Source organism: Euphorbia lathyris, chromosome 7 (genome assembly GCF_963576675.1).
Source record: "Euphorbia lathyris chromosome 7, ddEupLath1.1, whole genome shotgun sequence".
NCBI lineage: Eukaryota > Viridiplantae > Streptophyta > Magnoliopsida > Malpighiales > Euphorbiaceae > Euphorbia > Euphorbia lathyris.
In genome coordinates, this window is record NC_088916.1 from 70354644 (window position 1) to 70426732 (window position 72089).

Genomic DNA, 72089 nt, shown 5'->3' on the forward strand with positions numbered 1-72089 from the left:
TTTGCCATACCCGATAGGTCTTTCAACTGTGTACACAGGCCGTATTTCTCACTAAATACGGACTTTAATTAAAGCCACCTATCCAGATTACTCTTGATGGATATTAAAAATATTGCAATTTCATAATATAATTTAAAATCAGAAATATATATATATATATATATATTTACATATATATATATATATATATATATATAAACTCATAAATCAACATCATAAATTTCCTCAATACCTTTAATCAATCAATTTTCAAAATATTAAATCATACTTCATTATTGGACCAAAATCACCAATAAATGATTTATTGATATACTTATCAATACTAACTTATTTCAATAAACCATAATTTCATCAAAGTTACTATTTTAACAATCTTTAATCAAAAACTAAAATTTACTTTAAGAAGTAAATTTATAGAAACTCAATTAATATATATACTTATACATTTGTTCATAAATCAATAGAATTTCTCAATACACTTCCTTTCTTTAAATTCAACTCTTCAAAATATCAAATCTTACACAAATATTAATCAAATATACCAAGTTCAACAAAACCAAACTCAAATCATGTATACATAAACATATGTTATAGGTTGAAATTGACATGCAAATACATATATAATCACTTGAACTTAACTCTAAGCTCATGTTAAAAACTAATTCATAAAAACTCAAATTAATCAAATGCATGTCAAAAATCACCACAAAAATTCAATTTTCTGGAAAATATAGAGTTATATATACATATATATACATAAAAACTCAAAAGGGTAGTTGATGGTTACTTACATTGACCATAATTGAGAAAATAAACACATTAAGGCTCAAATTTGCCCCTCTAATCAGCCTAGCTCGAACCCATCATAGAAAATTCTAAATCAAAATCGTACCGACACAATGTGTATTAGGATGTCTAGAACCTACTGTAAAAAAATCAGCTCGATCCAACGGTTCCATCTCTGGATATCAAGGTATGATCAAAGTTTGGTAATTTTGGGTATTTGAATTGAGAGAATTGAGAAGATTGGGAAGAAAATGAAAATTCCCTTGAGATTTGATTTTTATCATATTGTCATCCGAAATCAGGTTTGGGAAATCTCAATTTCTGTTCCCAATAAAGGAAAAATATCACATTTGGTCCCTCTAAACTTTAACTTCTTTTAAAACTTATCTTAAACTTTTAATTTCTTCTAAAATCATGAAATTGGCCTCCAAACTATATCCATAATACCCAATTAACTCCTCAATCAATAAATAACTATAATATAACCTGATATTTGGGTATAATAACTAAAATTAGGGACACAAATGTCCATATGGTGATAGCTAAGAAAGACTAGCTGGTTATCAATTATATTGCTTCTTGGATGGGTATTCAGGTTACAACCAGATTCATATTTGTACCAAAGACCAAGAAAAGACCACGTTTACTTGTCCATATGGGACTTTTGCATATAAATGCATGCCATTTGGATTGTGCAACGCTCCAGCGACATTTCAGAGATGTATGATGGCCATATTCCATGATATGATCGAGAAGACTGTGGAAATATTAATGGATGGTTTTTCTGTATACGGAGCATCATTCGACGCCTGTTTGCAGAATTTGGAAGTTGTTCTAGAAAGATGCACAGAGACACAGTTGGTCTTAAATTGGGAGAAATGCCATTTCATGGTAACAGAAGGCATTGTACTCGGACATAAAAATATCGAGCAAGGGGCTGGAAGTCGACCAAGCTAAAGTGGAAGTAATCAAGAAACTACATGTGCCCAAAACAGTCAAGGATATCCGAAGCTTCTTGGGACACGCTGGTTTCTACAGACAATTCATCAAGGACTTTTCAAAAATTGCACAGCCACTCTCCGCATTGTTACACAAAGAAGCTGATTTCAATTTCACCGACGAGTGCGACCAGGCATTCGAACATATCAAAATCTGCTGACACATGCACCTATACTCACTGCACCAGACTGGGACGCACCATTCGAACTTATGTGCGATGCTAGTGATCTCAGTGTAGGGGTTGTTCTTGGACAAAGAATTCACAAGCAGTTTAAGCCCATACACTATGCCAGCAAAACTCTGAATGAAGCTCAATAGAATTACACAACGACAGAAAAAGAGTTGCTGGCCGTAGTCTATGTAATCGATAAATTTCACCCTTATCTTGTGCTTTCCAGAGTAACTATTTACACTGACCATTCTGCATTGAAATACATGTTTGCCAAGAAGGACACCAAACCAAGACTAATACGATGACTGCTCCTCTTACAAGAGTTCGACTTAGAGATCAAGGATAAAAAGGGATCGGAAAATCTAGCAGCTGATCACCTATCCAAATCCAAGCCACTACTAAAATTGAACAACCAGACATTCTCGACCAGTTCCCTGACGAGCAACTGTTTGCGATTTCCACGATTCCCTGGTTCGCCGATATCGCCAATTTCTTGGCTTGCAAAATAAAGCCCTTTCGATACTCCACTAATAAAAAACGAAAGTTTTATTCTGATCTAAAATATTACATTTGGGAGGAACCTTATCTGTTTAAATTATGTGCAGACCAGCTCCTGCGAAGATGCGTAACCAAAAAAGAAGGAATGGAAATCTTGCAAAAATGCCACGCCGCGGAATCAGGTGGCCACTTTGGGGCTAATCGAACAGCTGCAAAAGTGTTTCAAGCCGGTTTCTTCTGGCCCACCATATACAAGGATGCACAATAATATGTTCAACGATGTGATGACTGTCAACGAACAGGCAATATCTCTGCCCGAAATGCCATGCCTTTAAACAACATTGTTTTTTGCGAGATCTTTGATGTATGAGGCATCGACTTCATGGGACCGTTCCCCATATCTTTTGGAAATCAATACATCCTGGTCGCTGTAGATTATGTGAGTAAGTGGGTGTAGGCTTGTGCATGTCCCTCGAATGATGCCAAGGTAGTGCTAAATTTTTTGAAACAATTGTTTACAAGATTCGGAGTACCAAGGGCAATTATAAGCGATCAAGGTACTCACTTTTGTAAAAAAGTATTTGAGAAACTACTTCAGAAATATGGCATCACGCATCGTATAACTACACCATACCACCCTCAAACGAGTGGTCAAGTGGAATTGTCCAACAGAGAGCTGAATCGAATTTTAGAGAAAACAGTCAATTCTTCAAGAAAAGACTGGTCTCTAAAACTCGACAATGCACTGTGGGCATACCGAACAGCCTATAAAACACCTATAGGAATGTCTCCTTTCCGGCTCTTGTTCAGAAAAGCATGCCACCTCCCTGTTGAATTAGAACATAGAGCATACTGGGCACTAACATTTCTAAATTTTGATGATCAGGATGTCAAGCTAAACAGGTGCGCCCAGTTAAATGAAATGGATGAATTCCGCTTATTCGCCTACGTGAATGCCATCAAATACAAGGAAAAAACCAAACTGTGGCATGATTCGCGCATTCAGTCCAAAAACTTTAAAGAAGGTGATCCTGTACTCCTGTATAACTCACGCTTACGCCTGTTCCCTGGTAAACTTCACTCACGCTGGTCTGGCCCATTCACGGTATACCAAATCTTCCCTCATGGGGCAATCAGAATTCAGAACACCAAGGGAGACATATTCAAAGTTAATGGGCAACGTCTGAAACCCTATTTGGCCCATGAACCCCCCGACACTGTGGCCACAACCCACCGTTTAATCAGCCCACAATGATTCCAAAGTTGGGGGTCAATAAATTTCAATTTTTTTTCTTTTCTCTTTTCTGCTTTTAATTTTGCAATTTAATTAGTTTCATTTTTATTTACCACGTTCACTTTTATCTACTAAGTCTATTTTATTTAACTTCCTCAATTTCTCCTATGCTATTTTCTTTTGTTTTGCATAGAAGGGTGTCAAAGTGCATAGAAACGTGCGAACAATCATTTCTCTCACCACGTACGAGACACTCACCGCCTCTACCGTCTTGTCCTTTAATGCCACATTGTCAAACGGCAGACCTACGCCTACAACGGTCACAAGAATTGATGTGGTTACATCCTTTCCCAAACACAGCAAATTCATACCCTATTCTTGCGGTGGAATAAGGAATTTGATTGGTTCAAACGGTTACTCTCATCTCCGACGGTTCAGTTGGCTGCCATCTTGTATAAAGGAGTCACATTTCCCTCATCACGCACAGTTCTTCATTTCCGAAACCTTCTTTCATCCCTTCACCATGGTAAGAAAGAATACAAGGTCGGCTACTGCGACCAAGAGCAAAGAAAAGAAAACCGATATGAGCTCTAGCACCCACACATCTAGTGCCATTTCCAAACACCTCCTGACCTTCTCCGATGAAACAGAGCAAAATAACTACGAAACCTTCCAAAATACGGAATTGTGCGCCACAAGGCAAATATACTGGGACAGTTTACAAGAAGTTGGTTTGGATGCGGAGGTCAAGCAAATGATAGCCGGTGCCAATCTTGAGAAATTTATGGCCATTGATGAGTGCACTTATCATGAACTCACAATGGAGTTCATTTCCACATTCTAAAGGGATGCAAAGTACACTGACCCCAACCACCACCAGTGCTACCAATTTCGTCTTATGTAACCACATGAACTGCTCTATCAACAAAATGAACATCTTCATTGGCTTGGTTGACCAAACCAAACTCGAAGAGGAACCCTACCTGTCGGCCCACCGGGAGATTCCTGAGGAATTTGACGCCGACGCTTTCTGGCATGCTATCACAGGTCATCTCGAGTATAATCCTAGTTCCTCCAAGGCCTCAGGTATCGAGAGCTATTCCTTGAAATGTTTACACCGTATTTTGGCTGGCTCACTCTTTGACAGGGTCCATCAAGCCACGGTTCCATCCGCTGATTTATTTTCCCTGGCGTGTTTGCGTGATCAGAAACCATTAAATGTTGGGTACTATTTTGTCGAATATATTGCCTCCCTACAACAGAAGAAGAATGTCGCTGGCCTGTTCTGTGGCCCGTTCATAACCACCATTGCTCAGAATTTGGGATTTTTCGATCCTAAAATAACTGCATCACTCACCCTTGGTCCAGCAATGGATCCTCTGAATTTGCAGGTAATGAAGCGGATTGAAATATGTTGCGATATCAAAGGAGTTTGGTATCTCTAGCGGGAGGCAGAACACCTGCGGAAAAAGGACAAAGACCAAGCTGGCCCCTCCAAGCGATGCAGAAGCGAAGAGCCTGTTCCACAACCTGTTCGTATCACACCTATTCGCTCCGTCCCAGAACAATCACCACTAGCTGATGATGAACAAATCCACCGCCTTGCCGCTAGAATGAGCATGGAGACCATCTTTCGCAATATGCGTGTCATGGAGCAACGAATCAATACATATGAGCAAGAAATGGAGATTCTATGTGCCAGAATAGCTATTCTGGAAGGAAACACCTGGTCTGCAGCCAAACCCCATCAATCAGATGCATCCCAGAAGTCGCAAAAGAGCCCCATCCATAATGAACCAGTTGAAACAGGCACCACTACCTCTGTTCCAAAACCAGCTGCCGAAGTGGAGGTGGAGTCCTCCCAATCCCCTACAGTGTAAATGTGTATCTCTCTTTCTCTCTATCCTTTGTTCGTCCTGCTGCTACTGCTATTTTGCTTGTTTCTGTTGACGTCTGGTTCTTACCCCATTATTTTCCATTGAGGACAATGTGTTTGTTAAGTTGGGGGGTAGGAAACTAGCGCCTTAACACACTGTTAGGCTGTTCACTACTGCTTTAACATGCTCATTCATTTTATCCCCACTATAAGTTTTGCCTAGTCCTCGCTTCACCTCAACACCACCCCACAAAAAGAAAAACAAAGCACAAACACCACAATCACCCTATGCGCTTCACCCGCAACTCAACCATCCATTCTCACATTGAGATGTTTTTACTAAACTTAGCATAGCCGAGTCACCATGCTTTTGTTGTATTCTTGTGGTGAATTGATGATTTGTTGATGAGAAGTTTAGGCTGGTCAATTAATTTGTGATATCCCTGATTAGGTCAAGTATTGCCCTAAGTACAAACAACTGGTGAGGCTTGCGCCGAAATTATGCATAACTGTATGCAATTATTTTTTATGAGTGAGCTTTGTATACCTTAGTTAAGTGAGACTTTGCCTCGTCTGCCCTTCAGTTGAAAGAAATGAATCTTGACACATGAGGATGAACATTCACATACTCAACACCAAACACCAATAGTCGAGAGCTGGTATCAAAAGAAAAAGGCCCTGTTTCCTCATAATATATCAAGAAGGACTTTATCAAATAGAAAATCTGTCCAATTTTATCCAAAAAAAAAATATAAAGAGCAGAAAACAGAAGCAAACAGGAAAGCCCATCTAAAAATGACCAGCTCCTCAAAAGCTAAAACATCCGCTAAGCACAAAACAACTACTCTAACCTTACACCCTAAATCAAACCACCATTCAAACCACCCCTCACCCTTGTAAGGATTCCGAGGTGTCAAGAGTTCTTTTCAAGTATCTGTTGGACTAGGAGGCAGGTCAAAACTTAATATTGGTGTACATAGCTGTCGAGTGACTTAAACACCCTAAATAGAGAGCAAACACTGTGAAAGGTGAGAGAAATCCCAGAAGTACTAAGGAAATAATCGATCTCTTATCAGGGGAGTCATTAATGAGATGTATCAGCTTAACTTTTCATCATCTGAATTTCTTTCATGACTAGATACATTAAATGCACGATCTCAGCTGTTCTTTTGTTATGTAATCTCATCATGTTCCTCTATTTAATTTTGATGTGTTGCTTGAGGACAAGCAAAAGCTTAAGTTGGGGGTAATTTGATGCGACTGAAAAGAGCAGACTTTTGAAGACAAGCATTCATGGAAAAGAGCCTTAAAGTACCAGTTTTCAACCAGTAATGGAAGAAACAGCTAGAAATTACAGTTCAAGCAGGAATCTTCAAGAACAGCATCTCGGTAGAACATAACAGCTTAAAATGCAGCTTTTTTGGGTCAGTTGGAAGAAAACGGATAATAGCGCGGGTCGAGCAAGTCACATGAGAGAGAAAGGGAGAAAGACGTGGAAGGCAAGATAGTCCTCCATCTCGCGCCAAGTGTATGAAGATCACATTGTCCTTGTTTTGTACCTTTTTATGACTCTTTGCCCTTGTAATTAGGGTTGATGTAAGAGTATAAATAGGAAGAATGTTTTAGGAAGAAGGATCTCTCGGCTTTAGCGCCACCCTTAGCTTTTAATTTCTCTATTTTTTATTTGGAACGATGATGCTTTTGGGAAGAAGCTGTTCACTCATAGTAATGGGTGAGTAGTTCTTCAGCATGCCTAGCCAACCATTTAAACGGCGACTATAAGTATCATTATCTAAATGAATGAAGTGTTTTATCCATGATTGAGTGTTATTAACTTGCTTTAAGAATAGATTATGATCGAGTCTATTTGATAGTTATTGAGGATGACACGAGAGTGCTCCGATATGATGGAAACAGTTAATCGACATATGTTGTGGTGGACGGAGATGAAAACCACCACATATTGGGGTTTCTTTACTAATGTTCCCCTAGGCCTAATGCTTGTTCTTGAGTTAGCACAAGGAGACTTGGTTAATATCATTTACTTAGGAACTTTGGAAATGGGATACCTGACCTTAGTGACCAATGCGGGAAAGACCCAACTCAGGAATATTGATTCATTTCTTCATATAATAAGGATAGGCACAGTTGTTCGTTAGGCGCATGGTTAGGCCTGTGTTTGTTTATTTTGATTGCACATTTTACCTGCCTGTTTGATATTTGTTTATGATTTAAGTCACTATCACTCTTCAGAATTTACATTTAACACTTAAGGTAACTTATTCTTCCTGTTTAAGTTCAATCCATGTGGAATACGACACTTGGTCTTGCCAATATTACACACGACCTAGTACACTTGCTAGCGTCCTTATTCCATACACCAGAAATGGATTAGAAAAAGAAATAAAAAGTGTACAATAAGTGCAATGAAACTATTCTTATGTATAGAGGAGTTTGAATATGAAAAATAAATCTTTGCATCATTTTCATCAATTGGATTAGTCTCAATGCATACACCTTCTATTTTGTCACACATCTCTATATGTGTTATCACAATCACCATTTACATAACCAATACAAGAATAAATCTCCATATGTGTTGTCACAATCACTTTTAATGTATACACCATTTACATAACGAAAACAATATTCTAAGAATTGAAAAAATATTTCTCATTTACATATCTATACCTTCAATTTAATAGAATTTATATTATAATACATCTACACTTTCAGTTTCATTAAAATTTCTATTAAAAATGATGTAATTAGTGCAATGAAACTCATTTTTTTATATATTTTAATAAATTTTGGATCAATCTCATTCAAATTTCACAATAAAAATTTGGATTCATTTGATTGGATCTATTTTTACCGCACATCTCTATATGTGTTGTCACAATCACCATTATCACATACACCATCTACATAACTAAGACAAGAATCAATCTCTATATGTGTTGTCACAATCACCTTTATGACATACACCATTTACATAATCAAGTCAATAATAAATCACTCTAAGAATGGAAAAATATTTCTCATTTACATATCTATATCTTCAATTTAATATAATTTATATTATACCACATCTACGACTAAATTTCATCAATGGTGTACAACATTTGCCCCATTTCACACTTTGGTGTACAACCTTCATTTTATCTCACTAATATGTACGGCCTTATGGGTGACCTCCCAATATGGTGTACAATAGGTAAAAATGACCTATCAAACCGGTCAAACCTGCCATGTCATCTTTTTTCAACTTATTCCTTAAAAAAATATGAGGCCCACATTATGTTCAATTACCATTATATACCATCTCCTTCTTTTCTTCGTTGCTTTCTCTCTCCCATTTATTAATTTTTCTCTCTCTTCCAAATTAACCATCTCCTCACTTTCCATTTCAAAATCCATTGATAGATCAACTTCCACATTAGTATTGAATTTTGCGTCTTTTAAAATGGGATCTGGTATAAAAGTTGAAGGTGCATCAGTGGAACCTAATTATCGATCTGGTATATGGGTTTTGCTTTAAAATCACTCGATTTCATGATCTGAATCAGGAAATTTTGATCATTTTGGATGTATTTTAGATCCAGAAATTTGAGTCGCTTATGAACCAGAAATTTTAACAATCGGAAATTTTTGCCCTTCCATATCTCAGTAAACAGATCTTTTATATAGCTTGAATTCATGGAGGCATGATAAATGCAACCCACCTAAAACTGCAGAAAAGACATGAACATGTCTTAGAAACACACCAGAGCCATTAACAGAAAGTGAAAATAAATCTCTTGCCGATCCTACTAAAAAGTTGATTATTTCTTAACATAGCTGAAGCACTTTTCAAACTCAATATTGATTGTCAATGTGAAGGAAGCAAACTCATATTAGACTGGTTAAGAAGTAACGAGAAGAAAAAGGGAAAAGCAAAGAGTTCAGTTATCATCATTTCATGAACATTTTTTTATCATTTCTTTGAAAGTAAGAGCCTGGGTTGAATTGATTAAGCAATTACATAGGGACTTAGAGAAGTTAAAATTTTATGGTCGAAATAATAAAATTAAATGCGCTATTGAAGACTACGTACCAAAGATGCTCGAGCTTGATGTCTACAACAGCGATCCAGAATGAGGTGCTCAATTGGTTTTAGAGTGAGAAGTGAAGAGTTGGAGAGAGAAATTAATGGTGGAAAAAAGGTTTATGAGAGAGAAATATAATTTTAAGAAGAAAACTCAAATGAGGGTATTTTAATAATTGCTATGTGGTGAGTCAAATTTTGACTTTTTGTCCGATCAAACTACTGCCATGGCACGTCGACTTTGCGTTTACTTATCATTTTTACCTGTTGTACACCATATTAGGAGGCCACCCATAAGATCGTACATATTAGTGAGACAAAATGAAGATTGTACACTAAAGTGTGAAATGGTACAAAGGTTGTACACAATTGATGAAATTTACTCCCACATCTACACTTTCCATTAGTGCAATGAAACTCATGTTTTTTTATATATTTTATTAAAATTTCTATGAAAAATTTGGATCAATTTCATGCAAAGTGTGTTATTTAAATTTGGATCCATTTCATTAGTCTTTCTATTTTATCACACATCTTTATATGTGTTGTCACAAACAACATTATTATATATATCACTTATATAACCAGGACAAAAATAATTCTCTACACTATTTTCATCCATTGGATTAGTCTCAATGGATCCACACCTTCTATTACTACACATCTCTATATGTGCTGTCACAATCAACATTATCACATACACCATCTTTATAACCAAGACATGAATAAATCTTTGCACCACTTTCATCCATTGGATCAGTCTCAATGTATCCACACCTTCTATTTTGTCACACATCTCTATATGTACTGTAACAATCACCATTATCACATACACCATCTACATAACCACTATTTATATCGAAAACTTGTCTCATTTAAATACATCTATATCTAAACCTTCAACTTCTTATTAAAATCCATATCACAATTATTATCTTTCTTCTAAACAAGAATATCTCTTATCTTGATGATTCTGATGATTCTTCCGATGATTCATTGATGGATAATCTGAGCATCCTTGTTACACGAGGTGTATGTCAAATAATGCAAAATCATAATAAGCTACTACAACACTTTATTAATAGTGCAAATAGTTAATCAACTCACGAAGGATCCTTACCTGGTCATAGAATGATCTATCATAATTGTGAAGTTGCAGAGCGCCCTTCATATGGATTATTTCAATGAGGAGGCAATATTCAATGAAGAATATTTTCATCATCGATTTCGAATGTCGCGTAGCCTTTTCCTTTGAGTCATTATTGCAGTGAAGGATCATGATGGTTACTTCCTACAACAATGTAATATTACTGGCACACTTGGACAAATGAATATATCAAAATAGGCTAGTCTACCGCAGCTGAAAATGTGAAGCGATTCTGTCGTGCTATTGTAGAGATTTTCTCGGATCTGTATTTAAGAGAACCAAATGCCAACGACATAGCAAGACTACTTAATATTGGTGAACAACGTGGTTTTACAGGAATGTTGGGGAGCTTGGATTGTATGCACTAGAAATGGTAAAATTGCCCAAGAGCTTGGGCCAAACAATTTACAAGGAGTTCCGAAAAACCAATTATAATTTTAGAAGCAGTAGCTGATTACAATCTATGGATCTAGCATGCGTACTTTGTTATGCCAAGAAGCAATAATGATATGAATGTATTAGGTTCGTCTTATTTCTTTTCTAATCTGGCTAACGGTATAGCTCCTCTCCTGCTAATTATGTTCTTGAAAACAAAGAATATTACATGAGTTGTTATTTGGCTAATGGAATATATCTGAAATGGTCACACTTGTTCAAACAATTCGCGAGCCTCGAGATTAAAAGAAAATGTATTTTGCAAATAAGAATCCTATAGAAAAGATGTTGAGCGTGCGTTTAGAATGTTACAAAGCCAATTTGCCACTGTAGTAGGGCCAATACACTACTGGCGTAAACAAGTCATCCGTGATATTATGAAAATATGTATTATTCTACATAATATGATTGTTGCGCCCGTGCCCGCGCCCGCAGATCGCGAACTGTCTATTTTCGAATGGCTCCTGCTCTACTGGTTTGCTAACGGTGCCAGATAGTCCCTCCAAAGAGACTGGTCCAACGGGTTTTTGAGTAGCCACCTATCAGTTTGACGGTCTAATTGGACACCGCTTTGATTCCAAATCGACCCATTCGGGTAAGTTCGGATAAGGTAGTGGTCTGCATTGATTCTAAGCTCGGTTTCCGGTTACGTGTAGGGAAGAGACGTAATCTCACCCTACCCCGCCCGATAAATTGGTACTATTGTACTTCTACGTACTTGTGTTTATGATTGATTTGAAATGTTATTAATGGTATCTATTCAAGCCTTTGACGATGCTCGCAAAGTATATCGTATGTTTATCGGAACCACTATCCAGTGATCATGGTGATATGTTCGTCATATGACCATTATTCAGCGATCAAAACTTGATAAAGGAAGTTGTATATTATTAATGTTTGTTGGTAAAAATATATTTTTAATGGGATTGACAAGGAAAAAATATTATATTTATTAAAACGTAATGATGTACGATTTTATACTGATCAATATTCAGTGATCAAGATGATGTGGTCGTTTTATAACCGTTATCCAGTGATTAAAGCCCGATTAATAAATAAAAGAAAATCATAATTTATATACGAAAAAAATATTAATATACATTTTGCCAATTACTTATCATTTGTTCATCAAAATCACTATTCGGTGATCGAGATGAGCTAGTTGTATTATACTCACTATCCAGTAATTAAAATCCGATAAATAAAACGAAATTATATATTTTCTAGTAACTTAATATAATATACATGTGTATTTAAAATGAAATTGAAATTAATAGAAGTGAATATATAAAGAAAATACTGGAATGAATCAAAATGGATGAAATATCTTTAATTACAGTAGGTTTGTTGAGCTGAGGTTGGGATATGCGAGAAAAGCTTAATCGGGGTCAAATTGAAGTAATTAAAATCATAGGGGTCAATCTGAAATATTTAGATTAATGAGATATAAATACATAAGTTTGGGTATTAGGGTTAATTCAACACACCATTGCAGCCCCTGTTTCTTTTCGATATTTCTTCTCCCAAACCAAAAACGTGAAAGAGCAGCAGCCCCCACTGGCCGGCCGCCGTTCGTCGCCTGCCCTTACCGTCGACTCCTCATCTTCGGTCTGCATGTCTGCTGCGGCAGCTCCGCCAATGATAGGGGTAACCGGAGATGAGTAGATCTGTTTCTCGGCGTTCTCATTTCCGTATTTCTTCAAGTGTCGATTTTCATTTTTTTAATAGAAACTTTATTCGTTTTTTTGTTGTTGTTTACTAAGACCTAACATTTTTTCCTTACGTTTTAGCTCGCCTGTGTCATGCATTAAGACGACTGACGGTGAACTGGAATGGCTTCCGACTAAAAGGCGGTTCGGCTGATCAGATCGGTAATTACAGACTCCGAACCCGGTGAGATTTCATCACTGTAACTAATATTTTTTGCTTTTTTTACATTTATTTAGTTAGGTGCTAACTCATGTTTGAAGTTAGTATTTTTTATTCGGATCTATAATTGTTCTATCCTAATTTTGCTCACTTTTTTTTTGTAGCCCGTGAATAATTTCTATGACAGACGGATAAAGGAAGACTACGACAGATCCATTGAGGGTAAGATGGGTAAAAGAAAAAAGTTAATCAATCTTATCTAACTAATTTTAATAGTTAATGCTAGCTTATATTTTTTGGGGTTATGGCTGAAAATGCAATATATACACTAAACTGAAAAGAGTAAAAAGTTTCAGGAGAGGGTATTGAACTCAGTTGGATTGATATTCTTAACTATGTATTTCAAGAACAAAAATGACATTGTTATTGAAAGAGTTCATGTTGTTGTTTTTTGGAATTTAGACATTTTCGGCCCCTTTTTTAGAGATTCCTTTTTAGTTTTGCCGTTTTTGAAACTTTGTTAGCTGTGTTTTTTTATCCCCATTTTATGTTGCTGTGATGTTCTGTTTTATCTCCAGAAACCCCTTTTTTTCACTATACTATTCACTTCTCATGAGAAAGAGGATTAGTAACTCAAAAGTCAAAACAAGTTCCATTATACCTCAGTTTTATTTTCTGTTTTATTTTTTATGGGTTTGATACATATAAAAAAAGTTTTGTTTTTATTTATTTATTTCTCATTTGTTTTGTGTCAACTATTTTATTACTTGGTTTTTTATTTCAAAACGTAAAGGCTACTTTTGGGTTTAAGAAAAGTATGAGGATTTTTATATCTTAGAGAGAAAGAGCTATACAACTTTATCTCTTGATACGTCTCCTTAAATGACCATTCGGTCACTTTAGGATATGCGAAACGCCTATATTAAAAAAAAGCACCTTTCATTTTTTACCTTAATGTATCTTCTGGTTTAGGTGTTTGTTTTATTTCCTTCATTCATTTAGGACAAAGGTGGTGAATTCGGAACCCTAAGTGGCTCTTACTTCATGTCTTATTGAATGGGATAATTCACCTTATGTATGTCTAATGGTTTGGCAATTTATTTTTTTCGTTTATTCATTCTAGTTTACTCTTAAGGTAACCATAACGGCTGTGTGGTGTGAGGGATTACATATAAGGGTACGATTTCTACTAATTAATTATATGTTACATATGACCCCTTTTGACATACTCATGAGCTAAAAAGGGTAAATAAGGTCTAAAAATGATATTTCTTATGTCCAAGAGTAATTTAAGGTAACAAATTAGCAAATACATTACATAAAAGGCTAGCTAGCATATTAGAGGCTAATTAACATGTAAAGGATTAAAACATGTTTAAACGAACCTTTGAACCATGTAAATACACCAAAGGAATGTTTAAAACAGATTAATACATATTAACTAACATCAAGAGCATTTCTCATTTAATAAATGAAAGTGTATTTTATTACCAAACTTGAATTTCAGAAATCTTAACACAGTCTTTTGATCTACAATGCTTGGTACTTTTGCTTACAATAAGAAATGAATATTGCAATGAACTGAACCTTCAAACTAGCACTAGCTTTTTGGAAGAAATAAAAATAGACCTTACAAGATACTCTTTTCTCTTTGTTTTTTTTTTTGTTTTTCTCAGCCTTTCCTTTTCTTTTTTTCCTCTTTTGTTGTTGGCTCATTTGCTGGAGAAAACCCTTTTTTATAGCTTCATTTCATCATGGGTGCAGCCTGTCTTAGTATGGGTGTGACTGTTCCCTTGCCTCCAAATTGGGACACTTTTTCAATAATATATTTGTCTCTTATGTTCTGAGAATGGGTTATAATTGAAAAGGATCAGTTTGACTTTGCTTCATAATTGAAATAATTGAAACTAGCACTAGCTTTTTGGAAGAAATAAAAATAGACCTTACAAGATACTCTTTTCTCTCTGTTTTTTTTTTTTGTTTTTCTCAGCCTTTCCTTTTCTTTTTTTCCTCTTTTGTTGTTGGCTCATTTGCTGGAGAAAACCCTTTTTTATAGCTTCATTTCATCATGGGTGCAGCCTGTCTTAGTATGGGTGTGACTGTTCCCTTGCCTCCAAATTGGGACACTTTTTCAATAATATATTTGTCTCTTATGTTCTGAGAATGGGTTATAATTGAAAAGGATCAGTTTGACTTTGCTTCATAATTGAAAATTTGTGCTTGGAGTGGTCTCTTCTGCCGCAGGATTTTGGAGCCCATAATGCTCCCTAATTAGATGATTTCTCCATTATTTGAATTCTGAATCATTGCTCTTGGGAAAGTTTCATTTGAATTTAGACTTAATTTGAGTTTGGAATGCTGGAAAAACAAAAGATGTAAATTGTGATTAGTTTGTAAATGTCATTATTTATTAATGAAAGATCTTAATTTATTTTATTATGCTTCCAACTTTATCTAATGGTTTGATTTAGATAATAATTATTAATTCATTGGTCATTAATTAAGTTTGAAGATAAATTATATTCTGAACATAGTATATACTCAAAAATCATTCTTAAAGTTACATGGGTAACTTTAACAAATAATTTTTTAACTATAACTTATATTTATACTATATATATTTCTAACATAATTTCACAACTAATGAATTAAAATTGGAAAATTAATCTCACCAATTAGATACAAGTTGAATTTAACTAATAAATTTGAAGCACAACAATTTCAAAAATTATATTTAGACACAACACATTATATCCAAAATATAATTTATAACTTTGGAAAAATATATTTTCAACTCCAATGAATTATACCTCTAATATAATTTGATAATTATATTGAGATATAACGAATCAGTATAAAAAAATTTTAATTTTCTTGATAAATTACATGCGTGATAGAAAGTTTGTATTTCTAATATAATTTACGAATTTGCTAGAATTTCAAATATAATCAGTTAAAGCGTAAAAAAATGTCGGGACAAAATGGGTATCTACAATAATTATTGAAGATAAATATTATTTGAGTGCACCAATCATGGATTCAATTGTTGCTCTGGTGTTATAAGAAGAGTAGATTGTTGGAAATTTTTTAATATAATAACTTTTCATTTAAAGATAAAGTAGAGAAAAATGAAGATAGAGAAGTAAAATAGAGTGCATGGTTGAAAATGACCTAATGTCATCTCTAATGGCTCTCTAAAAATAGAGAGCCTTTGAAAATCCAGCTCCAATGGAGCCGGATATGCTTGCGGCAAAGATGCCACAAGACAAGATAATATATTTTTTTTTATTTTTTTTAAATATGATTATTAGTTTTTCTTATTTCATTTTATATTTTGTCTTATATGATATATGTTTTATGTTATTTGTTTTTGTTTTAAATCCCGGATCCAAATTCAATCCCGGATCCACTTTTACATGCTCATCTTCTACAAAGTAAAAAGGGTTAATACACATATTTGCCCTCGTGTTTTCTCGGAAAAACACATATGCCCCTGTATCAAATAAACCCACTAAAATCTCCTTGTACTTGTCACAACCCTACAGATATACCCCACACTAACGGAATGATGATTTGGCACAAACGCCGTTCCACGTGGAACGTCACGTCATGCCACGTCAACTGCCAATAAATTAAAATGAATCCTACGTGGCAAAGTAAAAAGGGTTAATACACATATTTGCCCTCGTGTTTTCTCGGAAAAACACATATGCCCCTGTATCAAATAAATCAACTAAAATCTCCTTGTACTTGTTAAAATAAAAAAGTGTACAATTAGTGCAATGAAATTATTCTTATGTACAGAAGAGTTTGCATCATTTTCATCCATTAGATTAGTCTCAATGCATCCACACCTTCTATTTTATCACACATCTCTATATGTGTTATTACAATCATCATTATCATTTATATATTATCTATATAACCAAGACAAGAAAAAATCTTCATATATGTTGTCATAATCACTTTTAAGACATACACCATTTACAAAGACAAGAATGAATCACTTTAAGAATTTGGAAAAAATATTTCATCTTTACATATCTATGCACTAAATTTAAATTTTTGAAATGAAAATCATTCTAAAAATATTCATACTAGGATTGTTCTCATTGTATAAAAAAATCTTATTCTCATTCATAATAAAAAATTATTATTTAGATTATTCTTATTCTAAAAAAAATTCATATTTGGATCATTCTTATAAAAAAACATAGTCTTTCTATTTTACCACACAATCTCAATACATCAACACCTTATTTTTTTTATCACAAATCTCTTGTGTTGTCACAATCATCATTATTACATACGTCATCTACATAACCAAGACAATAACGAATTTTCATGTGTTGTGTGTTGTCACAATCACTTTTATTACATACATCATTTACAAAGTCAAGAATAAATCACTTTAAGAATTTGGAAAAAATATTTCATCACTACTTCTACACTTTAAGAATTTGGAAAAAATATTTCATCACTACTTTAAATTTAATAGAATTTACATTATACCATTTCTACACTTTCAATTTCATTAAAATTTCTATTAAAAATCCTCTAATTAGTGCAATGAAACTCATGTTTTTTAATTAGTTTATTAAAATTTGTTTTAAGAATTTAGATCAATCTTATTCAAATTTCATAATAAAAATTTGGATCCATTTGTTTAGTCTTTCTATTTTATTACACATATTTATATGTGTTGTCACAATCAACATTATAACATGCACCATCTACATAACCAAGACAACAATAAATCTTTGCAACATTTTCATCCATTAGATTAGTCCCAATGCATCCACACCTTCTATTTTATCACACACTATATGTGTTGTTACAATCATCATTATTAAATACACAATCCACATAACCACTATTTAAATGGAAAATTTATCTCATTTAAATACATCTATATTTAAATGAAAAACATCCCCTTTTTCTAGAGTGAGAAAGTCTCACATCTCTCTTTATTTTCTTCTTTCTTGGAAACTTCTTCCATTCTCTAGTCTTCTTTCCTTTTTCTTTGTTTTTCCATATCTTCCATTGACTCCCTTTTAATTAGAGTTACTTCAGAGAGGAAGAATGAAACTTGTATTCCTTCTTCCTCCTCACATTTATATTTTAGTTTCCGTTTTAGCTTTATATTTACATTTTCTTGTTAGTTTAAAGTCTATATTCCTTCTTCAACTTCTTTTTCCGTCAGATCTACACTTTCGAGCTATAATTCTTTCTTTTATTCTTTTTTCGATCTTAGAAAGAGCGGAAAAGATTTATCTTGTCCGTAGATCTATAGATCTGTGTAGATACACAAACAGAAAGAACTCGATCCGAACGTTCGAAAGAGCCTAAATGATAAAGTATGGACTATAATGGTTTTTCAACGGGATTTGACTTACGAGAATTATATGATTTCTATATTTGTTGTCTTTGTATCTTGTCTGGTTTTATTGCTCTTGATAGTCTTTTTATTGCTCTTTGTAATCTATGTATTACTCTTTGTTGCTTTATTCCTCTTTGTTTCGTGATGTATTTATATTTTCAAGTTAATGGAATTATATGTGGAATTTTATAAAAAAAAAACTTTTTTATCTCATTTCAATACATCTATATTCTTCTAAGTATGAATATCAATTATCTTAATGATTCTGGTGATTCATCGATGAATAATCTTAGCCTCATTGGTACACGAGGTGTATGTCAAATAATACAAAATCATAACATGCTATTAGAGCTTTGTATTAATAGTGCAAGTAATCAATCAACTCATTAAGAATCCGTACCTTGACATAGAGTGATCTATCGTAATCGTGAAGTTGCAAATCGCGAACTTCATATGGATTATTTTAATGAGCAGTATTAATTAAAGAATATTTTCATCCTCGATTTTGAATATCTCGTAGCCTTTTCCTTCGTGTCATTAATTGAGTGAAAGATCATGATGATTATTCCAACAACGACGTAATGCTATTGGCAAACTTAGACTATTAGCAATACAAAAAGCAATTGTTGTTTTCCAAATCCTGGCATATAGTGTATCAACTGATGCGACAAATGAATATATCAAAATAGGTGAGTCAACCATAATTAAAAGTGTGAATCGATTCTGTCGTACTATTATATAGATTTTCTCGGATCAATATTTAAGAGAACCAAATGCCAATGACATAGCAATGCTACTCCATATTGGTGAAGAACATGATTTTCCAGAAATATTAGGGAGCTCGGATTGTATGCACTAGAAATGGAAAAACTGTCAAACAACTTGAGTTAAACAATTTACAGGGCATTATGAAAAACCAATTATAATTCTAAAAGCAGTAGTTAATTACAATCTATTGATCTAGCATGCGTACTTTGATATGTCGGGAGACAATAATGAAATCAATATATTAAGTTTATTTCATTTGTTTTCTAACCTGCTAATTATGTTATTGAAAGCAATAAATATAACATGATCTATTATTTGGTTAATTAAATATATCCAAAATAGTCAACACTTATTCAAATAATTCATAAGTTTTGATACCAAAAGAAAATTTATTTTGATATGAAATAAAAAGCCTAAAAAATGTTGAACGTGCATTTGGAGCATTGCAAAGTCAATTTGCCATTGTTGCAACGCTACAAGAGTAAACAAAACCTCAATTATATTATGAAAATACGTATTATTCTGCATAATATGATTATTAAAGATGAACTTGATTTAAGTGCATCAATCATGGATTCAATTGCTATGGAGAAAATCTATTGTTCCAATTTCGGTATCCCCTTCCATATCTCTTTTACAAAAACTGATCCATTTTAATTAAAATAATATATTTTATGAACCAAAAGAACCTACCTGATTAAAAGATACTAGTTTGTGAAAGGGACATGAATGAAGACACTAAAACAAAAACATCATTCTTTCGCCCTCCTCCTCTCTCCTTTTTCTTCATCTTCTGTATCAATTTCTTTTCATTTCTTTTTCTCTCTTCTATATCCATTTTACCATATCCACTTCTCCTTTCTCTTCTTCCCCCTTCTTTTTCTCCTTTTTTTTACTTCTATAAATTCGGAAATTCTAGATTCTAGAATTCTATAAATTTCCAAAAAGTAAAAAAAAAAATAAAAAGAAGAAAAAGAAGAGAGGATACGAAAAGAAAGGAGAAAGAAAAGAAAGAAGAGAAAGAAGAAAAGAAAAGAAAAAAGAGAAAGAAGAAAAGAGAGATGCAGAAGAAAGGAGAAGAAAAAATAAAGAAAATGAGAAAGAAGAAAAGAAGAAGCAATCGAAACAAAAAAGAGTAGTGAGAGAGAAAAAAAATTAAAAATTCTTATTTCCTAAAATATTTCTATGCCACATCAGCAATTTAATAAAATTTTAACCATTTCGTTGATTTCACTAACGGTGACAACAATCCAGATACCACTTTGCAAATCGATCAAACCACAAGATACTTTTTTGTAATTAACCCTAAATATTAATTGAAAAATGAATATAATAACAATAATAAAATATTTAAAAAGTAAATAAAATAGAGTAATAGTTAGATAAATTTTATTGTAACAACTTTATAATTTTATAAATAAAAAAATGAAGATAGAATAGATAAAATACACCAAATCACCTGAATACAACAAATTTTAATAGGTCCTACAAAGATGAAAGACAAATTATTATTATTCATGAATTATACAAATATAGGTATTAAATTCTTTTGGATTAATTGTTTCGTAAACTCATCTCTATGCTTGTTTTTAGCCTAAAGAATACTTTTTCTCTTTCAAGAACCATAAGCAATGTTTTTAAATAAACTACACACATGGTCAATTATTTTTACAGCAGTCATTAAATTTTAAAACATAATTTAAAACTATATAAAAACCAGTTAACTTTACATGACTAATATTACCATTATTTCACATTTAAAGATCAGGTTGGATAAATTGTTTTTTGAAATAAAATGAAAAGTTTTAACTGCTTTAAAAGATTAACAAATTAAACATCTAATTATAGTATTTAATGAAAAAAGATTGAATCCAAAAAACTTATTTTAAAAACCTTTTTCAATTCGCATATTACTGATTTCTTATCGCTGTTCAGGTCAAATTCAATCAGAGCAACTCTAATGGTACCAAATAAGGACCAATTTGATATTTTCAAAGAGCTCCTAACCATTAGAGAGAAAAAAAATAGAGTCTCTGATTGAATTTGACCAGTTTGATTGGTGAATAAAAAGAATTGCACAGCACTCCCATTCCCTGGGGCGTTGGTCTATTTTAAATGAAGAAAAAAGCATGAAATAGTGTGGGTTCCACCACTTTCATTGCATCGCTGGAATCAAAAAAATCACATGTATATTTCACTCCTCATATATTTAGTCTTTTCTCACAAAAACCCAAACTGTTTTGCGCATTTATCACATTTTACAATTCTTTGCAATAACAAATTGAAATTTGGACAAATAAATAATCCATCTACTTAATTAAATAAATAAATTAAATTATTAACATGTATTCCATTAATAATAAATATTTTTTATTAAATTAAATATTAAGTTATAAGTGTGGGACCCATTGAATAGTAATGAAAGTTGTAAAAAAATGGTGATATGGAATGGTTGGAGGGTGCGCAACCCTCCAACCATTAGAGTTGCTCTCATACTAGTGCATTTTTCTTCAACTATAATCAGAAAACTTCTTAAGAATTTGGCATTCCTATCAAACATAAATGATATTTTCCTCTATAAATCCAGTCAATGCAAAACATACGAAATTTTACTCTCAAAATATAAAAATTCCAATACATAATTACAAATATCCAATTCATAAAAGTCATATTTCAAAAAATTGCAAATAATCTCTTTCATATATTTCATTATGATTGCAAGATAATAGATGATCAGATAATTGTAGTCTGTTTTTTAGTCGACATTGTATTTTCCGTCAACATTATCATCATATCACCGGCAGCCACAATTTCAAAAACATATTTACCACATGAAAAAATAATTAAAAAAAGCTTAATAAAGGGATAGAATAGAAGAGGCTCAGAAGGATCCATTGGTGTTTTCTAATCACAAGGGAAATAATCCCTCATAAAATAGGTAGTTCTAATCATCACTGCCTCTTATTTGAACAATTTTGAATGTAAGATCTTAATCATTCTATGCTGGAGGCTTTTGATTTCCGGCCAGCCATGTTTTTGGAGAAAAGGTATCTAAGCAAATGTTCTCTAATGGTTCAAGACAGCTGAAAAACTATTTTTATTTGCTGATTAATCTTATTTTTAACCATTAGAGATTCTATCAACAGTCAATGGACTTCACAAACTAATCCTGATTTCTAGTTTCAAAAATGCTTTCACCATAATTGATTTTCACAGTAAACAAATTTTAAAACAACAGATCTGGTGAACAATATTAAAGCAATATATGAAAAAACAGATGGACGTATTCGATTAACAATACCGGATTCATGGAATTTGCATCTCCATCTCGGAATAATATCCTGAGGATAAATCCCTAGTTCAAGGAGAGTTGTAAACAAATTCGCATTTAAATCCAGTAAAAGCTGTAGCATAAAATAGGTATTTAAAAGACCCGAAGGTAATCGAAAAATCAAAATCGACAATCCAGTTTCATAACAGATTGGGAGAAACCGCGAGAAGTAAACATATAGAACAGAAAGATAACAGAATGTACCAAAGGTAAGGGAGGCCAGAAAAAGCAAGGAGAAATGCAAATAATCTGAGAAACCCAAACCTTCGGAGATTTATATATGCCTCCAGAACAAAGCCTTCAAGAAATCGATCCTTAGATCTCAAACCCTTGAAGCTGAAAGGAGAGGCACTCTCTTTCTTTCTAATAATCGAATCAAAACCAAAAGCAAAAAAAATATATGAAGCTGAAGGCAAGGGAGGCAGAGAGAGTTGATCTGTTCTGAGGCAGGGAGATGACAAATTTATAGAGATATGAAGCAGTAGAATGAATTAGGGTTTCCTATAGAAAGAAAAGAATGAATTAGGGTTTCATATTTCACTCGCTAAACGGAGTTGGGCCTGGGCCTTTTCTAATTGGTAGAGAAAGATGGATGAAAAAAAGGAAGAAAAAAGAAAGGATATATGAGGTTTAAGTAAAAAAAAAAAAAAAGAAAATGGATAAGTCAAACTTTTGTATGAAAAATATGAGTATTAAAAATTATGTTTAATTATTAATATAAAATAGAACGGTTGACAATTTGACAAAATGAAAAGACTTTGTAGTGATATGACAATAATAAAAAAAAATAAGGTTGTTTTATTGTAAATAGTTTTTAAAACTGGCAGTTGTGTGTAATTTTCTCTTAATACATTAAGTTTGGCCCAGATCTTCTCTTCATCCTAAAGATTTGATTAAATGAAAGGGTTGTGAGGAGTTAATAAAAGGGAAATTTACACGTAAATTCACTTTTGAAAACTTATTTATAATTATGTCTAAGATGTAAAATTATTTGGATCTGTTTACACGTAAATTCACTTTTGAAAAAAATATATGAAGCTGAAGGCAAGGGAGGCAGAGAGAGTTGATCTGTTCTGAGGCAGGGAGATGACAAATTTATAGAGATATGAAGCAGTAGAATGAATTAGGGTTTCCTATAGAAAGAAAAGAATGAATTAGGGTTTCATATTTCACTCGCTAAACGGAGTTGGGCCTGGGCCTTTTCTAATTGGTAGAGAAAGATGGATGAAAAAAAGGAAGAAAAAAGAAAGGATATATGAGGTTTAAGTAAAAAAAAAAAAAAGAAAATGGATAAGTCAAACTTTTGTATGAAAAATATGAGTATTAAAAATTATGTTTAATTATTAATATAAAATAGAACGGTTGACAATTTGACAAAATGAAAAGACTTTGTAGTGATATGACAATAATAAAAAAAAATAAGGTTGTTTTATTGTAAATAGTTTTTAAAACTGGCAGTTGTGTGTAATTTTCTCTTAATACATTAAGTTTGGCCCAGATCTTCTCTTCATCCTAAAGATTTGATTAAATGAAAGGGTTGTGAGGAGTTAATAAAAGGGAAATTTACACGTAAATTCACTTTTGAAAACTTATTTATAATTATGTCTAAGATGTAAAATTATTTGGATTTACACATTAATTTTAGAGCTAATGTTATGAATGATGTAATTATATTTCTAATATTTATCTACACAGTTATGAATTTTGTTATTTCCGTTTTATATATGTGTCATGTTGTCACTCATTAATAACATATTCAAAGCACGTCGACACAACACTTGAACAACAATTAGAATTGTATTCTACACCAGTTCTAATATATGTGTATACACAAGATATATGTTTTTGAAGTTTTTGTTTTTTTTTGTTTTTTTCACGTGCATATGTTAGGTTAACACCCTTATCTTGTTCGATTTGAAGGTTCATTGTGAAATAGTAAATAATAAACTACTAAGGTGTCGTTTGGTAAGATGTAATGACATTTGTAATGGAATGACCATTACATTGAATGCTCATTACCATGTTTGGTTGCATATTACAATTTCATTGTAATGGAATGAGAAAACATTGAGTTAAATTTTGTTGAAGAAATCTTTGTAATCCCCATTACATAGAAAAATGACTTGAATTCTCATTACATTTTCATCTGACCTCTCATTTCTCAAATCTCATCTCTCAATCTTACCTCTCATTCTTGTCAAAAACGCAAAAAGTAGAAAAACATGAAAATTGAAAACGATAAAAATGAAAAGAAAAAACAAAAAACCGAAAAACCGAAAAAATGCGAAAAATGAAAAACCGGAAAAATGAGAAAATAGAAAAACGGTGAAAAATGTTGAAAATGGAAATTAAAAGAAACGAGAAAAATGTAAAAAAATATGAAAAAGCGAAAAACTATATACTAGTTTATTGATTTCGGTTCATTTCATTTTGTATTTGGTTTCGATTCGATTTTTTACATTTTTTCCTGTTTTTCATTGATTTTAATTATGTAAATAAAATGTTATGATTGCATTTAATTAGGAAAATATAAGTATTGTAATGGTAATTACATTCTATCATAATTGTCAACCAAACATGGTAATAGAATCACTATTCCATTGTATTACATTACAACTTTGATTACATTACGACATTGATTACATTAAATTGCATTACGGCATACCAAACGGACCCTAAAATTGTCATCTTATAAATAAGAGAATGATAGATTGTGATTTAAGTTTAAAAAAATTGGATATTGATAATTTTGTAAAATGAATTTTTAATCCTCTCAGACCTCCGGCTATTAGAATTGAGAAACATAAATTCTAACTAACTGTCCGTTTGTTTCCATTTTTCAAAATTACTTTATGCCTTTTAATTCTAAAATAGGAGATCAACTAAGCGACGGGTTAGACTTGGAGAGTTTATAACACACCTCATGAACGTTTCTACACCGTTATCTAACTACCCTCCTTTCAGATAAGGCCCCTTTTAACATCTCATTCAATCACATCCTTAGTGCTCCTATGTGAAAGGATTTTATTAACCACCGTAAATAATAAATCATAAATGGAATTTACTAACCCAAAAAAACTAAATAATACATAAATATTTAATTAGAATTGAAAAATATCTTTTGTTGATATTTATTTAAAAAAAATTAAAAAATTAGCTATTATTCATCGACTACTAGCAATACCAAATAATGTCCGAGGTCCTTTATTCCCACAATAACACAATAAAAGTGTTTAGTTAAAATTTAGAAATAGCTAGTCACCATTTTGGAAGGAAAATAAGTTACCTACAACATATCAAATACATGTGTATATATATATATACACACGATACCTGTAACAACATACAACACCAAATAGTAAATAACAACCTAAATAACAACCGCTATATCAAATAGACCTTCAATAAAAACAAAGAAACATTCAATGGAAATAATACAAAGTAACCATAAAATTTACCTCAGATGAGAAAAATGAACATCTCATAATATTTTTTTTTTATTGGCTCAAATCAAATGCAGAAAGAGGTGATCCTACTGAAATCAATCAGGAAGAAGTTCCTCCAATTACAACCAAGATCATAATAAATATTAATAAAAACAAAGATACATATATTTCTTGCACATAAGAGAGGCAAATGTACACATTATATTTCTAACCCAATTTCATAGAAGAAATCAAACAATATCAAACACCAGAAACTAATTGGTAATAGGTAATATAGATTTACATGAACTGGGGAACTCTTCAGTTCTTAAACTTCCTTTTGCAACCATTACCCCAAACGCGTATGTATATTGTCGTTTGTCGAATTCACAAATCGCCAACCTGTGTAATGGAACTCTCATAGTAGGTATATACGTTACACCTGTTGAACGATACCATGTCCGAAAAAGGCAATTGTTTTTTACCCTCTAAATCTAACAACAACACATGATATATCATCTTTGCTTTCCCTCTTCAATGCCTCTACAGTCAGCTGCTTCGCTGCTTTCACCGGATCCTTGACCCTTCTCGCAATGTCAACGGCCTCTTGGTTTGACATAACCTGAAAAAATCATAGAAAACGAATGAACACCGATATTTTCCTACTACTACTAACTCAACCAAGAGAAAAAAAAAAGAGTCTGAAATGGTTCACCTTCCAAAGTCCGTCGCTAGCAAGGATTAAGATGTCTGTACTATTATCGATGTTCATGTCCCGTATGTCAGGGTCTGATCGGAGATGTGATTTAAGGCTCTTGTCTCCAAACGCACGAGAAACTGCCAGCTGCCCGTTAACTCTAGGGACATCACCTGAGGATAAGTTGGAAATGGAAGTCTAAATAATAATAATACTAGAGATTAAACTCAATGCCGAACGTTTCGGTTAACGCAATCAACGAATATCTGAAAAGCATATAACCATCAATATGCTTATTGGTATCATCTTCTAAGCAGAGCGTTGCTCAGATAGGAAATATTTCGATTGGCGAATTGTCGAAATTCATCACATATGCTGTATATAACCATTAAGTGCTTAATGCTCATATGCTGTAGAACTGATAGCAAAATTCCTGAGTCAAAAAATCAGATGTTTCACATTTTTAGGGAAAGAAAATCAGGCCTTTATGCATAAAGAATCTGCTTGCTCATAGAAACTTTAAACTAAGGAAAAAAGCATTTTGAGGTCCTTGATCTTTTCAATTTTTGTTGATTAAGCAAATGGTCTTTCAATTTGACAGATTCAGCCCTTGATCAATTAAAATTGCACACATTAAGCCCCTGATGGCCAAGAAAGTCAGTTTTAAACATAAAACTCGGTTAATAGAGCGTTACTCATTTCATTTGCATTCGAAATTTTCATTTTTATAAGTTTGAAAGCAGTTTCTTGTATGTATGATGTATCATATAGAAACTATAAACACCTTATTTCGAATTGTAACAGATACAATTTTAGACATAGTTAAAATGAGTAACGCTCTTTTAACTGAATTAGTCGTTCACAGCTGACTATTTAGCAAGTGGCTTAATGTGTGCGATCATAAATGATAAAAGGCTTAATATATGTGCGATCATAATTGATCAAAGGCTCAATATGTGTGCGATCATACTCAATATGTCAAAATGAAAGATCGGGGCTCAATCAATAAAAATCGAAAAGACTAAGGGCTTAAAGATGCTTTTTTCCAAAAACAAAACATTGCACTCCCACTGCAAAAGTAACAAGCCATAAACATACAACAATACCCTTGTCTGAATCCAAAAGGTAGTGTAATTATAATGTAATATACTGGAAACCCATAGTAACATTACTATTCCAATGTGTTGTTGCATTCGGAAATTCACATCAGTAGCTTAATCAACAATAGATACAGTCGCAAGTCATCTTATCCATTAAAAGAGTCAAACATAAAAGCTCAAACCATTGGATTTTTTTACTAATAATTGGATTATCTCAAATCATTTGGCCCCTGAAGTTAAAACCGGACATAGAAGTCCTTGAATTTTTCTTTTTACTAACATAAAAGTCTATGAAAGTAAACGAACTCAAAATATAAAAGTCTTCAGAACCATATTTCCCATGGAAGCAGGCTTTCAATTTTCCAAAATCACCATTTTCAAATTTTTTTCTCTCATAATCAAAGAAAGAACACCAAAATGGCTTCAAAATCAAAAGGTTGAAGACTTAAACTCGCATAGAATATCATTTCCATCACCTCTACAATGGAGGGTTACTTACTATTGGAATGATCAAAGGTTAAGGGACTTTGATGATAGTAAAGGCCAAAGGGCAAAATTCAGGAATTTTTATGTCCGGTTTTGAAGGTGAGGAACGATAAAGAAAGTAAAGCCTATGTTGAGGGGCTATGTGTGTAACTTAACCAATAAACTCAAGTATTCAGAGTTCAATTTCACAGAAAATTGACGCATGTGTCAATCATAAGCAGAATTGCTTAACAGCTTCATAAAAAATGTGCAGAATTTTCATTTTTAGTTAAAGGTGGCAATAAAAAATGTGCTAGAATCAATGCCTCAACACAACAATTCATGTACTCATAGAAAATCTTCAGACACTGAACTTTCAAGTATTCATATAGATGATTCTGATGCATGCAGGACTCAATTCATGATTTTTATTTTCCTAAAATGCTTCAAAGATTCAGATTGGGTGCAGAATAAAACTCGTTCAAAACCTGCGTCCTTAAGAAAATGTTCCACCCATTCTTCATTATGAAAAAATTCCGCTGCGGCGCGAGCTATTCTAGTTCCTGTTATACTTGATTTAGGAAATTATGAAACTTTCTCAAAGCCAAAACTTGTTTCTTTCATATTTAGAAATAACACCACACACATGTCTTCAAGTATAGATTTCCTAAAGGTAAATACACGATTTTAAAGCCAAAACTTGTTTCTTTCATATTTAGAAATAACACCACAAACATGTCTTCAAGTATAGATTTACCTATGAAGCACTGATACGGGTATGACAAACGGCACTTCTAAAAAATATGAGATACGGGTACGGCGGGGATACGGCAAATTTTATATCTAGTTGTTAAATCGAGATTCGACTCATGACTCAAAATCTCATTTTGTGAATCGGGACTCGTGAATCAAATCGTAAGATTCGGATCAAATTCAAAATGCTATAAAAAATAAAATATTAACCATATTTAACTTTAAATATTAGTCCAAAAATGCAATTTTAATATCTAAATAGAAATTATATCAAGTTATAAAAGAAAGTAGAGAACCAAAGAACATAGAAAATAGAAAGAATAGAGAGTAGAAGAAGATAATAACAAATAAATAGAAAAGAACAGGGAAGGTTTTGGAATTTATAAAGTGAAGAGTCATCTAATTGAAACTATTTGTGTTTCATAACTTATATACGTTTTTTTGTTTTTGTAAAGTGAATAGTCATCTTCCTCTGTTGTACGTTTTTGAGTTGTTAAAAATTGAATTTTTTTACCGACTCCGATGACTCGGTGAATCGGCCGAATCGGTGGTGACTCGACCGATTCTTGAAGCTTCCGAGTCGTACCATAGATACGACTCGAATTCTTCATGAATTGAATCGTACGAGTCGACTCGTGACTCGTACGATTCTAACAACTATGATAATTAGTAATATATATATATATATATATATATATATATATCATTTGTAATGAAAAATTTAAAAGATACATAATTATATAAACAACAAATCACATTCATAAAGTCATTATAAAACCATAAATAACACTCATAAGTCATAATCCTTATAGTTTTAAAGTTTTTTAATTTGTTAATGGGTGGTGGGTTGATATTACTTTATTTAATTTGTTATATAATCCTTATAATTTTAAAGTTTTTTAAAAAAACCCCTACAGTTTCACTCATAAGTATCCCCAGACGTATCCCCGACATATCCCTGCGTATCCCCTAATTAAAAAAGAAAAAGGAAAAAGGGGATACTTCCTAGCCGTATCCCGTATGTATCCCCTCCGTATCCCCATCCTCAGAGTATCGGATACGCGCACGTTGACCTCTTAGAAGTATCGGTGCTTCATAGAGATTTACTAAAGGTAGATACACGATTTTATTAATAGACCAAAACTCTCATCACATTACCTACGAGGCCATAATAACTAATCACTCGTTACAATCGGATGCAGCAATGCCCCTATTTGACCATGTTGGAATCTCTAATGAACACGGTACGACTTCATGGCATAAAAAAACCTCCAAGATGGAATAGCAGAAAGTCTTTGCATTAGCTTTAAACTAAAATACCATAATCCCACCAAAGATATTAAAAATGAAGAACGGTCAGAGATAAACGGGAAGTTCCTTCCACGACAATTAAAGTTACTCCTTAGAAGCAACAAAATCAGACAGAATCATAATCAAAGGCCAAAGGTAAAAATGATGTAGTTCCCTAATCATATCATTCTCAATTAAGTAGTTCTCAAGTCATCTGCTTCGCATCCATGAGATAAAAATCCCTAACCTACTCTCAACATGAGAGATGGAATGACAATAAAAGATTTCAACAATTAGTCACAAAAGGAAAAAGAAGATCCGAAAAATAAGCGATTCGATAACCTGTGGTGGAAAAGTATAATGGAAGCACATATCCAAAAGTAAAATTTTAAAATATGCAAGAAAGTTTCTATACTACCTCACTCATAGAAATAAGTAAGTTCGTGAACAACAAATCTTCCTTAAAACATACCTTTTGTGAACTTATGATTAGCAGATATGCATAAACAATGAGATATCTCACATCAAAAATTGCTAATAGGGGAATAATAAAAAAGAACACCTGGCATGTTTGATACGAAGCCTCCCTTGTGCTCTATGCTGCCTCGTTCAGTGTTAGGTTCATGGTCTGTAGACATTTGAATTGCCTGACCCTGTCTCGAAAGAACAGCTCTAGAATCTCCAACATTAGCTACCCATAATCTTTGACCATTTATCAAAATTGCAGTCACAGCTGTGGAACCACCTCGCCCCAAATCAGGCGTATGAGAAAGAATTGCTTGGTCGGTCCTCTCGTAGGCTTTTGAGATAGCTCTGTTTGGGTCAACCCAAAACTCTTCCTAGAAATCATTAACAGTAAAGTGTTAAAACACAACACTACAAACTAAATAACTTAGAGAAAAATGTTTGGTTGTGCATTAGAAGTTTGAGACTGATGCCACACCTCCTTCAGGATGTTGGAAAACAAATTTTTCTGTAAGTATGATGGTACAGAATCTCCCAAATGGCCATCATAGATAGCGAAAAGCCCTAATTCATGTCCTTGAATTTCCACAAACTTCGCAACATGAAAATCCTCCATGGGATGATTAGCTTTGCCTTTTATTAGGCTGAAACCGAACTTGATTAAGTAATCATGGCTTTTTCCCTTACCAGAGCTTGATGTCGAACGTCCTCCAAGCTATATGGAAAACAATCTCAATTTAAAAATATCACATGGCTCAGAGATAGATAGGGGGCATGAGAGATACACGACAATCTTCAGAAGCAGTTTTAGTATGACAATATGAGATTAGATATACTAAGGGATAAGCCCAAATTTATCCCTAACGTTTTTGGGGAAATGTAAATATACCCCTAACGTAAGAAACAGTAAAAGTCTATCCTCAATGTTTCCAACGAGGAGCAATTTGGGCCCAGGCAGTGGTGAAGTCAGCCTTTGACTATTTGAAGATACAGGCTGAGCTTAAACTTCTTTTCAAAACGAAGCCATTTTAGCCTGGATTGGTGGAAAAAAATATGCACAACCCTTCATCTGTTGGAGGTGCAATCAGCACCCACACATAAAGATGGAGGGATCGACAAGGGCAGAACCACCTACATAAGAGGCGGTTCCGAGTTGGCTAGGGTGCATCGATACCCGTGCCCCTGCCTCCACCTTTGAGCCAAGATAAGAATCCTGTTATATGGACCCGAAATTGCTTAATGTACCGTTATCTTGGCCCAAAATTGCACCAAGTTGGATTCATTAAGGAAAAAATTTAACCATTTCTTACATATACATGCACTTCCCAAAAAACTTACGATAAAAAATTAGGATGTTCATCCCAAATACTAATAACATTAACAAGACTGAAACCCTCAAGCATTTATGGTCTCAACTCAAACAAAACCAACAAACATGAAGGTTAACCATTTTAAAGCACTGAAGTAAGTCAAAACAAGCCAAGAACAAGTTCACCAGATAATGAATCATCCTTTTACACCAAATTCGTATCAATCACCTCTACAATTACTTAGGTCTACTACATCTTCCATAGTCAAACCCTTCAAAAAGAACATAAAATACCAGCAATTTTACCTAACAAACTGAAGCATAAACACACAGGCCCAATTCAACACACTAAAATCATACCTTATTACCAAAACAGCATAACCTCTCCATGGGAGTAAAACTAGAAACCCAACTTGAAGGATTTCAATTCAATTCCACCATCCACCTCCAAGGTTGACCTTCAACCTCACTAAATCTACAATCTGCTGCACCATCAAAATCCAAATTCAACCATAAAAAGGAGAAACCCTAAATTAGAGCCCCAAAAAAAAGGGAAAACAGAGAAGTGGGCAGAAGAATATTTACCTATTTGCGATCCAATTAAGAACCCTGGTTAGAGTCGTCGATTGGTGAGAGAGACGGTTTGTGCGGCCCTCAAACTTCTGTAAGAATCTAATTAGTTTGCAGAAGCAATTGAATTAAAAACATAATGAAAAGTTAAGAATTGAGATAAAAGAAAGGGTGTATGGTGAAGGAATCGAAGAATACTTTTTTTAATTTTTTTTGGTTTTCTGAAACAGATTTGGTCGGAGTCGTCTTTGAAGTGAGAGAAAGGAAGGAGAAAAAGGCTGCCACTAAAGCAGACTTCTTGGGTGTTGACTTTGCTGCTTCAACTGTTGTTACTTTGTTTGTTCTCTTTCTTTTTCTGCCCCTTTTGTTGTACTTATTACAACATCTTTCTTCCCAATTTCTTTTGGGCCAAACAATGCCTATTTAACTTCCACCCACAAAATAGCACAGTAAAATATTAAATTCATGATTTTTTTTTCCATATATATTTTTAGGGATAAGGTGCAAAATTATCATAACGTTTATAGCAAGTAGCAATTTTACTTCTAACGTTTAAAATGGTGCAATTTTACACCTAACGTTGGCAGCAAAGATCAATTTTATCCCCTAACGTTGTCTAGTTTGGGTAATTTTACAAATAATTTATCAAATTATCTTTTCGGTCATGAGTCTTATCATCTACTCTTCTCATGTGAGTCATTTTATTACTCATTAGTGACAGATCATAAACATATCATTAGACGTAAAAAAAATTAAAAATATATTGTCTATTTTGCGAGTTGGACAAAAAAAATTCCAAATATTTCGCCGAATATTGATCTTCAATTTTATTATTAAACCACAGAAAATATGAAATCTTTTTTAAAAAAAACGAACTGATATTATTAAAAATTAGAGTTTTAAGTGTTTAGTCAGAAAATTGTTACTTACCTTTTATACGTGAAAGATAGCTTTTTCGAAGACTGAAATTTCTGTTTTTCCAACAGCAAACATCATGTAAACCAAACGAAGCCTTGATTTTTATCAAATGGTGTAATTTTAAGAATTATTAACCAAAATTTAAGTATTTTTTCATATTTTGGTCATCCTTCAATAGTCAGCTTTCTCGCTTCCAAATAATATCTAAGGTCTTGTTTGATAAAGCACTTAATTGCTTAAATTAAAATGTTAAGCACTTGTTTAATTTAAGTGCGTTTGATAACGGTTGTTTTTTCACCACTTAAATTAGTTAATTAAGTTAAAAACCACTTATTTTGATAAGTCAAAATATTTAACTTATCATTTTAAGTTAAACATTATCAACTCATACTTTTTTTAAAAATTAAATCATTCAATATTTTCAGCACTTATAATATTCAGCACTTAAAATTCAGTACTTGTTTTTTCAGCACTTAATTTTCAGTTTTATCAAACAGCACCTAAAATGATACATAAAAAAAATATAAAACTGGGTCAAATGGGAGATCCGTTTACATATTTAGACCAATTATCCAAATCATTACATATCTAAACTATATTTTTGCGACTTTTTCAAAATACTCCAAACATTTCATCTTCCCATTCTTTTTTATCGGTTTCATCTTTCCCCTTTCTTTATATTGTGTGAATCTCCTCCATTTTTTCATCATTTTGTCTTTTCTTCCTCTATTGTCTCCCTGTTTTTGTGAAGACCTGTTTCTTCATCTTCTTGTTTCTTTTTCGTCTCTTTGTTTCTTTTTTCTTGTGCGAATCGAAGGCATCGTTATTCGACATTTGTCTACATTTATCATATGTTTATTATCGATTTCAATGGAAAAAGGCGGAAATAAGGGAAGTATCTACTGTATTTCTCATGTTTCATTTTCATCTCTTTCCAGAAAATGGCTTCGCATGACGAGTTTGCTTCACATTTTGCGAAGCCTGCGAAGCAAAATCATCATCTGAAGTATTATTTTTGTCCAGAAAATAACTTCGCAAAATGATTTTGCTTCACATTTTGCGAAGCAAAATCATCATTTTTTTAAGCTTATTTTTTCTTCCCAGATCTTTCTGCGAAGCAAAATCATCCTCCATTGCTGAGGTTTAGGGTTTAAGGTTTGAATTATTGTTGCAATCTTGTTGTAAATTTTGATAATGTTATTATTATTATTGTTGCAATCTTATTGTTATGATTTTGATAATGTTATATATCACTTCGCATTTTTCGTAAACTGCGAAGCCTGTCAAGGTAAATACTATTTCAATACATGATTTTGCTTCGCAGTTTGCAGAAACTGTGAAGAAAAACTCATTATGTAAAGTAGTATTTACCTTCACAGGCTTCGTAGTTTGTGAAACTGTGAAGAATAATCATGTACTCAAGAGGGATTATCATGGGAAAAACGTATAAAATAATAAAAAAATGGAGTACCAAGTTCGCAATAAGAAATATTTTACATATATATGAGTCGATAATTAAAAACGGAGTGCCAAATTCGCAAACTAAGAAAAAATCGAAGAGAGAAACGATAAATAGTAATAAATTTCTAAGTTGTTATATATATATGAAAGACATTTTGGGATAGTCATAAATAAATAGTCTATATAGGTAATGACTTGGGTAATTGATCTAAATATGTAAATGAGCCTCCTATTCGATCCAATTTTATAATTTTTCCTAAAAAAACACATCCTCTAACTTGATATTGCACTATTTGATAAGCTTAACTGTTTTTTTTACTGTTAAGCTTAACTGTTTTATACATAGAAGTTAAATCCATTTTCTCCTAATAATCACATGTTAATTTATTCCTTATTTCAATTCCTTTGCTTTTTCATTTTTCTTTTCCTCAAAATTATCGAGGGGTAAAATACAAAAAATACTCATAACGTAATCGTTAGAATCAATTTTAGTCTAATATTGACGGTCAAATGTAATTTTACCTCTAACTTGATAAATTTATATCAATTTCATACATCATGATAAAATATAGATATTTCTTTTCTAATTCTACACTAGTTGCATATCAGGTGGTACTAAAAAATTATATTTTTTATAATTTAATAACAAAATTAGAGATTAATATTTTTAAATTCAATAAATATTTAAATTTTTTATCTTATATAAAATATACTTTTAAAAAAATTATTTGTTTTTTACGTCTATTCGTATATTTATAATCTATTATTAATTAATAATATCTCATATTAAAAATGTGGATAATAAAATTAATGATCGGAAAATAATTCGATGAATTTTTCTTAAAACTAATAAATTATTTTTTAAATGGAACAAACTGCAATGTGTTAGCGGCAAATTTATTCTTTACTCCCAATTATCAATATCTCATGCCTCCTCTGTGGCTGGCAATTTTGACTCCCCGGTTAGCTGCCGCTTAATTTGATCTATACAGTAAATATTACTCGCCCACTACCACCAATATATACATAAATTCACTTTTTTCTTTAATATATATAATACATAAATTCACTTTTTGAATATAGTCAAAATGCAAATTTTAACTTTAAGTAACTATTGTTTTCAAATAATAATAATAATAAAAAAACTTTAAGTAACGGTTACCTGCTTACCATATTTTAATTTAGGGTAAATTTTAAATAAAACCCACATAGTTTTACTAATTTTTAGATAAAGAACTGTGATTTATTTTTATTTTCAAAGTAAGAACTGAGATTTTCAACTTTAGCAAAATAAGGACTTTTTCGATTGATACTATTAAAATCACCATTGACGACTTCAAAAATGACATATTTTAAGAACTACTAATATTCTAAACAATTTTAATTCTTCATCTTTTTTTACTTTGAGATTATTTAGATGTTGTTTGGTAAAGAGAAAGAAAGTTAATGTTTAGATAGAGAGAGAAAGTTCCAAAAAAGATGATTTTTGAAAATCCGAAATGTAGTTCCATAGCAAATATGACATTGAACAACTTTAATTTTTGAAAATTTTCATTTCCAGATCGTTAAAGATGATTTTAATAGCATTAATCCAAAATGTCATTGTTTTCTTAAAAATGTGAAACCTCAATCCTCGTTTTGACAAAAAGTAAATCACAATCCTTTATCTGAAAATTAGTGAAACCACGTGAATTTTATTTGAAATTTACCCTTTAATTTATTGTAGTTTAAATTTTTTGAAACAAATTAATTGTTATATTCATAAAATTATGTAATTTTACTTTATATATATATATATATAAATTTTTCGATTACTCGGTTCGAGGCTCGTCAGAACCTTTTAGGTAGATCCTCTCCTAATTAAAGTTTTCTGCATACACTAGGACTCAAACCCGAGATCAATAGCTTAAGCGACCTGAGACCCTTAACCACTCACACCAACCTTCATTGGTATGTAATTTTACTTTTAATGCTGATAAGTTGGGCTAATTTTATACATTATTAATAAAAAAATCTCTTCCCAACCATGAATCTTGTTATCTCAACTGCATATGTACATCCACAGTTCAATGCAATTTTAAATCTTTTTATTTATTATTAGACTCGGTTCAATGATCTCTAAAATTTGTGCTTAGTCCTAAGATGTAAATAGAAATCTTTAAAACTGTATTAAATAAAAGTCAATAACACAATTAGATTTTAATGTATTGTGGAAATTTCACTATTTGGATATCCAAGCCCTTCCTCTTAAGCTTTTTGAAAATCTGCAAAATAGAGGAATTGTCGGTGGTCCGATATAAGTACTCTGATGTTTAAGTTAGAATCGTTATTAGAAAATGATAACATAAAAGAGCTCAAGTTTTTGATATACCTAGAAGATTCTCAAAAGCCCAATATTTATAGGTTTTTCTTAATCCTATTAGGATTTTGCATGTGCATCATTTTCATTGGTGGATGTCCCAGTGAAAGTCTTCTACATGCTTCACCTCTTGAGTGACGTGTCTATGCCATCATATCCTTGGCACTACTTTGACGGTCATGCATCCATCAGGCGAGAGTTAGACTTTGTTATTCGGACTAAGGTTCTTCACCTAATTTAGACATTCGAAACCGCCTACATGAGAATCTCTCGTTCAGATGTTTCATGTATGGTTCTACGTACCTCATCATGACCAAGTCTCACTTATAGAACATATTTGTTGGTTCTCTCTTGGGTGTCATTCGGGAGCCACTCTTAATAGACCTCTGCATGGCACGTATGATGAGCTTGTTTTGGTGGCCCATTTGATAATATTTTTATGTTACCAGAAGCCCTCGTATAATAGGAAATGACGCATTGTTTATATTTCGGTTTTCATGCTTCTTTTGCTAGGGTTGTAAGTTCAACGAGAGGTTATTATAACTATAAATATATTTTTTTAAAACTAGAAATATTTATTAGTTGTCTGCTTAATTTATGAAACTGGTAAATTTATAAATAAATTAAGAATTTTAGTGAATTGTTCGTAATTTTTTTGGATAGGGATTCACATAACATGCATGGACCCGTACGAAATGGAGATGAGTATGAAAAAGTCTCCGCAACTTTCAAGGCTTTCATTTCCTAACATCGGCGATTATAGTAACAAAAATTTATTATTATCAATTGGAATGGCATTTTAATTTCCTAACGTGAGCGATGAATACATCTTTTTTCATGGTTTGAACTGAATATAATCGAATGACATTTCGATTTGATTCGGTTCTAAAGATATGATAACATCCGAAATGTTATTAAATAACCTAAAGAGTAAAACTCCCAGGAGTAAAGAAGATGTCAATATCTTAGCCGGACACGTGGAGAATGTGATGCGCAAGGATACGTACGCTATGGAGATTCGCCTAAAGGGATACCACTTAGGCGAATATGAAGCCTTACAAGGGCGGATATGTACGCCATAGAGGGGAGAAAATTTGATGTCCTCATTTCGGTGTCTCCTTCCATGTCCCTCTTACAAAAAGTGGTCTCTTTTAATCAGGTGGGTCCCTTTGGCTCATAAAATACATTATTTTAATTAAAAGGGACCACTTTTTGTGAGAGGGACATGGAAGGGGACACTAAAATGGGGACAACAGATTTTCTCCCGCCATAGAGGACCGCCCACAAAGTGTCAATTACTCATCATTAAGAAGCCTTGAGCGTTATAGCTAGACAAAAAAAGTGTAATCAAATAAGTAAAGTAAAATTGGAATCAGTAAATTAAAATTTATTTTGTTGGGCTTCGACAAACTCGCCATATACGTAAAGTAAAATTGGATTTTAATTTGTTAAATACAATTACGTGCATGCTATACACATAATTATAAATTAAAACAAACCTAGACCCAAAATCCTAAAAAGATGCAAGAGAGGACCCGGTTTGTATCGGCAAATTGAAGCAAAATAATTAAATAGTCAACGTATGATATTATGATAGTACCGATTTATTGGGCGTGACATGGTAAGATCACGTCTCTTCTCTACATGTAATCGGAAAAACGAACCTAAATATTTCCGCAGACCATCATTATCAAAACTAAATCGTATAGAATCAATCTAAATGAACATGACACTCAATCATGCTTACACATACACCGTAAGAAAAGATGATTGGTGGTGACTCGAAACGGAACGACCTGGCCACATGCCTCGCAGCGATAAATTGTAAACCAAAAAGTTGAAAAATGGAAGTTATTTATCATTTCTATTCAAGTGATAGAAAGTTAAAGGACATTTAAATGGCACACACACTTTTCTTATGTCCCGTTAAGGTTGAGAACCATAAAAAATAAATAAGATAAAGTGTTTAATTCACTCAATATATATGTATATATAGTGTTAATGGATAACGCGTTTTTGACATGTCATCTCATTTGTTTGCTTTTGTTGACTGACCCGACAATCTATCATTGACCAATTCATTTTTGCCATAATCTTCTTAATTATATCTGCTTAATAAATCCGGAGCAGGGCCCTAGGGTTCGGATACTCCGGCCGTCGAAACCATCATGATCACGACGAATAGTTTTGATTTTTTTTTTGATATAAAATTGAGGTTATTGTGGTTTGCGGCCTTCTGTTTCTAAAAAAATTTAAATTAGATACTGAAATAACACCCTCAAAATTAGTCCAGCTTCTGTTAGGTTTTTCTAAATCTCAATTTTTTTTTTATCTTTTAGACCCTCTTTAAATCTAAAATTTGAATTCTTTTGGCCTGTTAGACCCTTCTTAAATCTAAATTTCTAATTATTTCAGTATGCTAGGCCTTCTTAAATCCAAATTTATAAATTATTTTGGTCTATTAGGTCATTCCTAAATCTGATTTTTTTTATTAGACACGATTCTTTTTAGATGTTAAGAATCTTAAACATAATGTAGCTTAATTTTGAAAATTTTTACATTGGCACTTAAAAATTGGTTCTTGACCACTCAGATTATAACACGTATATACGAAAAAAATTTGAACAAATTCGATTTAGCAAATTTTTTTACACACCAATGTAAAATCGGCCCCTAACCGAACAATCATGTATTTTCTACTGATCCGAAGTACATCAATTTAACCAAAACAACCTGAGTGCCTCTAAATTTATAAAGTGTTTCGTTACTCTACTCAACTTGCTTTATAGTTGTTTATTTTTTTTGGTAGGAAAGGGAAAGAAAAGACAAACAAAAAGCCAAAAACAACCTAACCCGGGATTAGCCTAGGAAAGCTAACCCCCACCTCATCCTCCAAAAGAAGAGAAGACAGGAAATCAGGTGGAGCAGAGAAGGTTGAGACACCCAACATCCTCACATGGCCCTCATTCGCAAGACGGTCCGCCACCCGATTCTGCTCCCTGTAAATATGGCAGAAGCTAACGGACTCAAAAGAAGAGCAAACCCTTCTAATTCCTTTAATTAAATTTTTACTACTTAAGCAAACAGCTCTATTATGAGATATCATTCTGATAGCTTTGTAGTTGTTTATTAACTACTTCAATTTGTTAAAATAAATTGATGATTTCTCGAACTTTCTTACAATTATCTACGTCTTTGGATTTACTTAAAGTGAATATACATTTTAATTTGTCTAAATTCTCCATTGTTGTGCCACGGTGGAATTAAAAGCATAATACACTAGTATCCTATTAAGTTTATTTGATATTAATAGAGCATCTCTAAAAGACTCTTAGTTCACTCTCTAAAAATAATATAAATAATGGACTCGTATTGATTTAAGAGTGACTAATACATATTATCTCCAAGAATGCTCCTTATATTCACTCTTTATTTATTATTTTATCATTAAAATTATAAATTATTGCTATATTTACCAATAGTGAGATGAGAGAGACTCATAACAATAAATTATTAATAAAAAATGAAATAACGAAGCACTAAGATGTGAAGAGAGACTTTCTATTAATAGAGCATGGAGAGACTCTTAGTGATTTGAGGAGCCATTAGAAGGCTGTTGGAACTGGTTTTTATTTCTCTTTCTTTAAATTTTAACTTAAAAGTCAAACTAAGAGTTTGTTGGAGATGATGTTAGTTCTTAATCTACATGATTGAATTTATTTACTTCATAATATATTAATAAATAATTGCTTGTAAGAAAAATTTAAAACAAGTCTTCTTAAAATGTATAAGAAACAAATAAATTGTAAACCATGCAATGTGATTGATTTATAAATATAATCTCCCTAATTTAAAATTTTGCAAATAAAGATTTTATATTTTGTGAAATTTTTAGTTAAAAAATCTGTAAATTAATTTTTCGATCAAACAATATTTATACTTTAGTTAATTTATAGGTGTTCGCTATGGTTACTTTGTTTTTTACAAAGTACCGTTACTTGGTTTGGTTTTCACCATTGGATGATAGAGCATAAAATTAATCCAATGGTGAAAACCACACCAAGTAACGGTACTTTGTTATTTATAAAATCACACATTATATTTTGGATAATTTACCAATTACATCTTTTGAATTGGTCCAAATTGCTCTATTTAGAGGTAAATACTAACAATTTTTGATAAAATGATTAAGTTTAGAACTGTACAAAGCATATAAACCATTTAACAAATTTATAAACTACCAGGATTATCTTTACAAATCGGTCAATTTATTTTTATATTTTTTCTTAAAACTATTAAATAAAAATTTATACTAAAACAGAGTCTAATAAAGTTTTTTCTTTTTGTGATTTTCCCCCACTATTTTTTTGTGTGACAATTATAGACTTTGACCTTATAATGTATAATATTTACAAGTCACGTGGACATTTCTATTATCAGTAAAAGCAAGTCATGTGAACATTTAATAACAATTTAATTTTAACTGTTTTTATAAAGTTTATGTTTAGATTTTGGGGTGTTTGGTTACCTACTTCTAATCTCATGTTTGTCTTTTTACTTTAAAATGTAAATGCTCGAGCTGCTTTACCCCTTCGGGCTCTTTACGTATTTGATTAGACACCTCTTGTTTTCTTTTTATAGCTGCAAAGTAGTTTTTATAAAAGTAGGGAATCCATACTTTTGGAAAAGCAACATTTTCCAATAGTAAACAGCAAACCGTATTGCAAACAGTAAACAGTAACAACAAACAACATATAAACCAAACAGGCCATTAGACGATAATCAGTAACTAAACCCAACAATTTTTGGCTTTAAAAAAAATATAAAAAATAAAATAAAATAAAGAAAGGCTTAATACATTATTTGCTCGTTGAACTTGTCTAAAAAACTTGATTAACTCCTGAACTTTCAAAGTGTAACTTGCATAAAATATCCAATTAGCCCCTTAAATTTGTGTAAAATATAATCAACTAATCACTCGGTTGTAAAAAAGTAAGCCGCATGTGGAGAATGCATTGCACGCACCTTAGAATATTATTACATAATTCATAAAATAGATTAAAAATGAAGTTCTTACTTATTTAACCGTAAAACTTGTCTTCTTCAACATTAGAACCGCATACCCAACTTTGGCCGTTTGATTTTTTTTAAGACGTGTGCAAACATATTCCGTATTTAACTTACTTTTTTATAAGTGAGTGATTAATTGATTATAGGGTCTGTTTGGTACAACTGTTAGCTAATAGCTGTTGCGGTTGTTGTTAGCTGTTTGTAGTTGCAGTAAGCTGTTAGCTGTTGCAGTTAGCTGTTTGTTATTAGCTGTTTAATTACTAGTGTTTGGTAAAATTATATTGAACTGTTGCTGTTCAGATTTAAAATGTCTAAAATGGACACGTTTTAAATTAATCAACAATGAAATTATAAAAGGAAAAATATGAAAAAATGCCCATAACGTTTACAACTAGGAATAATTTTACTCTTAATGTCTAAAATGATGCAATTTTACTACTAACATTGGCAAGTTGGGTCAATTTCATATATTACTAGAAAATATAGATATTTTATTTTTTATTCTACAACAATTGCATATACCAGTAATTCTAAAAAAGAGATTTCATATTTTTTTGTGATTTAATAATAAAATTGAAAATTAATATTTATAAATTCGATAAAATATTTGATTTTTTTTCCAACTCGTACGGAAGACAATATATTTTTTTATTTTCTTTAAAAAAAATTCACATCTAATCATATGTTTGTGATCTGTTATTAACGATGATAAAATGATGCATATGTGAAGTGTAGATGACAATATTCATGACTAAGAAGACAGTTTGATAAATTATTTTTCAAATTGACCCAACTTGTCAATGTTATGGATAAATTTGCCTTTGGCTGCCAAAATTAGGGATATAATTGTACTATTTTAGATGTTAAAGGTAAAATTGCTCCTAGCTATAAATGTTGGGGGTATTTTTGCACTTTATCCTATTATAAAATAAAAAATGTGTTACACAAATTAATAAAAATAATCTATATAAAAATTTTATTGAATGCAACAAAACTTTATTCTTCCGGTAATTATGTTGTAGAAATATAAATAATGTTAAAGAATAAATATATTTTTAGAAATAAGAAGGATAATTCTGTCAATAACAACCAACTACAAATAATTGTTTATGAAACGATCCAAATAGGAACTTTTCGTGAAACGCTCCAAAACGCTGCAGTTTCCAGAGAAAATGTTAAACGCTGCGGTTATATAAACCTAATCAAACGCTATATTTCCTGCGGTTTGGAGTGAAACGCTAAACGCTCATTCGAAAAGATAAAACAAACACCTTCTATATTTTATATAAATTCAGAAGACTAACTAGATATTTTATACAAATTAAAAGGATTATCGGAGCATTTAAAAAATTCAGGAGACAAATCAATTTTTTTTTTTTTTTTTAATAATCGCATCTTGGATGTTAGGAATCCCACCTCTCATAAGCTAAGTACTAATAAAAATATATTTAAAAAAATAAAGGTACTAATAAAAATATGGATACAATAAATAACAGATAAATTATATCCATAGCAACTAAACATTACTTGTTTTTACGGTATAATCATTCAACCTCAAAATGTAAATAAAAGCTATTGAATTTTATAGTATGTTTTAACATAAAAGTCACTGTTACGGACCATATATTATGATATTTAAATTTGTCATAGATGATATATTATATTTGTTTTTTTGAGTTTAAATTTGGTATTCAAAGAAGAATGATTTTAGATAATAAAATGTTAACCATGTAAAATTAAATATATTAAAGGCTGTTTAAAAAAAAATTAAATTGAGCTGTTCGACGAGCTTCAAGCTCGAGCCGAACTTCAAAATTCCAAGCTCACCGAGCTTCGAGCTTGAGTCAAGCCCGATCTCCGAACTTCTCGAGCCAAGCCGAGCCGAGCTTTGCCCCTGTTCAATCTCAGTTTGTCTCGGTTGCACCCTACCCATCTCCAAAGACTAATCCCTTATTTGAAAGGAAGTTAAAGATAACATAAGTAATGAAAATGTATAGTACTAGATTCACATTGTTAGTGAGTTTTGGTTTTAGAGAAGATAAAAGTTAACGGGAGTTAACTTACCTCTAAACTTAAACCTTCAAATTAAGGGTTAATAGAGTAATTAAAGTTTTTTTAATAGGAGCTTCTTATTTACAAGGCTGACTCTAGTATATTAGAGGCCCTAGACGGTTTTAGTGTTTCAAAATTTTTTAATATATACATTTTATTTAATTAATTTAACTGTGTCAAGAAGAACTAAATAAAGATCAATTTTTTAAGGCAATTTGAAGACAACAAAGAAGTTAACAACTACTCCTCCTCATTCCACAATAGATGTCTTTCTAGAGAATTTTTTTATTCCATAATACATGATGTTTTGATTCAATCCATGCACATTAATTAGTGGATGAAATTAATATAAGGGTAATAAAATCTTTTAGTTAAAATTAATTGCATTTCTTAATTTTTGTGTTTTAACATTAAAAGACATCTATTATGAAACAGAGAAAGTATATTATTACGAAATAAGGTACAAGTTTAGCCATATTGTTATTTGGAAAGAACAAATATATCATCCACGTACAAAACATTGCAATATTAAGCCTAATGTTTGCCAGACGGTTCAATTAATGAAAGATGTATTTTTTTCCTTGTGCAATTTTATGTTCTAGCTAACCTTCAGTCTTTAGCGTTCTAACCACTCAATAAGGTTTGAAAATTCACATATTCTGTTAATAAAAAACTCACCTTCTGTTAATGAGGGTTGAAATTTAACTCTGGTAAATTTTAGGCTTAAAATTATACTCTATTTTTTTTTTGTACATAAACGCCATATTCGATATCCCTCAATAACCATATTCATAAAAAAAATTTAATCTATTTATATTATCATTAATGAAATAAAATTTTGAAGGCCCTGTCATGCTAAGAAATAAAGGCTCATTTTTAGTTGTGGGTCATAGGGCAGGCTTCAGGCGGGCAGCTTTATCTGATCAAGGGCATGTGTGTTATTGTCGACTTTCGATTTTATTTTAACAAGTTGTATTCTTATTTGAAATATATTATTACTATTAAATTCAAGGGTTAATTACAAAAAAACTACCCTGTAGTTTGGACTTTTTGCGATGTGGTACCTGTGGTATTTTTTGTTACAAACACAACCATGTGGTTGTCACCGTTAGACAAATAAAGGAGACGGTCAAAATTCTGTTAAAAAGATGATGTGGCATAGGGGCAATTTGGGAAATTCGATTTTTTTATTTTATTTTTTAGTTTTTTCTTTCTCTCTCCTTCTTCATCGTGTTCTTCTTCTTCTTCTCCTCCTTCATTTTCTTCTTCTTCTCCTCCCTTTTCTTATTCTCCTCCTTCATTTTCTTCTTCTTCTTCTCCATTTTCTTCTCCTTCTTCCTCCTCTCTTCTTTTCTTCTTCCTATTTTTTTCTTTTTAGTTTTTTCGTTTTTTTTCGTCTAATTTTTTTTTCTGGAATTTCCCGATTTCTGGAATTTCCAGAATCTAGAAATTCCAGATTTCTGGAATTTCCCAATTCTGGAAATTCCAGATTTCTGGAATTTCCATGAATCTAAAAAAAATTAGAAGAAAAACAAAAAAAGAAAAAAATAGAAAGAAGAAGAAGAAAAGGGAGGAGGAGGAGGAGGAGAAGAAGAAGAAAAGGGAGAAGAAGAAGAAGAAGAAAAGGGAGGAGAAGAAGAAGAAACTAAAAAATAAAAATAAAAAAATCGAATTTCCCAAATTGCCCCTGTGCCACATCATCTTTTTAATAGAATTTTGACCGTCTCTTTTATTTGTCTAACGGTGACAACCACAGGGTTGTGTTTGTAACAAAAAATACCACAGGTACCACATCGCAAAAAGTCCAAACCACAGGGTAGTTTTTTATAATTAACCCTAAATTCAAATATGGGATAGTAATTATTTATAAAAATAATTTTTTACAATTAAGATTTTAATATTATTATATTATAATTAAAAATAATAATAAAAATTAGATCAGGCAGGCGCTTATGTCGGCTCCCCTTTGGAGCCTCCCCTACTTATTTACATTCTAGAAACTCTCAGACATGGTCAAATTTTAACTTTCATTTCCATAATTTCCATCCCACTTCCATTATCTCCTCTAACTCACACCTCAATTGACCTCTCAACTTCCAAACAAAGGCTAAGAGTTCGAATTCACTATCCCATCTCTAAATGCTTTGAGAATTGTAACAAACACTGAGATTTATTTCACTACATACCATAAGAGCATCATCAATAATGTAGCATTGAAGATGCTAAATGAACGTGAAAAAGATGAATCCATTAAATATCTCATGCTGCTTAATTAAGAAGTTATATGAATTCTTAAATATGTGAGGCAATCCTAAATTCGATCCTAGTTGTCATTCTCAACACTCTAGCCGCCAAGAAAACCTTCAAGTCCTTTATCCAATTTTGGGGTTCTCTTTCAACTTGTCGTCGGAAGATAAGCCCCTTATTTGCATTGTTTTGCTTTATTTTTACTAAAAAAAACTTTTGACCGATCTACCACTATGGTATATTTGATCATTTCTCTTTTGATTTGGAGTGTATTGTTCTATCTACCTATATGATAAGTTTTTCTAGTGTTTTATCTCTTTATATAAGTGTTATCAAGTTTTTTTCAGTGTTTGGCTACGATACTGGAAAATATTTTATAGTGTTTGTTTTTGTCAAATGAAAATATTCTCCTATCACTAACTTAACGTATATAATGTTATTTTATATTTATGGCATAATGCATACCCAGCCCCCTAAAGTTGTCCGTTTTGTTCATTTAACCCCCTCACCTTACGGGACAACCCTTTAACCCCCTAAACTCCATAAAAATGGTATTTCTCACCCCCTTAACTTGTCCATTTATCCCCCCAACTCATAGAATGTTCTATTTACCCCATTAACTCCATAAAAGTGGTATTTTTCACCCCTTACAATCCGTTATCGAAGCCTAAATTGATAACTTTTTTTAAACGTTAAACCTATATTTATGTTTTCCATAAAAGTGGAACCTAAATTGATACTTCCCCAAAAATCATAGGCCCATTTCGGTACATTATCCTTACATATAATGTATTTAACTTGTTTATATTAATGTTCTTGTTATTTGTATTTTTTATTCGTTCTTTCTCCATTCAACTTTTTTTACTACTATAAAGGGATAAGAAATACCATTTTTATGAAATTAAGAGGGTAAATAGGATCATAAGTGGTGAGAAATACCACTTTTATGGAGTTAAGAGGGTAAATAGGATATTCGATGAGTTGAGAAGGGGTAAAATGACAAATTTGGACAAGTTAAGGGGGTGAGAAATACCATTTTTATGGAGTTTAGGGGGTTAAAGAGTTGTCCCGTAAGGTGAGGGGGTTAAATGAACAAAACGGACAACTTTAGGGGGCTGGGTATGCATTAGGCCTATATTTATTTATACTTTTTTATCTTCAACTAAAAGTTGGGTAAATTACACACATGTCCACTGAACTTTACCATTTTCACATTATGGCCACCTAACTTCATTTCTTCCCAGTATGGCCACTGAACTTTACACTTTTTAACACCGGTAGCCACTCAATTTTAACCAACTTCTCAAAATGACCGTTAACGACCGTTAACGACCTCAAAATGAAAATATTCAAGAATTAAAGTTGTTCAGAACGATATTTACCATGAAACCACATTTTTTATTTTCGAAAATCACATTTTTTGGAGCTTTCTCTCTCTAAAAATTCACTTTCTCTCTCCTAACCAAACACCACCTAAATGACCTCAAAACGAAAATGTTCAAGAATTAAAGTTCCTTAGAATATCATTAACACTTTGGATTTTTTATTTTTAGCCGTCAATGGTCGTTTTGAGACATTAAGTGGCTACAGGTGTTAAAATGTGTAAAGTTCAGTGGCCATACCGGGAAGAAATGAAGTTCAGTGGCCATAATGTGAAAATGGGTAAAGTTCAGTGGCCATAGGTGTAATTTACCCACTAAAAGTTTATATATTATAATAAAAAGGGAATAATGGAAAAATGAGAAAAATGAAAAAACATAAAAAACGAAAAAATATAAAAAATGTGAAAATAGTAGAAACGAAAAACGTGAAAATGAAAAATGATATAAACCTTAAAAACAACAAAACAAAAGTGAAAAGGAGAAAAACATAAAAAAGTGAATGGAAAAACATGAAAGACAGTAAAAACATGAAAACGATAAAAATGTTAAAGACAGAAGAATAAGAAAAGTGGAAAATCGAGAGAAATAAAACACTAGATTTGATGATAGTTTTGTAGCACTATTTGTGGTTGTCATATATTTAATAGGCCACGTTATTATACATTTTGAAGCAGTGTTGAACTAGTTTGGTGTAAATTTTTAAATGCACATGTTATTTTCATTTTGGGTATCATTCATGAAAAAACATGAATGTTTGTAACAAGAAACTTATGTCCTATTATTACTCATTGATATCAAGCGAATATAGTTCTGCTATGTGGCGTCTGAGAGGTCTAAATCAACTCTCAAAGATAGAGTGCACGTGGTATCTCCTCAACAAAGTAGAATAGTACGACAGTGCATTATGTCATTTTCCCTTTCACATGACACAAGATACATGACAGACATTTTTTTTCGTGTCGTCTGAATTTTTTTCGTGACAGTTGATGCGCGCGGCGCCTAGTAGGTTGTATAGTGGATGTGGTAAATGGGTATAAGTGTAAGATGTGTGTAAGTGTGCTTTAACTCTACTAGACACGGCTACTTATGGAATGAAAAATGTGGAATACAACCAAGCCTAGTACATATGAAGAGTACAAGCTAATTAGCAAGTAGAAAGGGAAGAATCGGCCCTTGGAACTAGCTAACCGGACTCAAGGCAGTCTCTTAGGTCTTAGAGGTGGAACTCTCGAGCTTGGTGGAAGGGATGGAACGGAACTTCGACGGAGTGACGGAATAAGTGAACAAGCTCTCAAGGTGGTAGGGTTTTGTTATATAAATTCTGAATGAGGAAATGAGTGCTAATCACTCTTATTTATACACATCAAGTTCGGAGGCAATCATAAATACACAAGTTACAAGTAAGAATTCACATTGTTTGTGCAGGTTTCACATGGCACGCCCCGCGTGGAAGGGAGGACGCCTCGCGTGTCTGTCATTTAACTCATTCCGTTGATGATTTCTTCACACATGGACTGATTTCAGAGTTGTTGACTCAACCACGCTCCGCATAGATCGGAGTACGCCCCGCGTGGTTGAGCTCCTGGAACTTTTGTCACTGTTTCACACCTTACACGCCCCACGTGCTATGCTCTACGCCCCGCGTGGTAGGTGTTGACTATGTGGGAATGTTTGGGTTGACTGCCGTGATTCAGTGGGAATTGCCCTACGCCCCGCGTGTAGCCTTCCACGCCCCGCGTACGTGCTGAATTATCACTTAGTCATTCCTTAACTCGCACCTGCAAAATATGACTCTCGAGAACCGAATTAGCTTGATGTTTTATTTTTCTGAAATTAATCAAAAGTAAAGGAAATTCACTAAAAATACAAAAATTATTTTTATTTTATTATTTATTTAAAAACACAATATTTTTGTATTTAAACTTAATTATTAGCTCAAAATTAAATCGTAAATCACGCTAAAAGATAGGGACAAAACGTCCCTATGCAACAGTATTTTAACATTATGTCAAGTGAAGGCGTAATTAAAAACGCGCTCGATTCACATGTGGCATTCCGATGACGCAATCCTGTCATCCAAAGAAAACGCGTGTTTTCGTTAAATTTCACTTGCTCATCAGATGACACATGTAATAAATGACTGACACTGTATGCGGAAAACAAAAAAAGCGGCAAATAAAATTTCACTTATGCGGTCATATACCAAATTTAGGCGCTCGCTCGTTTGACTAAAATTTCAGCTCATATATAAACCCTTTCTCTCATTCCAAACCCCATTTTAGGTTACACAATCTTCATCCTTATCATCCCTCTCTATCTCCATGGTTGATTTCTATATGCAATCACTGGGAGTGAGCTCGAAACACGGTACTGGTAAGCCATATTTTCTTCATTCCTAGATGTATTAGAGTTTCATTGTTCCTTACTCTATCTTTTCCTCATCCGATTTACTTTTGTGTATGTCGATTTCAGTAGCTAGAATAAGGATCTATTGATTTTCAGACCTATCGTTGAAAGGGTTAGATCTCTCGCTTAGATACACTGATTTTATTGTATTCATTGTAAGATTCACTGCTGAAAAGCTTGAGTCTTTATCTTTTTTAACCTAGGGCAATACAGTGCCTGATGCTGAAGATGTTATGAACTCATCTAATTCCTTTTTATTTGAACATAATATTTGCAGGGATAGTAAGAATGCTTAAGTACATGGGAAGGCTGACTGAAGAGATTGTCAATCAGTTCATGCATTTAGCATATGGGAAGATTTCTTTAACTTACTGAGTATATATTATCGTTATATTGGTTTGAACTGATTGGTTGCATGTATGATGTTGTTGTAGGTGGTGCTGCTGAGATAGGTTTACAATATATCTTCCACTTGGCTTGTTATCTGATTGAGTATGTGTATGTGTATGAAGCATGTTGGCTTGTTTATGCTTGATGTTCTGTTTAGGAAGCTATAACTGATTGAGTATGTGTATGAAGCATGTTTATGTTTGATGTTCTGTTTAGAAAACTAGAACTCATTGAGTATATGTATGATGTTGTGGGTGATGCTGAGATAGGTTTACAATATACCTTCCACTTGGCTTATTATCTGATTGAAACCATTCAGAATGGTGATGGGTTTTCGATGCTATCAACATAAGTTATGAACTTGTGGTTAGCATCACAAACTTCATCACCGTGCTCACTTTTCAACGAGTACAATCCAAGTGGAAAGTATATTGTAAAGGGTTTTGTATATGCATTGCTATTACGTAATCTGTTTTCTTAGGTTACGGGAGACATTAGCTTTCTTCCCGCTTTTCTGTTTTTGTAAGGCTATTTTAAGCCTATGTTATTTATGTTTTGGAATAAAAAAACTCTTGCATCTTCTGCAAATTTTTTATTGTTTATTATTTTGTTAATATTTGGTATTAGAGTGTCCTCAAACAGGCCTGATTCAGAAATAGAAGAAGAGAGTTTTATTGAGTGAAACACGAGAGAAAAGTGAGAGACACTCATCATATACAAAGCTGGATTAAAAAAGACAAGATAAAATAAAATAGGAATTCAAAATACTAGGTAAAAAGCAGACTCACTAGCAGCGACATCTTCGACAACTCCCTTTGATGCCCATAGAGGAATCTAATACGAGTGGTTTTAGCTTGGGGAGAAGGTGAATAAGGTAAGCCTAAAAGGAAGATATGTCCCATCCACGAGCCTCAGCTTCTCCATTCTTTTGCGGTGCCAAACATTTGGCAGCTTGTCGAGCTACTAATTTTTGGTATAAGGAAGGCATGTTAAAGCCTACAAAACACAGGAAAACCCAAAATCAAGAACATTACAAAAATATCATAAAGATACATGTGAGAAGGGTGTCATATTTATAGAGCCCTCAAAATACAAATTCCCTTCAGCAAATTGGAAGAGGAAGGGAATGGTATTTTTGATGTGCTTCAACAGTGATTCTTTAGAAAAGGTGAAGACTAAGTTCACCAAGAGATCATGGTCCTCCTTCTCCGCTTGCGTCAGGCTCCAACACAGGCCACTTCGTCTCATTCACATAATCAGGGTTCCATGAGGATCTGAAGGAGAAACCATTAGGGTATAAAGCCCCCTTCGTCGGCTTCCCAATATCGTCTACAATGGAATAAATCCAAAACCACTTAGGGTTACACTTTTTACAACTGAAAACCTTATCCCTAAAAAATGATTTCTGGTTCGTAGGCAACTTTGAAATCCAAATAGAATCATCAACATTTGATCTCATAGAGGGCATCCATATCCTAGAAATAAAGAACCAGTCAACATAATATCCAAATCTTTATACACCTTCACCGACCCAAGCATTGGGGGAAAGCTAATTGGGGCAGATGTCAAATTCATTCAACATGTTGATAATGCTGGAAGAGAAGGGAAGGTGAACCCCATTCTCCAGAAATAACTTATAGAAACCTAAAAATCCTTCTAGAGCACATGTTATTACTTGATTAGAATTAGGAGCGACAACACCCAGATGCTTAAATTATGGGTAGTTGGAGACTAGCTCCATCGATAAAACATCATCTAAGGAAGAGGGTTGTTCAAAGTTCTTGAGGTTAAGGATAATGTTCTTCTTCAGAGTTACATCATCTGAAGTTTCACTAGCTTGCGGCTTCTTACAAACCACTACAAAAAAATAAAGCATAAAGAAGAAAAAACTCAGTAAGAAAGTAGCACTTACGAAAGAGAAGTAAACATGTAAAAGCTTGAAGATGCAGACGGAAACAAAAGAAATCTGGAAAGCAAAATAAGTAAGAAATGAACAAAAAGCTTGAATGGCCTTTTATAAGGGAATAAAGGAATATGAAAGGGGAAAACAACAACAAATAGGCATACTAACTTCCTACAAATGATTAGACTTGTCGCCGGTTCAGAATCCCTGACAAGCGCGAAGAACGAAGCTAGTCAAAACATGCCACCTGGACAACGCGTGCCAAGGCAAAAACAAAATCCGAGAAAATACGAGCAACACATGTCAAGTGAGAAAAGTTACAACAGAATGCATGGGACAACTGAAGGCAAAAATAGTTGCTTCACTTCTTCCACCTATGCTGAACCCTGCAAGAGTTCAGAAACAAAGGCGAGGGGGCATATGATATCGTATAAAACTAATTAGACACATGGTAGAGCCCTCAGATCAACGATCATATGTCGTAAAAAGAACCTTTGGATATACCAAAGACTACCATGGAAATTCCCCATGTAGGGAAACACTCATGCGGCCAGGTTAAGGACTCCGTATCATGGAGGACTTCTGGTATGTAAATAATGTAGGAAAATAGACAAGTCTAGGCGTAGCGGAATAATAAAATTTTATCTATTTTATCTATTTTCCTTTTCCAAGATCTGTTAATTGTTATTTCATATAAAGAGGGATAGAAAGTAATAACTTTAGTGAAGAACTATCTACCGTTGCAAACGAAGTGCCCACAACTTCTTATTATCAACTCCTGAGCAACGAACGTTTTTATTCAACACAGAAAAACAAAACTAATCAGTAATCAACCTTTAAAGTATAGCAATCGCAATGATTGCCTCTAACAGAAATCGTACGAGATCAAAGAGGGAGTAAGAAATAAAGTAAATTATCCGAGACGACGACGAAACGATTCCTTCTCTCATTTTTCTATGTGTATCGAAATTATGGGGTTAGGGAGTCTATTTATAGACTTCTCAAAACCCTAATCCCAGTTGTGTTAGGTAATTAAATAATTGGAATCTTATTCGGAATAGAATTCCTAATTAGATAATTAAATAAACACTTTACTATTATCTAAATAATAACTAATTATATCTAGATAATTATTATTAATCAAATTAATAATTAATTAATGTTAGGGATAATTAATTAGAGTTTCAATCACATAAAAACTTCTAATTAATATTATCAGATAATCTTTTAATTTAATTCATAACCATAATCAAATTATAATTATTAATCAAATTAATTTATCCCCAAATTAATACAAATTTCGGCCCATACATGTATGTCCCACTAATTACATTTTCGTCCTCCGATTCCAAGTCCCATATGCGACCCATTAGGTTCTTTATTGCCACTAGCCGTATATATCCTTTGAAATTATTCATCACGATTAATTCCAACATATATATAACGAAATACCGTCGCGAGCTGTTACTAGCAGAACCTATGATATTCCCCCAGAGCAATTAAGAAGTCAGGTTGATAACTGATGTTAACCTTTCTGCATTAGGTACAGTATAATATGATCCTTCATCAACTATATCCTATCGGTCAATTCCTTATAACCATGGAACGTGTCAAGGTTACATATAACGAAGAGTCCGGTTTTACTTGTACAGGTTGAATTCACTCTGAAAAGATAAGTTAAGTGAAATGTTCATTTCTACTCTTAACTGTATCACTTTGCAAGGATTTCAGTCAATTCACCACAAACGGCCATTTGGATATATCTCCCACTTATCAGGAGTGACGAATGCTCAATCTGACATTAACTGTTCTGCAATTACTTTGTGTGATACCCAACCCTGCTCTCACACACCCTAGGCTCTCACCTGTTGGATCATGCTCGCACAGAATCAAAGTATCAAACTCCATAATCCAGAATCACTAATTAACGAATGTTTGAGTCTGAGGATTAGTTATACCTACTAATACCAATGAGATGAACAGTTGACACATTAGATAAATCAATCCATTCTGTTATCTCAAGTCGGGTCCCAATCCTAATGAACTCCTTCACCGGATCCATGTAACTGTCTAGATATCTGAATATCTAAAGCTTGTGAGTTCAGCTTTCTGTCTTGACAGAAAACACTGTTACATGCAAGTCTCAACAGTAATATACCAACCCCTATAACATATTACTTGACTTGGGTTTACTTTAAGTCTATTGGTCTATTATAAAGTACAGTCTCACTTCATGCTTGTATGAACACTTTATAACTACTTAAATAAACTTAGGGTTACTTTCTTTATGAAAGATTTGTGCCTTTATATATAGTTACATTTTAATGCTATATATGTGATTAAACAAATGATCAAATAAACAATTTATTCATTAATATTAATATCCTAAAACAATTGTCTTTAGGACACTAAACTCCAACATTCTCCCACTTGGACTAAAGCCAATTGTTTCTGAAACTAATACCAGAAGAACTAAGATGTTTATCGTGAGCTCTTTGTGGTAATGGCTTGGTCAACGGATCTGCAACGTTGTCCTCAGTAGGCACCTTTTCTATTCTCACATCTCCCCTGGCTATGATCTCCCTAATGAGATGATATCGCTTGAGATAATGTTTGGATGCATTATGAGACCGTGGTTCCTTTGCTTGTGCAATGGCTCCATTGTTATCACAGTACAGAGTAATGGGATTCATAATGTCAGGCACCACTCCTAGTTCTGTTATGAACTTCCTAATCCAAACAACCTCCTTTGCCGCTTCTGCAGCTGCGATGTACTCTGATTCAGTCGACGAGAAAGCAACACTTCCTTGTTTGGAACTCTTCCAACTAACTGAACCTCCATTCAGGATAAACTGGTATCCTGATTGGGATCTATAATCATTCAGTCAGATGACTAGCATCTGAATATCCTTCAATTTTCAATTCTCCGTGTCCATATACGAGGAACATGTCTTTAGTTCTTCTGAGATACTTAAGAATGTTCTTGACAGCAATCCAGTGATCAAATCCTGGATTCCCTTGATATCGGCTCGTGATACTCAATGCAAACGCCACATCAGGTCTAGTGTAAAGCATGGCATACATGATCGAACCAAGCGCACTGGAGTAAGGAATTACAGCCATGCGATTCTTATCACTGTCTGTTTTAGGACATTGATCATTTGATAACTTGACACCATGGACCATTGGTAAGTTACCTCTTTTCGATTCATGCATGTCAAAATGTTTTAGGACTTTGTCAATATATGTAGACTGGGATAGTCCGAGCAGTCTCTTCGATCTATCCTGGTAGATCTTAATCCCTAAGATATAGGCTGCTTCTCCCAAGTCTTTCATGGAGAAATTACCCAATAACCAAACTTTTACTGATTTCAACATTGCAACATCATTTCCCATAAGTAGTATATCATCAACATATAGTACTAAGAAAATGACTGAGCTCCCACTTGTCTTCTTGTAAACACAAGCCTCTTTAGAGTTTTGTTCGAAACCAAATTGTTTTATGGTTTCATCAAAATGTTTGTTCCAGCTTCTAGATGCTTGCTTGAGTCCATAAATGGACCTTTGAAGTTTGCAAACCTTGGTTGCATCCTTCGACGTGAAACCTTCAGGTTGCATCATGTATACATCCTCAAGCAGGTTTCCATTTAGGAAAGCTGTTTTCACATCCATTTGCCAAATCTCATAGTCAAAATAAGCGGCAATTGCAAGCAATATTCTGATGGATTTGAACATGGCTACTGGAGAGAAAGTCTCGTCATAGTCAACTCCTTGCTTTTGACGATATCCTTTCGCTACAAACCTAGCTTTGTAGGTACTAACCTTTCCATCCATGTCCATCTTCTTCTTGAAGATCCACCTGCACCCAATGGGTTTTATCCCTTCGGGTGGATCACCCAAAGTCCACACTTGGTTAGTATACATGGAGTCCATTTCAGAATTCATGGCTTCAAGCCATGCTTTAGATTCTGGACTAGAAAGAGCTTCTTCGTAGGTTTCGGGTTCATCGTCTAACACGGGAACCAGTTCGTTATCTCCCACTAGAAAACCATATCTAACTGGGAGTTCATGAATTCTTTGAGACCTACGAGTGGGATATGACACTTTTGTTTCATCTAGTGAAACGGGTTCGGGTTCAACTTCTTCCGCGTTTTCAACATGTGATTCCTCTTGAACTTCCTCAAGTTCAATTACGCTTCCATTTTGTGTCTCTTCCAGAAACTTTTTCTCTAGAAACACTGTGTGCTTGGATACTATTACTTTCTGTTCATCTGGATGATAAAAGTAATATCCGGCAGTTTCCTTTGGGTATCCAATGAAGAAACACTTGTCAGATTTGGGATCTAATTTATCTGACACAATACGTTTGACGTATGCTGAACATCCCCATATTCTCATGAAGGAGAAGATGGGTTTTCTACCAACGAACAGTTCGAATGGTGTGGAACTGGCGGATTTGGTTGGAACTCGGTTTAAGGTAAATAGGGCAGTTTCTAAGGCATAGCCCCAGAATGATTTTGGAAGAGAAGCGGTGCTCATCATGGATCGTACCATATCTAGTAAGGTGCGATTTCTCCTTTCTGATACACCATTGTGTTGTGGTGTATAAGGAGGCGTCCATTGTGAGCATATTCCACATCCATTTAGATAATTCATAAATTCTTGAGAAAGATATTCTCCACCTCGATCACATCGAAGTATCTTAATAGACTTTCCTGTCTGATTCTCAACCTCATTCTTAAAGCATTTGAACTTCTCAAAAGCTTCTGACTTGTGCTTCATCAAATAGATATAACCATATCTAGTATGATCATCTATGAAGCTAATGAAGTATCTGAATCCTCCGCTTGCTTGGACTGACATAGGACCACATACATCTGAATGTATTAATCCTAGAGTGTCTGATACACACTGACCTTTATTGCTAAAGGGTGTCTTTGTCATTTTTCCTTTTAAACATGACTCACATGTTCCCATTGATTCACAATCAATTGAGTCTATAAGCCCATCTTGATGTAGCTTAAGCATGTGTCTCTGGTTTATATGGCCTAAACGACAATGCCATAAGTAAGTTGAATTATCTAGGCTAAGTATTTTGGTATCAATTGTGAAAGCAGAAACTTTATCATTCAAAATATAAATCCCATTTAATGATATTCCTGAAAAATAGAAAATGTTGTTTCTATAAAATTCGCAATTATTGTTCTTAATTGAAACATGAAAGCCATCATCAACTAGACAGCTAATAGAAATAATGTTACGAGACATCTCTGGAACATACAAACAGTTCCTTAATTCTATTACAAGTCCCGATGGTAGATGTAGATCATAATCTCCAATCGCGAGTGCGGCAACCCTTGCACCATTTCCAACTCGCAAGTTTATGTCTCCTTTCTTCAATTCCCTAGTCTGTTTTAGTTCCTGCATATTCATACAAATATGAGATCCACATCCAGTATCCAATACCCAAGATTCAGACTACGAAATTGAGTTAATTTCAATATAGAACATACCAGATGTGGAAGTCCCGGCTTTTCCCTTCTTGAGGGTGGCTAGGTACACCAAACAGTTTCTTTTCCAATGCCCGTCTTCACCACAAAAATGGCACTCCCCTTTGGGCTTCTTCACTTCCATCCCCTTTGTTTCGGGGGTGTGGCCCCCTTGCCCTTCTTGAGATAGATAGGATTGGGAGGGCTCCCTTTCCTCTTCTTTGATCCCTCAATAGCAAGGGCCAGTATTTCCTTGTTTTCCTTTATATTGGGCTCGACTGTCTCGAGCATATTTGCAAGCTCTTCAAGAGAGGTTTGCAAGCCATTCACTTGGTAGTTCATGATGAACTGTGAATAACTCTCGGGGAGGGATTGAAGAAGTAAGTCTACACTTAGTTCATGATCCATCGCATCTCTAATACTAGAAAACTTGGTAATAAGGCCAATCATCTTGACACAATGTGTCATTACAGATGTGCCCTCCTGCATCTTGCATCTATATAAATGCTTCGTTATCTCGTAGCGTTCGCACCGAGTTTGATTGCCAAACAACTCTTTCAGGTGCGCGACTATGGAATAGGCATCCATCTCATCATGTTGCTTTTTCAATTCTAGTGTCATCGATGCAAGTATGATGCATCCCGCGTGATCATCATCAGCCTTATGCTTCCAGTAAGCATTGATCTCTTTGATGGGTGCATCACAAGCCGGGGTAGGTGGTATCAGTGTATGAATTACATACCCTATCTTATCGAACTTCAAAACAATTTTGAGGTTGCGATACCAGTCGGTGAAGTTTGAACCAATCAACTTGTTATCGGTAAGTATATTTTACAGATTGGTTTTAGACATGATTATTTTAGAGTACGATTTGTTAATAACCTGAGAGTGAGAAAAGTGACGGATGTTATTCATTTGTTTAATTCATTTACAATTTAAATACGTTGGACTTTTATGTTTTTAAATTGCTCCCACTATTTTACCAAATTAATAACCCTCTATATTAATTCGAAGGATATTCACAAATCCCTTAGGGAGCTAGAATCCTAACTCCTGAAATTTCACCTTGAGTTTACTCAACAAGCTAGTTTCATTCATTAGGTAAATTCATGTAATCAATCACATCAAGCATGTGACTTCTAGGTTGTTGGGTTACTAACCACATTAGTAACTGATATGTGTCGTCTATCAATCCCAACCATATTGCCCATTAGGTTAGAACAACATGAGTTTGCTCATCCAATTATTCTAGCCCAATTTAAGCATTACCCCATATTCGTGAAAAACGATTTTTCGATAATTCAGGTGTTACCATAAGACCCCGAGCTTGAGTTTGCTCAACAACCCAAAGGCCCCCAGTACTGCCGGCTGAACTATAATATTAGGGAGGGGCAACCGATTTTAATAACTTGCTTATTTACTTAACTTTTGATTAGTGAGTATTTTATTTAAGTCTCATAATCTAACCTAGTCTTGATTTGCTTTAGCATATATCAGACATTCATACATTCAACATTGACAATTATGGACATGTCTCTAAGTTTATTCCGTTGAGCCAGAAACGGAATAAAGGGTCACCCTAGGGAAATACTAACTATTACATATTTCTCTTTGGGTCCTCCGTCTTCTCCTTGGCACCTTGAATTACAACAATATTCAATTTCTAAGAAACTTCAATTTACTTGAAGGGATTCAGATGAGAAGAGAAATACAATAGAGAGTAAGAGAAGGCAGGACACGCATGTCCTATTTAAAATACCAAAAGACTGAATAACTATTATAGAGGATCTATATGTCCATAACGCCAACCATGCAAAGACTCAATTAAATTAAATTTAATTGGTTGATTACATAAACTATTTATGTAATATTTGAGTTAATCAAATTAACAACTTAAATTAATTTACATCCAATTTTAATCTTGTCAATTTTGTATCCTTTATATTTAATTTAATCAAATTGTAGCAAGTACATATTAGATTAATATAACATGTACAAAATCAGTATTAGACATACCCTAATTAATTCGTATAATTCATTTAATGCTTTGAATTACTTATATCAAATATTTAGGTAAAACAAACTTTTAAATAAATTGATTTTGATAATCAAAACAAATTATTATATTCTGAAACATATATATATATATATAAACGGGTCCTTTTAAAACACTTTTAAAACCGGTACCATCGATCGGGCCGGGCCGATTTAATCAGCCCGACCCTTTGGACCAACTGCTGCCGTAGGGAAGCAGCGAGCAGCCAGGCGCTGCTGCCTCAGCGGCAGCAGCGTCCGCCGCTGCTGGTTGCTGCCGCAAGGCAGCAACCAGTCGCAATAGCAGTCGGGGTTGCCGCCTCGCGGCAGCGATCCCGAACAGCTATTCATTTATTTTTATTTTTTTAAAATTAAATATATATATATAATTGTTTTAAAACAGTTTCAAAACAATTTTCAAAATATTAGAAAACAGTTTTATCTTTTAGATTTAATAAAACCAAAACGTTTTAATTATCTAACTATAAAACCTTTAGGTTTTGTTTAAACGATTATCAACCGAAATAATCAGGAACTATGCATAATCAGTTTTAATTAACAAGTAATCAAAACTTATTTATCTTTAGATTAATTAAACTAACCGATTAATTAATTAACCTAACAATAAATTTATTCAATCCGATTGAAAAACTCTTTTATTTACATATATGAAATAACAGATTAACATAGTCTGTGATACCAATGTAGGAAAATAGACAAGCCTAGGCGTAGCGGAATAATAAATTTTTATCTATTTTATCTATTTTCAAGATCTGTGATGAGTGTCGAATTCACCAAAAATAAAATACCTACTCTTGGAATCCAAAAACTGTAGTAAATATGAAGTAGGGTCGAATCCTCAGAGACTGGTAGAATTATAACTTTTCAGAATTAACAATTAAAAGTAAAAGGGGTTTTTTTTTGGTTTATAGAATGAAATAAATAGAAAATAACAAATAATAATAAAATAGGAGAAAAATTAAGTAGTTGAGAAATATATATGAGAAAGATTCCAGCTAGAGGTTAGATTTGAGTCTTGAATTGAACAATTGATCATCGATCATAGAAAATATAAATTTCAACCCTTCAAATAAATTAGCTATGGTTATTAAAAAGCATTAACAACCTATCTCTTCTTACCGATTGGACAATTAAGAAAAGCTCATTAATTTTTCCTAATCAATTAAACAGTTCCAAACAAGCTTCGGAATTTAATTTGATTGAAAGCATTAAAGTATGAAAGAGATACCAATTCTACTCAATAATCACTAAAGCAGGATTATTTAAAGCATATCAATTACATTCACAACATAGGTTAAAAGCTTGTCCACAATTAACTATGTTATTTGCTACTTGCATTGGATGAATTAAACGATTACGTATTTAAACATCTAATTAGCGAAACGATTACAAGTAAATAATCAAATCAAGGATTCAATTAAATCATGCAATACGAACAAGAACAGAATAGAAATTGATTACTTGAAATAGATGAAAAAGATTAAGTACAGAATGATCTCCCAATTGATTGTTCAAGATCTAAAAACCTCTAGCTAGAAATTGGAAATTAGTTCATATTGGAGGAAGAAGAAGCCATGGAAGAATGAGGATACATGAAAAGCCTTTGATATTTTTCTTGTTCTCTCTATGTGTGTTCTCCTCCCCAAATGTGGTTCTGATTGTCTCTTTTTATAACTTTCACAATTGTGCCTCTTGGTTTTCAAGAGAGAGAAAAATTGACTTTTATTAATTCCTCATAAAAATATTAAGAGAAACTCTCATTTAGAATTAAACTCTAAAAGAAACTCATCTTTAGGATTAAACTCTAATTAGGACTATTTAAGAAAATCCTAATAGAGTTAAAATCTTATAAATATTATATATGTTAAGAATCTCATAACATAAGTCATCAATTCTCCATTAAATGCTCATTGATCCACAGGCATAGGTTAGGACAGATCATCATTTGAAACTCCTTTTCAGCACATGACTTGCCAAGTTTCTTCAAATTCTCTTTAAACTCCATAGAATCACCATTTTAACCATCAATTTGTAATTGAGTCTCAAAAATACCTACAAAACAGAAAACAAGGTAAACTTGCACCTAAACAACAAAACTAAAACTAAACCCCAAGGAATTAAGATATAAAAATATGTATAAATATGGACCTATCAATCTGTTAATTGTTATTTCATATAAAGAGGGATAGAAAGTAATACCTTTAGTGAAGAACTATCTACCGTTGCAAACGAAGTGCCCACAACTTCTTATTATCAACTCGTGAGCAACGAACGTTTTTATTCAACACAGAAAAATAAAACTAATCAGTAATCAACCTTTAAAGTATAGCAATCGCAATAATTGCCTCTAACAGAAATCGATACGAGATCAAAGAGGGAGTAAGAAATAAAGTAAATTAGCCGAGACGACGACGGAACGATTCCTTCTCTCCTTTTTCTATGTGTATCGAAATTATGGGGTTAGGGAGTCTATTTATAGACTTCTCAAAATCCTAATCCCAGCTGTGTTAGGTAATTAAATAATTGGAATCTTATTCGGAATAGGATTCCTAATTAGATAATTAAATAAACAATTTACTATTATCTAAATAATAACTAATTATATCTAGATAATAATTATTAATCAAATTAATAATTAATTAATGTTAGGGATAATTAATTAGAGTTTCAATCACATAAAAACTTCTAATTAATATTATCAGATAATCTTTTAATTTAATTCATAACCATAATCAAATTATAATTATTAATCAAATTAATTTATCCTCAAATTAGTACAAATTTCGGCCCATACATGTATGTCCCACTAATTACATTTTCGTCCTCCGATTCCAAGTCCCATATGCGACCCATTAGGTTCTTTATTGCCACTAGCCGTATATATCCTTTGAAATTATTCATCACGATTAATTCCAACATATATATAACAGAATACCGTCGCGAGCTGTTACTAGCAGAACCTATGATATTCCCCCAGAGCAATTAAGAAGTCAGGTTGATAACTGACGTTAACCTTTCTGCATTAGGTACAGTATAATATGATCCTTCATCAACTATATCATGTCGGTCAATTCCTTATAACCATGGAACGTGTCAAGGTTACATATAACGAAGAGTCCGGTTTTACTTGTACAGGTTGAATTCACTCTGAAAATATAAGTTAAGTGAAATGTTCATTTCTACTCTTAACTGTATCACTTTGCAAGGATTTCAGTCAATTCACCACAAGCGGCCATTTGGATATATCTCCCACTTATTGGGAGTGACGAATGCTCAATCTGACATTAACTGTTCTGCAATTACTTTGTGTGATACCCAACCATGCTCTCACACACCCCAGGCTCTCACCTGTTGGATCATGCTCGCGTAGAATCAAAGTATCAGACTCCATAATTCAGAATCACTAATTAACGAATGTTTGAGTCTGAGGATTAGTTATACCTACTAATACCAATGAGATGAACAGTTGGCACATTAGATAAATCAATCCATTCTGTTATCTCAAGTCGGGTCCCAATCCTAATGAACTCCTTCACCGGATCCATGTAACTGTCTAGATATCTGAATATCTAAAGCTTGTGAGAACAGCTTTCTGTCTTGATAGAAAACACTATTACATGCAAGTCTCAACAGTAATATGCCAACCCCTATAACATATTACTTGACTTGGGTTTACTTTAAGTCTATTGGTCTATTATAAAGCACAGTCTCACTTAATGCTTGTATGAACACTTTATAACTACTTAAATAAACTTAGGGTTACTTTCTTTATGAAAGATTTGTGCCTTTATATATAGTTACATTTTAATGCTATATATGTGATTAAACAAATGATCAAATAAACAATTTATTCATTAATATTAATATCCTAAAACAATTATCTTTAGGACACTAAACTCCAACAAATAGTCCTAAAGTCATAAGGATCCCTATAGAAGACGGTTTCGGCCCTAAACTTTATAAGTAGACAGGTCTGATCACACCTAATGGTACATTAACATAACAAACTTCCAACTAGTCCTTACTGTTTAACCCTTCCAAAACACCTACTAATTTAGGCGTTGGAGCGGGTTCGCCAGACTCCAGCACCTCCCCGACCTTTGGTTTGTTTTACAGATTCACCCCTGAAGACTCAGAAAGACATTTAGACTCTCAATCACAAGTTCATATACACAGTTATGAGTTTGAATCGTCCTACTCATATCAATCAGCATAAGGTTACTCAAAGATGGGGTTCGTAACTTTTTGATGCGGTTGAAGACAAAGCAATTCGATTTCTTACCGTGATTTTCGAGCTTTTTTAGCCATATTTGTACAAGATGGCTGATCTTTTTTGTGTGAATACTACTGATTTTGCTTGTGTTTTTATTGATTTAATGAGATGCGTCGTATTACTTTCTCTCCTAGGGAGTTTAATATTTCACTAAAAGAAACTAACTTAATTTGTGTGAATTTTCCTAACATTAAGAAAAGATTTCAGCTTCTGTAGCCTGGAAGACTGCTGATTTTGCTGCTAGTATATATATATATATATATGTGGAAGAGTTCTCAATGGTGACTCTCCATGGATGGAGATTAATAAAATCTGATTAAATGACCTGCTATAGCAGGTTACTAAAAGATTATCAGGTTACTAAAAACATATTTCTCTCCTTAATAAATTTATTTTCTGTTTTTTAAAAAAGTTTCTCTCTCTATAATAAATGATTGTCCACATTTTTCAAAAATACTTACTCTCTCCATAATAAATTCATCATACAAATAATTGGTACATAAAATTGTCAATAAATCTATTTGGATATCCGACTAAAAATATAATGTTGTTTTCATTGCTGTTTTTTATTAATCTATTCAAATACTTAAACTTTGTATTTGCAAGTATTAGTACTATACACACGAATTTGAGTGCTCTGAGAAAGAATTCAATTGAAAAAATTAAGAAAAATTATTATATATTCCATTAATTGTATTGATTACTATTATTTATAGTGTTATGCACTGTTTCTTTAGTTTTGATTTTATTTTAATTTTAATTTGGTTTTGTATATTTTTCTTTTTCATTGTTTGACAACGATACTACAAAATATTTTACGATGTTTGTTTGTCATATAAAATACTTTTCTATCACTAACTTAAAGTATATAATGTTATATTTTGTTTTTCATGTTTTCGTATTTTTTGCACTTAACGTTTTTCTTGTTTTTACTTTTTTATTTTTGTTCCGTGTTTGCTTCTGTCAGGGCCGGTCCTGGGCTTAGGCCGGGGGTGCGCCGACCTAGGACCCAGGGCTGGAGGGGACCCAAAAAACTTTTTTAGCTTTATATGTATATATGAAATTTAATTTTTTTTTAGTGTAAATAGTGATAAAATTATATAGTGGCCTATTTCTTTTCGAAACTCCGTTAATAAAAAAAATTAAAAGGCCTATTTTATTATGTATAAACTTTTTATTATTAAAAAGGGCTTTATTACTTATTTTTCTTAGGGCCCCTAAATTTTCAGAACCGGCTCTGACTTCTGTTTTCATATTTTTACCGATTTTCACTTTTTTTGTTTTTTATTTTTGTTTCGCCTTTCAAGTTTTCGTTTTACATTTTTAATATAATATTTTATTAATAACTATCAATATTAATAATATGAATGGTTTACACAACACTAATATTCGACTAGAAAAACTATTACCAGTAGCTTTTCTATTTCTTTACATTATATCATATATAATAATACAAAGGAGAAGACTTTACAATGATAATTTAAATTCATTCCATATTAAATAACAATATTTTTGGAAGGTTCAATATGACAATTAAATAACAGTAAAATTAATTTTTTAATTTTTTTTAGTAAAGTAAGGCTAAAATTGATTTCTTTGACACATGCGGGTTAATTTGCATCATTTTATATGTTAGAGCTAATATGCACTTTCCTAGGGATGCAAGTGGGGCGGGGATTTCCCATCCCGACGGGGACGAGGAATCACCGATAAGAATCCCCATGGGACGGGGATGAGGATAATTTTATATCCCTTAACGGGGATGGGACGGGGATGAGAAATGGTATCCCCGCCCAGTGGAGATCCTCGACCCCGTCCCATTAATCCCCGATGGGGAATCCCATATGGATCCCCAATTATTCTCCATTATAATTTGTAACATTTAACTTAAATTAATTAGACTTATTTTCAAATAAAAAATTAAATAGGATAAATAAAATATTAGCCAATGACTAAATGGATATTTTTCCTAACCTAAACTAAACGAAAGACACAGTTTCTTTGTCATTCTTTTCGAAGAAAACTTAGAATTAGAAAGGAGAAAGAAACATATACTAATTTTTTAAAAATATAAATGGTGATTTCCTGCGAGGACGGGGATGTGGAATAGGGAAAAAATGTTTTTAAGCGGGAATGGGGATCCCCATGGAGACGGAGATTCCCCGTGGGATGGGAATGGGGAAAAATTTGTCCCCATCTAACTCGCGGGGATGGGGATGGGAAATGCATCCCCCCACCCCGCCTTGTTTACATCCCTGCACTTCCATAAAATGTTAGGGTTAAATTTGGCTCTTATCTCTAACAAAAAATGGCTCACATATCTTTTAACTAGAATATTTACAAATTTCAACTCTTTTTTAATAAATTTTCAAATCACATGACTGATTTTATTTTCATATTTTTTTCTAAAATTAAATATCAAAATTCTGGATGTAATAATTTGACTAAATTTAAATATTTCAATTTACTAATATATCAAAGTTTCTAAATAAAATTAAATGTTAAAATTTGGAATCATAATAATACGATGAAAATTTACTAAAACCATAAAATTATAAAATTATAGTAAAGAACCATAAAGATTGTTTTGTGTTTTAAATAATAAAATGAAAAATGAAAAATTGATGAACAAAAAAACCAAAACAACTTTGTTTCCAATGATTTGGATTTAATGCCATCGTTAAGAGAAACCCATAAAATCTTTTGGAAATAGTGAAAATGAAGAAAAGGAGATACAAACCTATTAATTATATTTCATCTACACAAATATTCATGTACGGTCAAATTATTTTCTCTCTATTCTATCCATAAGAATTTTCTATTCAAATAGTGAAAAATATCAGATTTGAAAATCATTAATAAATCGAGTTTATATTTTCTACGTTGCTTTATATTACATTACATTACATTACGTTTGTGCGAGGATATAAATCAATTGCATAGAGGGAGTAATATTTAATACGACATCTAAATGAATGACATTATGCATTTATTATTATCATTAATGTGGCATCAGAATATATGAATCCTAGACATGTAAGTTTAATGATTGTTTATAAATAAAGGAAAGCTTAAAGAAATAAAACACCTAAGGATTTACAAATTGAGCATCCAATCCTAAGGATTTACAAATTGAGCTTACAATCCTAAGAGTTCATAAATTGAGTTTACAATTCTAAGGATTTATAAATTGAGGTTATATTTATTACATTACATTACATTAGAGATTGTCAGCTTAATGATTGTTTATAAATAAAAGAAAGCGTAAAAAAAAAAAAACTAAGAATTTACAAATTGAGCTTACAATTTTAAGGATTTATAAATTGAGCTTACAATACTAGGAATTTACAAATTGAGCTAATAATCTTAAGGATTTATAAATTGAGCATATAATACTAAGGATTTATAAATTAAGCTTGTATTTATTAACGTCGCATAAAGTTACGTGACGTTAAGTTACATTACGTTAGGTAACTTAAGCTCAATGATTGTTTATAAATAAATGAAAGCTTACAATCCTAAGGATTTAGATTGAGCTTACAATCCTAAAGATTTATAAATTGAGCTTATATTTATTACGTTACGTTATGTTAGAGATTGTAAGCTAAATGATTGTTTATAAATAAATGAAAGCTTAAAGAAATAAAAAAAATTTAAGGATTTATAAATTGAGCTTACAATTCTAAATCTTTACAAATTGAGCTTACAATTCTAAAGATTTATAAATTGAGCTTACATTCCTAAGGATTTATAAATTGAGCTTACATTAAATCTTTTTACAACTTAGTTACATTACGTTAACTTACGCTAAGTTGTATTATGTTAAGTTTGGTTAAGTTACATCATGTTAAGTTACGCTAATTTAGGTTACGTTACGTTAAGTTGCGCTAATTTACGTTTTGTTACATTACACTAAGTTACGTTACGTTAAGTTGTGCTAATTTAGGTTACATTACATTAAGTTATGTTAATTTACGTTACATTATATTACGTTATGTTACATTATGTTATATTAGGAATTGTAAGCTCAATGATTGTTTAGGTAATGTTACATTATATTATGTTACGTTACGTTACGTTATGTTAGGTTACATTACATTACGTTAGGGATTGTAAGCTCAATTACTGTTTATAGATAAATAAAAGCTTAAAGAAATAAAAAAGCTAAGGATTTTTAAATTGAGTTTACAATCGTAACGATTTATAGATTGAGCTTACAATCCTAAAGATTTATAAATTGATCTTGTATTTATTACGTAACATTACATTACGTTACATCACGTTACGTTACGTTACGTCACGTCATGTTACGTTACGTTACGCTACGTCACATTACGTTACATTATGTTACGTTACCTTAAGTTACGTTACGTTACGTGAAGTTACGTCACGTTGCGTGAAGTTACGTTACGTTGCATAAAGTTGCGTTATGTTAGGTTAGGTTAGGTTAGGTTAGGTTACGTTACGTTACGTTACGTTACGTTACGTTACGTTACGTTACGTTATATTGAGTTACGTTACGTTACGTTATGTTACATTACGTTACATTACGTTACATTATGTTACTTTACGTTATGTTATGTTACTTTACGTTACGTTACGTTATGTTAAGCTACGTTACGTTATGCTACGTTACATTATGTTACGCTACGTTATGTTACGTTACATTACGCTATGTCACGTTACTTTACGTTAATATTTCAGTTCAGAATGTTTAAGTGGAATAATGTTTGAGTTGAGTAATGTTTCAATTTTGTGATGTTTCAGTTCAGTTATGTTTTGGTTCAGTGATATTTCGGTTGAGTGATATTCAGTTTAATGATATTTCAATTTAATGATATTTCAGTTCAGTGATGTTTCAGTTTAGTAATGTTTCAGTTCAGTAATATTTCAGTTCAGTAATATTTCATTTGAGCGATGTTTCAGTTTAGTGATGTTTCATTTTAGTGATGTTTCAGTTCAGTAATATTTCAATTCAATGATGTTTTAGTTCAGTAATATTTCAGTTGAGTGATGTTTCATTTCAGTAATGATTCAGTTTAGTAATGTTTCAGTTTAGTGATGTTTCAGTTTAGTGATGTTTCAGTTCAGTAATTTTTCCGTTCATTGGTGTAGGAGTTCAGTAATGTTTCAGTTCAGTAATATTTCAGTTGAGTTATGTTTCAGCTGAGTGATGTTTCAGTTCAGTAATATTTTAGTTCAGTAATGTTTCAATTCAGTAATGTTTGAGTTCAGTGATGTTTGAGTTCAGTAATGTTTGAGTTCATTATTGTTTTAGTTCGGTAATGTTTTAGTCCAGTAATATTTCAGTTGAGTGATGTTTCAGTTTAGTAATGTTTCAGTTTAGTAATGTTTCAATTCAGTAATGTTTGAGTTCAGCAATGTTTCAGTTCAGTGGTGTTTCAGTTCAGTAATGTTTTAGTTTAGTAATGTTCAATTTCAGTAATATTTCAATTCAGTGATGTTTCAGTTTAGTAATATTTCATTTTAGTGATGTTTCAGTTTAGTTATGTTTTAGTTGACTAATCTTTTAGTTTAGTTATATTTTAGTTTAGTGATGTTTCAGTTTAGTAATATTTTAGTTCAGTAATATTTCAGCAGTGACGTTTCAGTTCAGTGATATTTTAGTTCAGTAATTTTTCGGTTGAGTAATGTTTCAGTTTAGTAATATTTTAGTTCATTGATGTTTCAGTTAAGTGATGTTTCAGTTCAATGATGTTTCAGTTCAGTGATGTTTCAGTTTCATGATGTTTCAGTTTCGTGATGTTTCACTTTAGTAATATTTCAGTTTAGTAATATTTCAGTTTAGTAATATTTCAATTCAGTGGTGTTTCAGTTCAGTGGAGTTTTAGTTCAGTAATGTTTCAGTTCAGTAATATTTCAGTTAAGTGATGTTTCAGTTTAGTAATATTTCAGTTCAGTGATGTTCTAGTTCATTAATGTTTCAGTTTAGTAATATTTCAATTCAGTGATGTTTCAGTTCAGTAACGTTCAGTTCAGTAATGTTTCAGTTCATTAATGTTTTAGTTGAATGATGTTTCAGTTTAGTAATATTTCAGTTTAATAATGTTTCAGTTCAGTAATGTTTCAGATGAGTGATGTTTGAGTTCAGTTATGTTTGAGTTCAATAATATTTCAGTTCAGTAATATTTCAGTTCAGTAATATTTGAGTTTAGTAATGTTTCAGTTCAGTAATGTTTCAGTTTAGTAATCTTTTAGTTCAGTAATGTTTTAGTTCAGCGATGTTTCAGTTCAGTAATGTTTCAGTTAAGCGATGTTTTAGTTCAGTAATATTTCAGTTCAGTGATGTTTTAGTTTAGTAATATTTCAGTTCAGTAATGTTTCAATTTAGTGATGTTTTAGTTTAGTAATATTTCAGTTTAGTAATATTTCAGTTTAGTAATATTTCAGTTGAGTGATGTTTGAGTTCAGTTATGTTTGAAGTTGGTAATATTTCAGTTCAGTAATATTTGAGTTTAGTAATGTTTTAGTTCAGTAATGTTTTAGTTCAGTAATCTTTGAGTTCAGTAATGTTTCGGTTGAGTGATGTTTCAGTTCAGTACTATTTCAGTTTAGTGATGTTTCAGTTCAGTAATATTTCAGTTCAATGATGTTTCAGTTCAGTGATGTTTCAGTTCAATAATATTTCAGTTCAGTGATGTTTTATTTCAGTAATATTTCAGTTCAGTAATGTTTCAGTTCAGTAATGTTTCGGTTTAGTAATCTTTTAGTTCAGTAATGTTTCAATTTAGTGATGTTTCGGTTTTGTAATATTTCAGTTCAGTGATATTTCAGTTCAGTGATGTTACAGTTTAGTGATGTTTCAATTCAGTAATATTTCAGTTCAGTGATGTTTTAGTTCAGTAATATTTTAGTTTAGTAATATTTCAGTTTAGTAATGTTTCAATTCGGTAATGTTTCAGTTCAATGATGTTTCAGTTCAGTAATGTTTCAGTTGAGTAAGGTTTCAGTTTAGTAATATTTTAGTTTAGTGATGTTTTAGTTCAGTGATGTTTCGGTTCAGTGATATTCAGTTTAGTAATATTTCAGTTCAGTGGTATTTCAGTTCAGTAATATTTTAGTTTAGTAATATTTCAGTTCAATGATGTTTCAATGCAGTGATGTTTCAGTTTAGTAATGTTTCAGTTCAGTAATATTTCAGTTCAATGATGTTTTAGTTCAGTAATATTTCAGTTCAGTAATGTTCCAGTTCAGTAATGTTTCTGTTTAGTAATGTTTCAATTCGATAATCTTTTAGTTTAGTGAGATTTCAGTTCAGTAATGTTTCAGTTGAGTAATGTTTCAGTTTAGTAGTATTTCAGTTCAGTGATGTTTCAGTTTAGTAATATTCTTGTTCATTAATGTTTCAGTTGAGTGATGTTTCGGTTCAGTGATATGCAATTTAGTAATATTTCATTTTAGTGACAT

General features: G+C 32.5%; 1 protein-coding gene, 1 long non-coding RNA gene and 2 other non-coding genes across 9 annotated transcripts; 1 reads left to right on the forward strand and 3 right to left on the reverse strand.

The window, feature by feature from the left end:
• Window positions 1–12724: 12724 nt before the first annotated feature.
• On the forward strand, window positions 12725–14216 carry LOC136235881 (uncharacterized). Its single transcript, XR_010691972.1, has 2 exons — window positions 12725–13127; window positions 13268–14216. It is a non-coding gene; the product is annotated as an uncharacterized lncRNA (long non-coding RNA).
• Window positions 14217–21978: 7762 nt separating this feature from the next.
• Window positions 21979–22051, reverse strand: LOC136201803 (small nucleolar RNA Z155). The gene has a single exon (XR_010674142.1). It is a non-coding gene; the product is annotated as a small nucleolar RNA Z155 (small nucleolar RNA).
• Window positions 22052–22125: 74 nt separating this feature from the next.
• Window positions 22126–22215, reverse strand: LOC136201792 (small nucleolar RNA R41). Its single transcript, XR_010674131.1, has one exon. It is a non-coding gene; the product is annotated as a small nucleolar RNA R41 (small nucleolar RNA).
• A 3833-nt stretch (window positions 22216–26048) lies between these two features.
• On the reverse strand, window positions 26049–33000 carry LOC136201356 (probable protein phosphatase 2C 10). 6 transcript variants are annotated; one of them, XM_065992007.1, is made up of 7 exons: window positions 32855–33000; window positions 32672–32748; window positions 32447–32568; window positions 31256–31492; window positions 30875–31151; window positions 26723–26877; window positions 26049–26629 (listed from the first exon to the last, which is right to left on the reverse strand). In XM_065992007.1, the coding sequence occupies exons 3-7, from the start codon at window positions 32474–32476 to the stop codon at window positions 26489–26491; spliced, it is 840 nt and encodes a 279-aa protein (XP_065848079.1). In that variant the 5' UTR covers window positions 32477–32568; window positions 32672–32748; window positions 32855–33000; the 3' UTR covers window positions 26049–26488. The 6 variants fall into 6 exon arrangements, with proteins under 6 accessions (XP_065848079.1, XP_065848082.1, XP_065848081.1 ...); XM_065992010.1 differs by having other exon boundaries at window positions 32447–32571; XM_065992009.1 differs by having other exon boundaries at window positions 32672–32758; window positions 32855–32991.
• Between the last annotated feature and the right edge of the window lie 39089 nt (window positions 33001–72089).

Excerpts from the sequence above, each read along its gene's own strand:
- LOC136201356 (XM_065992007.1), bottom strand. The coding sequence starts at position 32,476 with ATGGAGAGGTTATGCTGTTTTGGTAATAAG. Across the intron at positions 31,493-32,446 it reads TATGCTGTTTTGGTAATAAG|CTTGGAGGACGTTCGACATC; the intron begins GTATGATTTTAG and ends TTTTCCATATAG. Across the intron at positions 31,152-31,255 it reads TTTCCAACATCCTGAAGGAG|GAAGAGTTTTGGGTTGACCC; the intron begins GTGTGGCATCAG and ends AATGATTTCTAG.